General features: G+C 43.5%; 5 protein-coding genes across 11 annotated transcripts in view; 3 read left to right on the top strand and 2 right to left on the bottom strand.

The window, feature by feature from the left end:
- Window positions 1-2899: 2899 nt before the first annotated feature.
- Window positions 2900-26779, bottom strand: col9a1a (collagen, type IX, alpha 1a). Of its 2 annotated transcripts, XM_029247171.1 has the most exons (33): window positions 26518-26779; window positions 22953-23195; window positions 21571-21636; window positions 21120-21155; window positions 20709-20771; window positions 20186-20239; window positions 19767-19802; window positions 16889-16912; window positions 16519-16572; window positions 16257-16310; window positions 15837-15872; window positions 15692-15748; window positions 15455-15508; window positions 15233-15286; window positions 15047-15100; window positions 14636-14689; window positions 14413-14466; window positions 13893-13946; window positions 12470-12523; window positions 12331-12384; window positions 11760-11804; window positions 10824-10877; window positions 10625-10678; window positions 9516-9569; window positions 8765-8836; window positions 7600-7635; window positions 7311-7355; window positions 7158-7190; window positions 6612-6758; window positions 5989-6043; window positions 4513-4701; window positions 4159-4236; window positions 2900-3796 (listed from the first exon to the last, which is right to left on the bottom strand). In XM_029247171.1, the coding sequence occupies exons 2-33, from the start codon at window positions 23025-23027 to the stop codon at window positions 3591-3593; spliced, it is 2055 nt and encodes a 684-aa protein (XP_029103004.1). In that variant the 5' UTR covers window positions 23028-23195; window positions 26518-26779; the 3' UTR covers window positions 2900-3590. The 2 variants fall into 2 exon arrangements, with proteins under 2 accessions (XP_029103004.1, XP_018581802.1); XM_018726286.1 differs by lacking the exon at window positions 26518-26779 and having other exon boundaries at window positions 22953-23382.
- On the top strand, window positions 25233-51284 carry myom2a (myomesin 2a). 2 transcript variants are annotated; one of them, XM_029247169.1, is made up of 37 exons: window positions 25233-25834; window positions 28259-28388; window positions 29126-29218; window positions 29751-29886; window positions 31859-32013; window positions 32510-32602; window positions 34276-34364; window positions 34528-34578; window positions 35283-35447; window positions 35844-36005; window positions 37047-37188; window positions 37460-37659; window positions 38159-38212; window positions 38623-38750; window positions 39315-39498; window positions 39816-39990; window positions 40154-40275; window positions 40605-40792; window positions 40994-41120; window positions 41226-41404; window positions 41513-41627; window positions 42191-42350; window positions 42788-42894; window positions 43078-43122; window positions 43299-43435; window positions 43587-43731; window positions 43856-43915; window positions 44652-44719; window positions 44827-44940; window positions 46464-46551; window positions 46681-46719; window positions 47059-47164; window positions 47481-47644; window positions 48751-48787; window positions 48942-48964; window positions 49056-49111; window positions 50314-51284. In XM_029247169.1, exons 2-37 carry the CDS (start codon window positions 28273-28275, stop codon window positions 50788-50790), a joined length of 4500 nt encoding a protein of 1499 aa, XP_029103002.1. In that variant the 5' UTR covers window positions 25233-25834; window positions 28259-28272; the 3' UTR covers window positions 50791-51284. The 2 variants fall into 2 exon arrangements, with proteins under 2 accessions (XP_029103002.1, XP_029103003.1); XM_029247170.1 differs by having other exon boundaries at window positions 25234-25834; window positions 29129-29218.
- A 2453-nt stretch (window positions 51285-53737) lies between these two features.
- Window positions 53738-58019, top strand: lgsn (lengsin, lens protein with glutamine synthetase domain). Its single transcript, XM_018726160.2, has 4 exons — window positions 53738-53767; window positions 55681-55804; window positions 55904-56082; window positions 56706-58019. The coding sequence occupies exons 1-4, from the start codon at window positions 53738-53740 to the stop codon at window positions 57888-57890; spliced, it is 1518 nt and encodes a 505-aa protein (XP_018581676.2). The 3' UTR covers window positions 57891-58019.
- A 2809-nt stretch (window positions 58020-60828) lies between these two features.
- znf668 (zinc finger protein 668) lies at window positions 60829-64361 on the top strand. The gene is made up of 2 exons (XM_018726141.2): window positions 60829-60950; window positions 61711-64361. Exon 2 carries the CDS (start codon window positions 61731-61733, stop codon window positions 63675-63677), a length of 1947 nt encoding a protein of 648 aa, XP_018581657.1. The 5' UTR covers window positions 60829-60950; window positions 61711-61730; the 3' UTR covers window positions 63678-64361.
- Window positions 64362-66596: 2235 nt separating this feature from the next.
- The window catches only part of stx4 (syntaxin 4), a 13793-nt gene continuing 9745 nt past the window's right edge, over window positions 66597-70644 (bottom strand). For all 5 annotated transcript variants that reach the window (XM_018726361.2, XM_018726360.2, XM_018726363.2 and 2 more), the window contains 8 exons: window positions 68815-68889; window positions 68550-68623; window positions 68313-68421; window positions 67963-68036; window positions 67719-67856; window positions 67492-67602; window positions 67333-67413; window positions 66597-66917 (listed from right to left, as the gene is read on the bottom strand). In XM_018726361.2, coding sequence (XP_018581877.1) covers window positions 67336-67413; window positions 67492-67602; window positions 67719-67856; window positions 67963-68036; window positions 68313-68421; window positions 68550-68623; window positions 68815-68889 — 659 coding nt within the window. In that variant the 3' untranslated portion in view covers window positions 66597-66917; window positions 67333-67335. The remainder of the gene's footprint in view (window positions 66918-67332; window positions 67414-67491; window positions 67603-67718; window positions 67857-67962; window positions 68037-68312; window positions 68422-68549; window positions 68624-68814; window positions 68890-70644) is intronic.

The raw sequence follows: 70644 nt of genomic DNA on the forward strand, positions 1-70644 counted from the left end.
GTGGCTTGCGCTGCAGCCGGAGTTCAGCTGGGAGCTACGGTTCGGGCTGGAGGTAGGGTTAAGGCTGGAGCCTGGCCTATGGCTGGAGCTAGGGTTAAGGCTGGAGCTAGGGTTAGGGTTCGGGCTAGGGTAAGCGCTGGAGCCCGGCTAAGGGTTTCAGCTTTTTGCGGGGCCGGCGCTGTGGCTTGCGCTGCAGCCGGAGTTCAGCTGGGAGCTACGGTTCGGGCTGGAGGTAGGGTTAAGGCTGGAGCCTGGCCTATGGCTGTTGCTAGGGTTAGGGCTGGAGCTCGGGTTAGGGTTCGAGCTAGGGTTAGTTTTGGAGCTAGGGTGAGGGTTATAGCTAGGGTTTGGGTTGGCGCTTACGTTAGTTTTGGAACTAATGTTACGGTTGGGGCTAGGGTTAGGTTTTATGCAAGGGTTCTTGTTATAGGTAAGATTATGGTTGGAGAGAGGGTTAGTCTGAGGAGAGTTTTGGACTTTGTAAACACCGCTCTATTTCGGTTGCTCTGGCAACACCGTGTTCTCTTCCAGGTTGTAACATGTCCCTCTTGTTTTACATGTGTTTTTGCGTGGTGGAGAGATGCTGGTGAAGGAAACATTGCTGGGAGGTGTGTAGAAGCATAATTTAAGTGTGTGTTTTTGCCTATGGGGTGTCCAGTTGTGGGAGAGAGGTGGATCAAGAGTCCCACGTGTTATCAGAGAATTTTTTAATTTCTTTGTTGCCAAGTAATGTCTCCCTCTTATGGGTCTAGTGTGTAATTGCAGGTGGGGTTAAAATTTCTGTGTTGAATGTGTTGTGGTGTGTTTGGGGTTTTGGTGTGCAGGGCAGCCCTCAGTGCTTGGATCGGGGTAGGCTGTGGATGGGAGATTTTTAAGGGCAAAAAAATTTTGGAGCGTGTATGGGTCATGTGTGGTCTGGGGATAGGTTTAGGGCGATGGCTGGGTTCCAGGTGATGACTAGGGTAAGAGTTAGGGTTAGGGTTCAGGTTGGGGTTTGGGTTTGGGTTGGAGCTAAGGTTAAGGTTGGAGCCTGGGTTAGGGTTTCAGCTTTGGTTATGTTTGGGCCTAGGGTTAGAGTTGGAGGTATGGTTCGGGTTGGACATAGGGTTAGGGTTGGAGCTAGAGTCAGGGATAGAGCTACGGTTATGGCTGGAGCTAATGTTAGGTTTAGGGCTAGGGTTGGAGCTAGGGTTAAGGTTAAAGCTAGGGTCAGGGATGGAGCTAGGGGTTAGGGATTAAGGTTAGGGTTCTGAGTTAGGGGTTAGGGATTTGGATTAGGGTTTTGAGTTAGGAGTTAGTGGTTATGGGTTAGGGTAATGAGTTAGGAATTAAGGGTTAGGGTTAGGGTTATCAGTTACCAGTTACACTTAGGGTTATGAGTTAGGTGTGCGGGATTATGGTTATGCCAATTGAGTTAGGGGTTATTTTTTTCTCTCAGATTCTGTCCCTTCACTTCTCACCTCACATCATCATTTCCTTTCAGTCTCCGTCTCAGATTTTCAGTTGTACTTTGCTTTTGAGACAAGTGTCTGCTTCATGAATGTAAAGTGAATTAATTCAGTTTGTAAATGTTGTAAATGTTGGCAAAATGATCCTGTAGGGGTCCTGCTCTTGAATCAGAGGTTTAGGGAGAACTTAGTGCCTTACAGCTGCCCTCTGCCTGTCCCCTGCATGCCTAACTATCAAAGTGATTGCTGTGGACGGAATAACAGAGCTTCTCACATAAATTAAAAAGTTATTAAGATATAAATCATGCATGTTATGTTGTTTAGCTCCGTACAAACCTTTGTCTTATGATAAGGTTGTTCTTAATGAGGCGTCTTATGTCTCCAAACCTTTGTTAAAAGCTCTACTGTCTGAGTAGAGCTCTGTAAAAATGCATTAAATGGCATTCAGGGGGCACAGTGGCGCAGCAGGTTTGACCGGGTCCTGCTCATCAGTCTGGGGTTCGAGTCCTGCTTGGGGTGCCTTGCGATGGACTGGTATCCTGTCCTGGGTGTGTCCCCTTCAGCCTTGCACCCTATGTTGCTGGGTTAGGCTCTGGCTCCCTGCATGGCACAAGTGGTTTCAGATGATTTTTTTTTTTTTTTTGTGTGTGTGTGTGTGTGTGTGTGTGTGTGTGTGTGTGTGTGTGTGGTGGCACAGTGAGTTTGGCCAAGGCCTGCTCTCTGGTGAGTCTGGAGTTCAAGTCCTGCGTGGGGTGCCTTGTGACAGACTGGTGTCCCTTGCACCCTGTGTTGCCAGGTTACGCTCCAGCTCACTGCAACCATGCTTGGGACAAGCGGCTTCAGACAGTGACTGTGTGAATTGAATTGAAAGTGGAGCATTTTTGAAACCATAGCAAGATCTGCTCGGTTCTTAGTTCTAGTTCTTATGCGCTCACTTCATTTATGTTTGTGCAGCATCTGATTACAGTAAAAATGTTTCTGAACAGGTTCCTATCTTGTTGCTCCGCTCAGATTAGTTTACATTTATTAGTTCACTGGTGTTGTTAAAAGGAACTTTTACAAGTTTCTTTTGCAATTTCTTTCCACTTTTGTGGACTTGGAGCCAAAAGTCATCTTCAACAATTCAGAATAATTTTAACTGGACACAAGTAATAACTGGACTGGAGAAGAACTGGAACCTGGCCATTTTGAAGCAGTATTAGGGCACTTGAGAAGACCAGTTTCAAGTTTGATGGAACCTGTTCAAGGAAAACACTGTTTTACAGATGAAGTTAAAGATAGACAAGTGTCAGCAGTGAAGGTTTTTGTCAAGTGTGGACTTGGCACAACAAAGTACAGTCGCCCTGCAGCTATGGTAAGATTTGGTGTGAAAAATGTTGTGAAGCACAAACTAAGTACAAATTATTAAAAAAAACTGTATGCATCTCTTTATTTATATATTGTTTCTGCTGTTGAACAGTGGCAGATTCCAAGTCAGACTGTAGTCCAATAAATAATACTGTGAACACTGACACACCACCTTCCTTATGATTCATCGCCTTTAACACACCCAACATAATAGTCATTGTTTTTTGGGATTTCCGGAGGTTGTAACATAGAGAAAAAAATTCACAGATCCCGAAGAAGGAAATTTTGAAGAAACTTTCAGAATTATAAATTACGCTACACTACACCTGACTGCAGCTTTTCTACTCTGTTTTTAAGCTACTCTGTTTTTATTGCAGCCATTTATGTTGAACAATGCCAGGGTATTCTATTGCAATATTTGCTCTGTATATGTTACAGTAAAGAACAATCATGGAAAATAACAGGTACTTTTTGTTTTTTTTATTTTACTGTATACAGAGTGCAGATGCTACATCTGAGGTAAAAACAGACTCTTTCCTGCAGAATAAGGACCATGAGGTGTCCTGACCGCGGTACATTGGAACAGGGTGGCGCTGTTGAATTTGGCTTTTTTCCAGACAACTTGAGGCTCCTCACTGATGTTCTTTTTTCACACTCCATTCCTGAAACATTAAAATGCAAACTGAGCACCTGATTATTAGGGGACAATATTACAATTGAGCTGCTGAACTTCTTGAGTGGAAAGTTCTCCAACAGCAATCCTCTCTATCTCGGGTCACTGAAGACTGGAGACGCTCATGGTCCTCCAGGCCCTTTCATGTTTGAGTCCTTCAGAGACTGAGATGAAGCTGCTGCCTGCAAAGTACAAGCCGAAGGGTCGCAGTAGCCATTGAGGCCAGGGGGACCAGGAGGCCCTGGGATTCCAGGTATTCCAGGGATACCAGGAGGCCCCCTCTCACCGTCCCGCCCATCTGTGCCATAGCCAGGTCTCCCAGGCTCCCCTGAAACCAGAGATGTCCAATAAAAACCCAGCAACACACGCAAGATTAATTTATAATTCCTAGTGCAGGGTTATGGTTGTCCGGAGCCAACCTAGAAGCACAGGGTGTGAGGCTGAGTACATGTTGAACAGGACACCAGTCCATCATGGCAATCTCACACACATGCACACAGACACACACACAGACAGACAGACAGACAGACAGACAGACACACACACACACACACACACACACACACACACACACACACACACACACACACAGACAGTGGGGTCTGAACCCATATCCAAATGCACAGCCCAGGAGCACCAAAGTGCCAGCTCAAAATTGTCATGATTTTCATGTGCCATGCTTATACTGACCAGGTAAACCAGGGGCCCCCGGCATTCCTTTGGGTCCTCGTACCGTGGGACCTCGGTCTCCCCTGTCTCCCACTTCACCTACACAGTACACACATTGCCTGTTGTTAGAACTTAAGGTCGCGCACGACCCTGGGACCTGGACAGTGAAATGAACCATCCTGCAAGGGTTAAGGTGCAAGTGTGTGGTCTCCCTGGACAATATCATGGCTCAGTTTATTAGTGTCTTTAATTAATTCTACTGCAATGAATTTTACATAAAAATCATAAATGATGCTGTAATGAAACATCCAAAATTACAAAAAAAAGACATGTTTATAAGTGCACATTAAAGAACGTAAAGCCACCACTTCCCACCTTTTGGTCCTTTCAGCCCTATGGGACCTGGCGGACCTTTGAGGCCTGGCAGCCCTCTGGCACCTGCCTGCCCAGGGAAGCCGCTGTCTCCAGGGTTACCAGGGGGTCCAGGAGGTCCAGGTCTGCCAGGTAGCCCAGCAAGTCCAGACTCAGGTCTTCTAAGACTGGCAGCCAACTGGGCCAACTGCTCTGTGAAGGACAGGAAAAGAATGTAAAAATGAGGAAAAGTATTGCACTTTTGAAACCTTGTCCAGCACGGTGGTTTGTTTGCTCCACGTGCTGCCATTTCCAGGTTTGATAGTCTCTCAATGTACAGTGAACAAAAAGACCCTCAGAATTGTAAAACTGATCCATTCCCTCACTGATGGAAGATGCATCCTCATATTTCAAACCTTTCTCCAAATGTGTAGCCCTGGAGCTTGAGGCACCAGTGCTACCTGCTGTGCCACTTCATCCTGTGGTGTAGGGTCCAAGTGTTGACGACTTGTGTTGGAAGCCCTTCTGAAGGTGGCAACTCATCGATGGTCACTGGTGATGTTTGGACACCTGCTCTCAATCTGTGTCCTATTCATTTCCGCACTGGTGTAAGAACATGGTACACAGCAACAAAGAGCTGGTGGGATGAAAAAGTGCTCTAGATGTGTGGTGTCTACTTTCAAATTGAGCAGTAGAAACCCGTACAGGGGACTGAGTGAATGTCGGAGTACATGTTGAGGCTCCGCCCTCTGTCCTCTTCCACTGTCCTGTGTCCTGTGCAGCTGAAGTTTAATAGCTGGTAATCCATGTTCAGTGCTGTGTTTTGTGGTGCTGCATGTGCTGTAAGACCATAAGATTTACACATGTGCCATGTGCACTCGGCCAAAGGAGACTTAGCACTGTTCACCAGACAAATGTGGAACACGGGACTGGAACCCCAGTACATGAAACCCTGAACCTGAAACACAAGTGTGAGATGCCTCTGTGGGCCGCAGTGACCATATTCTTCTCATTGCCCAAATGAATGTTAGTTACCAACCGCAAAGTGATGTTGATGAAGCTACGAATGGGGAGATGGTGTCTCCGACCTGCATTTCCTGAATAAATGCAAGCACACACACACACACACACACACACACACACACACACACACACACACACACTGACTGAAACTGCTTGCCCCAAGGGGGGGTTGCAGGGAGCTGGAGTCTAACCCGGCAACTCAGGGCGGAAGGCTGGAGGGGGAGGGTACACAACCAGGACGAGATGCCAGTCTGTCACAAGGCACCCCAAGCGGGTCTCGAACCCCTGACCCATCAGAGAGCAGGCACAGGCCAAAGCCACTGTGCCATCGCACCCCCCAGCTGAACAAACATCAAGGTGGAATAAAAATATTTCTACTTCCCGTCTATGATGTTTTAATTCAGTTGGCACCCTTCACTTCACTTACTTCTGCGGAAGGGAAAGAGTTGGGTAAGAAGAGCCTTTTCAGACGCTTACCTTGCATGACCCTCATGCAAACTTGTCTGATCTGCTGATCACTTGGCTCTTTACCCTGAGAAGAAAAACACTTTTGTAAAAATCTGCACATGCAAAACTGTTTGTGTTCATGTATATGTGTTCAGCTAAACATTCAGAGCGTTCGTCCTCCTCCCGTTTTTCTCCATGGACGAAAGGTAGGCTGTCTGTCACGTCCTCTTACAAATGTAACACAAAAAGTAACTGGGTTTTTCACTCATAATCGCCACTGAAATTGAGTTTCGCCACTTTTTCCCCAAACTTAGAATTTCATATTTTTTAATTAATCTCATGTTTTTTTCAAAAGTGACTTGCAGTCTTATCGACTTACACTGATTTACCTCTTTATACAGCAAGATAATTTTTACAGTATCACTTCAGGGTGAGCACTGTCATAAAGGGTACCACAGCAGGACGTGGCATTCGAACCTGGGCCCTTTCAGTACAAGGTGACAGCTCACACCTGTACACCTGTAATGTGTCCACTTTACAGGCACTGTGGACTATCAGGGGTCATATCATATCTTCTCCCTTAACTTAGATACAGAAGATGAGAGAACCCTCTCCAGACCAATGGGACACCGTTAGTCCGCTGGGGTACCTACCGCAGGTCCCTGTGGACCTGGAAATCCGGGGACACCCCTGTCTCCCTGCATGCCACGTGGTCCTGGTGCGCCGGATGGTCCCTCGACCCCAGCAAGCCCACGTACCCCTTCTGGGCCTCTGCTTCCAGGCTCCCCAGGGGGTCCAGTCTAAAAATGAACAACACAGAGCACATACAGTGTACAGTAATACAGAAGCAATACACCGATAAAATCATTCTACTGCTCCAGCTTGGGACATTTGTTTAAAGTGACTTGACTTAAAGCTGTGATGGTTTCCTGGTAAATGACCGACAGCATCTCCACACACTGGGTGGGCTGAGGTCCGCACTGCTATTTTACCAGTACTTCTACTGCATCACAGCGGGTAGCGCCCAGGTCGTGCAACTGGGTGCTGCTTTGTTCCCTCTTGGAGTGTGTGTCCTCCCTGTGTTCGCCCCCTGCTCTCCTGGGATGGACTGCAGACCATCGCGACCCCCCACCGCATGACCTTATGGTTATGGACAATCAACGAAAATGTAGGCACGTCACTATCAAAGCAAAACTTACTGCTCCTTTTGGTCCGTGCTCTCCTCGCTCACCCTGTCGGAGAGAAGGTGGACTTCAGTGGCATCCATTTCAATGTCCAATGTTCTGCTTCAGTGGCTGTCACAGGCATCCTCCTTTACTGTATTTAAATAAAGCAATGTGACATTGACTCACTTGGTCCCCTTTGTCACCAGGCGTCCCTTCAGCTCCAGGAGGTCCCTGCACACAGAGAGCAAGACTGTCATTTTTACCATGTTGTACCCTCTCCAAATGACGAAAGGCAGAAACATTAGGAACATGGGAGCGGGAGAGCAAGAGCCTCACTTCACTGATTTCTTTTGGACATGCAGGTACACTTGGATCAATAATTTGAGGATGAGCATTTCCCTCGTATTGTACCGGGTCCAATGAGCCCTTTGAGAAATTCATGAGCATGAATTTCTGGGATGATTAAATGACTCACTTGTTCCCCTTTTGGACCAGTTTTTCCAACAGCCCCCTGCAAAGAGATACAAAGTCACAGAGCATCACTGCCAGAAACATACACCACGACATGGAAAAATACCGTTAGAAGTATATAATAATATATAGTTACATGTATACATAATTATAGTTACATTTATAAACACAATATATGAAAGCGTAGACATGGCATAAACATTTCATTTTGACTATGGCTCTTCCATTAAGAGTCTTTCAGTGACTTTAAAGACTAATATTTCACAGCACAGTTTGGAGTCCACTGAAAGGACAAAGCGAAAAACTCATAGAGATGTTGCAAGGGATCGCTCTGCTACACACTGTATAATCTGATACACTCTATACCTACTATATACTATAACAGAAATAAATGCAGTTATATACCATCCATACATACATATTACTTTCCCCTGCAAAGAATTAGGCACAACACAATTTCACTACCATTCACCATGATTTCACCATGAATTCACTATGACTTTATGAAAGCAAACAATGTTTGTCTCTGTGTCACAGCATGGAGCACTGAAGTTGCACAACAGTCGGAAAGGTGTACTATGTTTATGATTTATGATTTTGTGCAGCACTGAGACTGAGGAGCTGAGCTTGCGAGAGCCTCCTTTGGCACTCTGTCCTCTCTTTGTCACTTTGGGACTTTTCACTGTGGTTCCCTCATGAGGGCCCCATGTTTCTTATATCTGAATCTCATTTTGGACACAAGCATTGGGACAGCTCAGGAATACGGCCAAAGCCACATACTGTCATGTGCAACAAGTGTGGAGAAGAGCTTGGGAGCTGGACAGACTCTGCACTTTACTAATTATATTCACAGCAGAGAAGGAAAGAAGGAAGATCACCCATCCTTTCAGGATCACACCCTGAACACACACTCACACACTGACAGGACACACACACAGCACATGAAGTTCTGAATTTCCAGACTTGGTTTTAAATCACATTTTCTGTTTTTCAAAGGTAATACAGGGAATTTGCATGTCACACCATTCATTCTTCTGATTTAAATTCATGATCGATAACTGATGGTAATTCATAGTAGCTGTTCTGGGGGGTCTTCAGCCACTTCTCAGGGATGAATTGTGCTCCTTCTGTGACGGAACAATGTGTGCAGTAAAAGAGAGGCATCTTACTCTGTCTCCTTTTGCTCCTGGCAGACCTGGAGGCCCTGGGAGTCCCGGCAGACCGAGGTCCCCAATAGCTCCCTATGAGAAAAACACACACGCACACGCACACACACACACTCTGAAGGTGAGCAGTGTGCAGAACATGAATTAACTCCATTCACTGCATTCCCCCCTGGCCTGTGGAATAGGGTGGCTGTGGAGAAGGGAGGGATGCGTCTGCCACCCGGTGCCCCCATTGCTGCTCATGGCTGCTCAGAGAACACTCTAGAAACAGGGGGCTCTTTGAGCGGAGAGGGTATCCCCTTACCAGGCAAACAGAGGGTGGGACAAGAGTTCATTCATAGCCCCCCCACAGATCCTAACATTATTAAAACCACACAAAGACATGTTTATGAAGAGTAGTAAAGGGCTGTTGCAGTTTTCCACTGGTGGGCATACACTATATACAGTGTATATAAGTTCATATTACATACATGAAACACATACACGCTTATAATAAACAACATGACACAGAGAATCCAGAGAGACGCACAACTGTCAGTCACTCTGTAAAGAGCTGCTTGCTCCTACCTTTTGTTACTGCAGATGATCATGGTAAACATGATATTTCCATGTGGCCCAGCATGTATCCTCTCAGGTATGTTTTTAGTATCAGGTATGAAATTCTTATCTTGTGTCATGTTACAGGCGTCACTGTGCTGTAGACCTCGTGTTCCCATAAGACTAATGTTGTGTAGCCGGCAGGGGGGTCACTTACACGGGGACCTGGCTTTCCTGGGGGACCAGCTGGACCACGCTCTCCTCTTGCACCCTGACAAGGCGGCACATTTGTCACAATCAGACTGTCTTGAGGTAAAATATCGTTCCCTTAAAGCTGTCAGACACATTCCAGCGAAATATGGTAACAAAACTAGTGGCAGTTCATAAATGAGCTTTGGGGGGCAGAAGGGGCAGATAAGAGGCAAAACGCAGTTTCCTTGTGGGTGTCAGGAACAGCTTTGGGGGGAAAACTGGAGAATCTGTGTAAATTATCCCACAGAATATTCCACGTTCATGTCTCAAGAACTTCCGAACTAAAGTGCACAATGATGTCGGCAAGGAGTCACATGACACTGCATTAAAGGCTCTTCTGTTCTACCATTTCTCAAGGTGAATGAATAGTGACACAAAGCTATGCATGAGCTTTATTATACACTTGTGTCAATAAATCATATTTTATAGTAAAAAATGTGTTTTTACACCTCACATTTGAGATCTACACAATCTGTTCATATGTTTCTATAATACTTAAATAGTCATAATCAGAGGTCCGTAAAATTTTACCTTATTCATCAGTAGCACAAAAATTTATTTTTAAGGAGTTTAAAGCAGTAGTGCAGCACCTGGGTGGTTCTGGGTTCGAATTCAGCTCACTGTGTGTGGAGTTTGCATGTTTTTCCTGTGTTTCTGTGTGGGTTTCCTCCAAGTACTCTGTTTCCTCTCATAGGCCAAAGACATATTTTTCAGGTGGACTGGTTACTCTAAAGTGTTCTTTGTGTGTGTGTGTGTGTGTGTGTGTGTGTGTGTGTTTGTGTGTGCGTGAGAGAGCGAAAGAGAGACACAGTCCTGTGACAGACTGGTATTCTGTCTTTCCAGGATAGACTCTGGACCATGGGGACCCTGAGAGAATTCAGTTCCTCCCCAAAGGGACAAAGGTTCCTTAACTGAAATGCTGCTGTCACTCAGGTTTTTCATATCAAGTCCAGTTCCTGTCCAGCTATACCTGTTTGACCATCATTTCTTCACCTTAAAGCACCAAGATGATGAAAAGTATGAAAGGTATTAAACTGAGCTCTTAATTCCTGGAGCTCATGGACTTGTACTCACTGGTCCACCTCTTGGTCCAACGGGTCCCACATCTCCCTTTTCACCGCGCTCGCCCTGTTGGGAACAATGTAGTTAAGGCACCGTGAAACAGTCACGTGAGCATTCCTTATATGTGTCACACACAGTCACAAACACGTCTATTTATGTATGAACATGCCCTGTGTGTGTGAGAGAAAGTACAGGAATGTGATCAACCTACTGTTTTACCAGAAGAGCCCATGGACCCAGTAAGACCCGGCTCTCCTGTGTTGCCCTGTGCAATGAGAAAATACCAGAATCATACTGATATCCTCAAGAACAGGGTCAGTTTCACAGCACATCTTACCTCATCCACACATACTGTATTTACCACTAATCCCACACGGAATACACACATTTACCACTGAACGCGCATGGAACACACAGTGAACACACAACAGCACTGAGCCAAAGATGAAAAAGGCTCACAAAACGGCTGTTTTGAACAAGTTTTTACTATTCATTTATTAGAGAATTTTGTCTTTTTTGTCTTTTTCCATTTTGAAGGCTGTGTGACACTGCTGTTTTCACATCATTAAAATATGTGAAAATATTCATATGAGCACATTTGTAGCTCATATGAATTACTGAAAAGAAAAATACACAACTGCAACATCTGCCATCTTGTCTTCATCTGCTGACACTGGCAAACAATAGGCACAAATTGTAAACACAGTGGAAGGGAGTTGAAGCACAGCCGTCACATGCTGCCGTTCTGTTTAAGAGCGTCTTACAGCCCACTAATGGCTGAGCCCAGAAACCGACAGAAATTTTAGAAATTGGAGCTATGAACAAAACACAGTTAAAAACAAAGTTGAAAACGTTCAAGTGTTTGAAACTTGGCAACTGGAATGTTTGTGGGTCTGTGTGCTTCCTTTACTCAGTAATCATTAGATACAATTTGAGAAAAGTAAATACTGCAAATGTGAAAAAACCCATTAATAGAAATAAAATGTGAAAATAAAGATATAAATTGTTTTGGATATCAGCAAAGTATACCTTTTATTCTATTTATCAAGTTAAAATTCATAAATTGTGACAAATTGCAAAACAACTTAACAATATTTTGGGGACCTGAAGGGTTTGTTTATCAAGAAATGCAACTCTGCATACTCACCTTCCCACCACTGATGCCTTTAGGACCTGGAGCCCCTGGTAAACCCTAAAGAAGAGGACGGAATTTACATCAGATTGCTTCATGCTGAAATGGCAGTATACAGTATATATATGCTGTAAATATCTCCTGACATAAATATCTTCAATATCTTTGCTGTCTTCATAGAGAGAATATGTGTCACTGTGTATGTTGTTTGGAATTTGTTTGTAAATGGCTCATATCCCCATTTTGTTAGTTGGAATAAAGTAAAATCAAAGTACTCCTAGTGTAAACCCCTGCTGTCCTACACGTGTGAAGAATCTGTGCACATCTCATGGAATAAGGGGAGACAACTTGTCAAAAGTACAAAACAACATTTAGAGGAAAAAAAAAACAATTTTTTTGCTACAGTAAACATGGTGAAACAGCAGAGGAAACTGAAGGCTGGTGGACTGGAGCTTTGAGTCTCATCAAAAACTAGAGCTTTTATTCACTGAGCTACACCGATCACAGCACAGCATGAACACACATGTGGTGTGCAAAGTGTTGAGAAAGGCAGGCTCCACCACTATTCTGTCTCGGTGACACTCACAGGAAGTCCCTGAGGACCCGCGTCTCCTGGAGCTCCTGTTTTCCCTGGAAGTCCCTGCAACAGTGGAGAGGGAAGTCAGCGCTTGTACTGTCCAACTGGTGGAATGACGGGATCAGCCTGTTCTGAGCATGCTCTGTACCTTAGTGGCCGGCATCCCAGGAATCCCTTCACGCCCGTCCACTCCAGGGAGTCCCTAACCACAGAGATGCCAGTGAAAGCAAAAATGCATCCATTCTTCTTCATTAACTGCTTGTTTTGATCAGGGTCACGGTGGTCTGAAGCCTATCCCAGAGTTACTAGGTGTAAGGCCAAGGGGGGTGGAGGGCAATCCTAACTCTAACCCTATTCCTAACTCCTAATCCTAACCCCTGTCTCTAAAGATTTACATTTATTTTTTTTTTAGCAGACACAGGGGGGCTCAGTGGCACAGCAGGTTTGGCCAGGTCCTGCTCTCTGGCAAGTCCAAGTCCTGCTTGGGGTGCCTTGTGATGGACTGGCATACTGTCCTGGGTTTGTCCCCTCTCCCCCAGGCTTGTGCTCTGTGTTGCCAGAATAGGCTCCAGTTCACTGCAACCCCACTCAGGACAAGCAGTTTCAGACAGTGTGTATATATTTAGCAGACAGTTTTCTCCAAAGCAACTTACAATGGATACTATGTAGTGTTATCAGCCCACACACCATATTCACTATGGTGACTTACACTGCTAGATACACTACTTACACTGGGTCACTCATCCATACATCAATGGAACACACACACTATGGGTGGACCTGAACAGCATGTCTTTGGACTGTGGGAGGAAACCCACACAGACACAGGGAGAACATACAAACTCCACAGAGAGTGAGTGGGGATCAAACCCATGTCCTCCCACACCACCCAGGCACTGTAAGACAACAGCATTACTTGCTGTGCCACCCAATAAACCTTTAAACCTTCAAACCATAACCCTAACCCTAACTGTTATGACTGTGACCCAGACACTGCACACACCACTGATCCGAAGCAGACAGCTCTTTGCTCTGTTTCTCACCTCGTGTACACGTCATGCTACAGATTCCATGTCACCCTTGACCTCAGTTAACAGTAACGATAACCGCAGTAAAGTCACCAACTCTCTTATTTACTTCATTTCCTTTAGGGGACAGAAGACAGTGGTCTTAAACTAATTTTATGTGGCTCTGCCCATCGCTGTTATTGGTTTTCTATCATTACAGTATGTACTAGGTAGATTACTTGTGCTGTTTTCCAGAGCCATTCAAAGCTGTGTTGTGCAAATCTCTTGTGCACAATCTTATTCTGGTAGGATTTTACAGTCTACTGTATTCTTTAAAATGATAAGTTTGTGATAAATGTCTGCGTTCACTGCACACCATCTGTGAAACAGACACACACACACACACACACACACACACACACACACACACTGTACTGTCAACCTAAACAAGCCCCAACACAATGATTCTCTATGCTTTCAACCACTGCCAGCTCAGGGCATTTAAAGCCATAATGGAACCTGTGACGCAGGACTCCAGGGCCCATGATCTAGAGCTGCACTTACACTCTCGCCATTGGCCCCTGGGAGACCAGTGATTCCTCTTGGCCCTTGAAGCCCCTACAAAAAGTACAAAAATATCATTAATCTTCACAAGCAGTGAAAAGGTACATTCAGAGACAGATTACAAACCAAAGGTCATTTATTAAAAGTGACATCTATAAAACACAGAAAAGCAAAAGCCCAAGTGTTACACTGAGCTGAGCATGTAGGGGAGCGCTCATATGTCAGAGCTGTGGTTCAAATGCATGTTTCTACCTTCTGTACACATTTCAGTGCTCTACTAAATACTTTACCGAATACTGTACTAAATACTCTGCTGGATGATGTAGTGAATACTATACTGAATGTTTTACTAAATACTGAAGTAAACTGCACTGATTACTGTACTATATACAATAAAAATACGCTGAATACTGTAGTGGATATTATACATAATATATAATACATTTTGGCTGCTTTTTTGCCATTTTTGTATGAACTATGTGATCGAAACACCCGGCAGAGCCCCTGGCCTCGTACGCACCCGAGCACCTTTGAGACCCGTCTCTCCGGCCACACCCCTCTGGCCTGGGTCTCCCTGGAAAGAGCACAGTGTGCAAACACATGGGTCATAAACACTCTACCATGTGCTTCTAATGTCACTCGGGTTCCGCTTCCCACGAGAACAACTCGCCGTCTTTTTGTTCCCCCTGAGCAAGTAGTCCGTTGGAATGGTTTTAGTGGAGAAGAGAAGAACCAGAACTCACAGCTGCCCCTTGGACACCCCGAGGACCTGGCTCTCCATCCTGCTCACGAGGCCCCTAGCAAACACAGATCACAAAGGACTGAGTAGCTAAGATTCCTGAAAAGTATTTCACATTATTTTCCTGTCAGTGTCAGTGGGTCCAAAACAGCACCATATGAATCCATCAAACCAGCGCATTATAACATTTTTTCATCTTAACTCCAATAAAAATGCAGACCCAGAATGCACTGGATTTATTCCGTTACCTTATTGAAACCCTTACGGATTTAGAAGAAACACAACACTTAAGCTGGTCGACGTTTGTGCCATGCCATCAAAGTATGATAAAGCAGTCGGCACCCAAAAGGAACCGAACCGAACCAAACCGTGACCATGACCACATGCTTGCAGACGTACACAGCTGGCACAGTACCATTTCTCCTTTGGAACCCATGATCCCTTTGATCCCTCTGAGCCCTTGAGGTCCCTGACATCAGAGTGCAGAGAAACACAGAACATCAAGAGACACAAAACATTACGACTCTAATGGTGAAAATGAAATTGAAGTAACGATATGATATTCATATGAGCCGTGAAGGATGGAAGGAAAACTATGTACTGGTGGGCCTTGTGCTCCGACTTCTCCAGGGTCTCCTTGGTCTCCCTCTGCACCCTGGAAGGCCCAATTTCAACAGTGTTTATGGAGTCCTTCACATACTGTACATCACGATATTAATGACAAGGTGCAGAAAACACTGCCTTTTCCACTCAGCTTATAACTGTGAAGATGCAGATGAAAACATACTTTATCTCTTGGTGTTTGAAGGTGTCCATATATTACCTTGTGCCCTTGTTTGCCTGGCTCACCAGGTTCTCCTTTTACACCCTTGTGGCCCTGCAGATGAGAGGACATCATTTCAGCTACAATCAGCTCAAGCAGTATGGCTGCAGCAGATCAGAAATTGATACCAAAGTCTGCAAATAGCATCTTTTTTGTGGAACAATCACTCAGGCAGACTTACAAGTTTTCTGCTGGCTAACGTTTGCCACCATATTCTTAAAAAGCAGAAAAACTTACCTTCATACCTGGAAGACCTGGGTGGCCTGAGAGGCCAGGGGGGCAGGCGTTGAGACACTAGGGGTAAAACACAATAAGGGTGGTTTTACCCCACAGTTCTGGCATGGAACACACGTGGCTTTAGTGCAGTGTTAATCAGGCTTACCAGCACTCCACCCGCACCATGGACCCCAGCAGCTCCCTGTGACAAGGGTGAGAAAGGAGGAATGAGGAATGATCACTGTCTCCATAGTAACACTGTTGTCTGCTGTTTCCTTCATTCCAAGTGCTCATGTGACTGATGGTGATGCCTCTAGGGGACAGTAGTGTGAACGAAAAGAATGAAAGGCTCTCAAACTTGTGAATGGATGGATGGATGGATGGATGGAAATTAATTAATCCCTGAGGGAAATTTTGATCAGCTGTGGCAGCATCACTGTACAATTCAGATACACACACAGTACATATCAGAATTTTGATACAGCTCATTAGTCCGCTAGCTGATACTTTTATTAAAAAGAAATATGAATTGTACTGTCGACACACTGAGCTGAAAAAGTGCAGCAAATGGAAATATTTCACTTACTCTAGGCCCTGGGGGTCCAGGGGGTCCTGGAGGGCCTCTCAGTCCCATGGCTCCCTGTGGATGTTATTAATATCACTTTATTAGACACCGAAATTGTTATAACTATTTTTATTAAAGTATTTGTTTAACTTACAACCTCACTTCAAAATTAAACCCCTCTAGTGTCAACTGTGTAATTATGTCGTTCCAAATGCCTTTTGAATACTGAAATGTGGAAGGTAAAGCACAGTTTTACAGGTAACTAAAACAATGTAGCACTTACTGTGAGTCCAACTTTACCAACTTCGCCTGGTAGTCCTGCTGGTCCCACAGGTCCCTTATTAAGGGAAAAGGTAAGATTTGGCACAATTTAAATAGTTATTTAATTAACAGTTAAAAAGTCATGACAAGTGAGAGATTGTTTGTTCTGTTTTGCCTTTTGTAAATACAAGGACAGCACTCGTGAACTCATGACTTTTTTGTAATATATTCACCATGAACATTGAGCTCTGGAGCTGTGTCATCCATCACCATGTGGAATACACTCTACTTATTACTTATTTCAATCATACTTAAGTGTATTTGGATAGGGAAATTATTATCATACTAAATTACAGGTTACTTCAATACCTCTGAATGTCAAAAGTACTTACAGGAGGTCCATCAGGTCCAACACCCTACAAAAATACAAGAGTGGTTCCAGAAATCAATGACACCCCAAAGAACTTCAGTCACTTGTTGCTTTATAAATGTTTCCAAAAATCCTCCATAACTTTCATTGCACTTCTGTCATAATGAGCGTCTAAAGTCCTCACTGTTCTATAGTTGTCTAAGGCGCAATTCATTAAACTATGGAATATTACATCAATTTCATTAGTATTCACGCTCCCGGTTTCCCAATACATACAGAAACATGTTGAAATTTGGATGTTTTCTGAGATTTATTTTGTTCATTGTGAGCTGAAGTACGGTGTATTTGTGTATGCCTTTCCCATGATCCTTCCAAGCCAGTCTTTGGGGGTCGAATTGTTATTTCTAACAGGAAAGATGGGGAAAGAAATGGGAAAGAAAAAAGGTTTCTGGACAAAAAATGCAGTACAGAAACATAACTGATGTTCCCAAACAAAAGGCATTTTAATGTGTAGTACACAAAGGAAAAGACCAGCATATCTTATAATATTCACACAAGGAGAAACACTTTTTATGTGAGTGTCAAAGAGGAATGCTCGGGACTGAGTGCTGTGTCAAAGCTTCTTTCCTTTTGTGCTGCTCTATTCCCTGGGCTTTTCTTTAATAGACTACATTTACATTTATTCATCTGAAGCTTTTCTCCAAAATAACTTAAAGTGTTATGTTTCTACACTAATCTTCAGGGTAAGTACATTGATCAAGAGCAACTGGGCAGGAAGTGGGATTTGGACCTGGGTACTGAATGGAAGGCACCATAATATAGTCCTATCTTTCTGTATTTTTCTCATGCTGAGAATGAGACACCTGTGACAACTGGTCACCACCAACTAAAGTATCCACTTTATTTTGTTTATTTTGAAACATTGCAGAAATACTGTCACCTGCCTCTTGGACATCTCTGCCTGGATGTTGTCAGGCACACCTCAGCACAGGATTAAAGCACTGGGATTCCACGCCTGCTTGCAGAACCTCACTTGAGCGACTGCAACTCCTGCGTGTACATCGATTCCTGTCCTTTCGCAGTCCCTGATCTCCTGGCTACCAACCTTTGCTTCGTCTCGTCATTTACGTCCCTTATCTGTCCCAAGAAACCCTGAATGCTCATCGCCTGACCCACACCTGTCCCCAACTACTGCTCTTTGTCTTGTTCCTTGGCTTTTGTCTGCTAATAAAGGGAACCCACGACTGGGTCCTACTCACCATCGCCCCAGCTTCCATTATTCCAGCATGACAGATGTGTGATCACCACCTACAATTCAACCCCTCTTAAACAGATATCCTTCACCTCCCAGCTGGCCTGTTTTCCTTTCATGATCTCTCTATCACACTGAATACCTGACTCATTTCGCCTGCCTCCTCGGCTAATCGTCAAGGAGTAATGATGAACTCAGGTCTGTCCCTCACTCAACATGTCAAATCCACAGTCCGGTCCCGCAGATACATCCTGTACAACATCCACAGGATCCACCTCTGATCTCACAAAAAACTCTATGCAACTCCTGCTCCAGGCCATGGTGATTTACCTCATGGAGTACTGCAAATGTCTACTGTCTTGTCAAACTGTGTCAGTGTGATAGGAAGAAGGAAGCTGGTTTCGCGATGGAGGAAGCACATTGTCGGCGTGCTGCGCAGACTGAAGGACACCGTATTTGTTGACACTTTTGGTTACTTGTATATATTTGTATGAATGCATTTTGGCAGTTTTTTAAACGCAACAGTACTTCTACTTGAATATTATCTTTGACCACTCTAGCAACCTGTGGTCCTCTGTAATATTTACACTGTATGTCAGTGCTCCAAATTGTAAATCAAATTCAAATTTAATAACCATTAACAGAGAATTAAAAATAACTATCAGTACAGAATTCAAAATCATTAAATATTAGTTGAACATTCAATATCGTTAACAATGAATACTGCACTGAAAATCATCAACAATAAGTAGAACATTGAAAATCATTAGAAATTAGTAAAGCATTCAAAATAATTAACCATTAATAGAGCATTCAAAAGCAGACGCATATATTTATCTGCAGTTTCAAACTTCAAGATGGGGTAGCTGGTAGCATGATGAATAGAGCTGCTTCCTTTGAACCCAAAGGTTATAGATTCAAGTCCCACCTCCAGCTATAGTATTGTTGAGCAGGGCACTTCAATTGCTCTAGTAAAATTACCCAGCTATATAAATGGGTAAATAACTGTAAGTGTCTTAACATAGTAAGTCACTTTACAGAAAAGCATGCGCTAAATTAATAAATGTGAGTTTGAAGGTGTGAGATTTGATTCAGACATAAAAAGGTGCTGAAATATGACACTGATATGTCATACGCTACACAAACACAGTTTCAAAGTACTGCGTCACATGTCTCTGGGCTGTGGGAAGACACACACAGACAGAGCCGGATTTGAACCTGCAGTCCAGTATTTGTGCACAACAAGCACAACCCACTACATCTCACACACACAGAGTGTGAAACTGCTTGTCCCAAGCAGGGTCATGGCCAACTGGAGCCTAACCAGGCAACACAGGGTGTGGGGCTGGAGGAGGTGGGGATGCCAGTCCGTCGCAGGGCATGCCAAGCAAGACTTGAACCCCAGACCTGCTGGAGAGCAAGACCCAGCCAAGCTTGCTGTGCTACCGTGGGCCCCACCCACTGAATCTCCCATGTTATTATTATTGCAGTGAAAAATAACAATATTACAGTAAGTCACTAGTCTGTAGCCCATTAGACTCAAGAGTAGATGTTCTTCTGATCGATTCTACCGGCAGAAGTGTTCTGTTTGTTTCTGCATTAACACACAAATACAATATAATTGTAAGAACACACTTTGGTTACTTACTGGTGGTCCACGAAGCCCAGCCTTCCCCGGTTCTCCCTGAAATGTATGAAAAGAATCTGCTGATCTTAACATCAAACGCCTTCAGATATTGTTCAGGGCAGCAACATATTTAATCATTTAGACCTTTAATTATTCAGGAGAACATGCAATCTAATGCAACTGCCTACAAATTTGTGGACATAAATTGAATTCTCTATGACTAAATAATACACTACGTTAAGACGCGCTGTTCTAGCCATCGCACTCTGTGATTCAGCACCTGTCTTCTTCCATCTCTCCTGTCCTGCTGGACGCTTATGGACCCTCCTGGCCAGTGCAGTATTACTCTTGATAAGCCACGTCACGACTAGACAGTGATTTATTCCTGTATTTTTGCCCTTCAACTTGTTTTTACGAAAAAAAACATGGGCAGTGCTTACTTTTTGTCCCCGTGGACCCCTTGGACCAGGCTCTCCAATGGGCCCAGTCAAACCCTGTACAGACATAGGTTTTCCCATGAAAACAACTAAATGTAACTCAAACAGTTCAAGTACCCAGTTGTTACACTTAAGTGCACATTTCACTTACAGTTCATTACCACAGCATCACCATAAATACTTTTGCTTACTGTGGTAACTGGAAAATATGCTCTTCTGGGGAAAAAAATCATGGAGTTACACAGAAATTGTTACAGGAGAATTGGTCAGTTACACTGTTTGTGATGTTTACACTGTACTGTGCTCTGCTGGAGCCTTGCTGAGTGTTTCCGTGGCACACAGGTACATACACAGACACACACAACTGACCTCAGCGATAACCATCCGTGTCCAAGTCAAAGTGAAAACAAAAGAACAGAGCTCTTACACACTACAGTTTCTCACTTGGTGCTTTTGATCTCTGAAAACATGGGGCACTTTGGTGAGGAAACATACAGTGTAACATGAACAGCAGAGCTCTGCTTACGTCGGCTCCGGGTTCGCCGGGCAGTCCTGCAGAGCCCGGTTTTCCATCATCTCCATCAAGGCCCTGAAACCAAAACAGCATAAAAGACACACATCAGGACCATGTCCATATGTATCAAAGAGGTCCTTAACTGTTTATCGGTCACAGACCATCTCTGACAAAAGGCGAGGACCCATCCAAGGAAAATATTGAACTCAACTTGTGGCCCTTAAAAGTGATGGTCTGACACACAGAATAATGTGAGAAATAGTGATAATATCACCGCGTTATTTGTCGTAATCACCGTAATATTTTAGGTGAAATATTATCTAATTATTTGCAAAGCAGGCATGCACTTCAGAGACCGCCCCGCCGGGTCCATAAGAACCCCTGACTTATATGAAGCATGTGAAGAATGTGTAGGCAACTTACAGGAGCACCGTCCGGGCCGCTGGGACCTCTTTCCCCCTAACGGAAAGTCAAGGTGATGATTGAGAACAAAGTGTCCAGTTGAGGAAGCTGCACTCGCTGCCACCAGCTGTTTCCACTCAGTTCAGTGCTAAATAAACTTAATAATTACCAAATAGTTTACATGTACATTTATTCATGTAATAACACTACAGAGAGCTCACTGGAAGTCGCTTTGGAGAAAAGCATCTGCTAAATAAATAAATGTAAATGTTTTCATTTAGCAGTCGCTTTTCTCCAAAGCAACGTACATCTCAGAGAAAAATACAATGAGTGTTTTACATTAATAGAAGCATAGCAAGAATAAGGAAATAAACAAGTCGGGCGAATGAATTCTGGAAAGGAGCACAAGCTGTGTTTATAAAACTGTTTTACTCTTTCCTCCTGCTAACGTCCAGAGTGTGGAGGGACTCACGTCGATGCCATCGATTCCAGGGACACCAGGGGGGCCGGGGGGTCCGCGGGGTCCTGGTGGGAGTCGCTGTGTAGAGGCCACACAGGAGCTCTGTCAGGGTTACTGAGCCCAGACCATGTCAGTGAGCATGTGCAGCACATACACTCGTGTGTGACACAGGTCATTGACTGCTTATTGGACAGTAATTAACCGGTTATTCACTGGTCATTAACTGGATATTGACTGATTATTCATTGGCTATTGACCAATCATTGACCGGTCATTGATTATTCACTGGTTATTGACCAGCTATTGACCAGTCATTGACTTGTTACTGGATGGTTATTCACTGACTATTAACTGGTTATTGACTGGTCATTAATTGGTTATTCACTTATTACACACACACACACACACATTTTCAGAACCGCTTGTCCCATACGGGGTCACGGGGAACCGGAGCCTACCCGGCAACACAGGGCGTAAGGCTGGAGAGAGGGAGGGGACACACCCAGGACGGGACGCCAGTCCGTCGCAAGGCACCCCCAGCGGGACTTGAACCCCAGACCCACCGGAGAGCAGGACTGCGGTCCAACCCACTGCGCCACCGCGCCCCTCCATATTCACTTATTATTCACTGGTAATTCATTGGTTATTGACTGGTCATTGACTGGTTATTGATATGCAGCACAGCTCCACGGCAGGAGCTCCTAGTGGAATACTGTATGTCTAATGAAGGAGCCTAAAAATATAAAAGTGACAAAAGAAACTAAAAGTCTTCGTGCTGTCGTTTCATACATTATTTCTATGAATAAAATGATTTTGTTTGATAATTTTCAGCTGCACTTTCCCACTATATCTTGTATGTATTTTCATAGCCTCACAAATTCCGCACAAATGTTCTCTCCTCGGTTAAAATTCATTGTAAACATAACATGTTGTCACTCGCATGAATAAAGTAATAAGGTAACAGTCACCTGAACAAGCCCAGTACAAGTCTACATGGTTCACCTGAGCAGAACCACTTCAGGTCCACATGGTCTACCTGAGCAGGACCACTGGTCCACATGATCCACCTGAGCAGGACCACTGCAGGTCCACATGGTCCACCTGAACAAGCCCACTACAAGTCTACATGGTCCACCTGAGCAGGACCACTGCAGGTCCACATGGTCCACCTGAACAAGCCCACTACAAGTCTACATGGTCCACCTGAGCAGGACCACTGCAGGTCCACATGGTCACTTGACCAGTACCACTGCAGGTCCACATGATCGAAATAAGCAGGACCACTGCATGTCCACACGGTCCACCTGAACAATATTACTGGAGACTACTACACGGTCCACATGAAAAGGACCACCTCAGGTCCACATGGTCCACATTGTCTGAGCAGGACTCACCTGAGCAGCACAGCCGAGTACGAGGTGAAGCAGGAGCACAAGCAGGGGCCCGAGGGCAGCAGCGGGTCCAGTCATGGTGTCCCTTTGACACCCCGGCGATACCAAGGCAGCGGGACTCGTTCAGCGGACAGAAAAAGAGCCTCTGTGTTCATTCGATGGTAACTTTTTTATTTATACGCAGCACGTGAGGGCTGGGCGGGGGGTCGGAGACTCTGGGGGACGGCACTACGTACCCACCGGGTCCTTTTCATAGCCGGGAAATTTGACTTTCTTAATCTTAGCCCAGAAAAAAATGTTTCCAATATATGGACAGCCTCTGATCGCCATAAAGCGATTAAAATGTATATATCGTATCCATAGAGTGATTGAATATTGTGGCGCGCCGCGCCGTGGGTTTGGATGGAGCGAAGAAGGACGCGGAGGCAGCGTTCATAATAAACGGTTTATTTGAACACCAGCAAAAAGGGAATAATGCTCGCGGTCCGAGGACCCCTATTTCTCCAGGACCTGCGCTTACAGCCAACCTGCTTTAGCCCCCCTAAGTTCTCTCAACACAGTGCCAGACACAGGCAAGCCACCATTTCCCCCCGAAGTGGCCCCAGCGGTTACACACCATTTAACATTATTTCCCATAATGCAACTATCTACATTTAAACAGTAACGCGGGTCGTTACAATATGTATATCATAACCATAACTGTTTGATCGCAGAGTGCTTTCATAAAACTGACTTCGCTGAAATGGTGTTTCATTCACGTGCGCTGTTTTGCTCTGTGTCTCGTATGTAACCGGTGCGCTAACTGTCGATGCTCGGAGAGCCTATGCATGATACCAACGACATCCTTGGGGGTTATTTTGGTTTTTTAAGACTCACACCACCGAGTTCCGCCTAGAACCTAAAAACCATGAAGATCTCAGCTGATGAAAACTGCTAGTCTAATATGAATAAAATATTCGTTATGAATCGATGATGTGCAGTTTTAGGCATCTCGCCATCATCATCATCATCATCGTCATCATAATCCTCAGTGACCGAGCGACACCGAGTAGCTCTGTACCCACCCCCACACATCCCGCACCACCCACTTCCCTGCGCCCCTCGCTCTTGTTGGCGCTGCACCATCTGACCGACCGTGGAACTGTTGCGCCACCTAGTGGTTAAATGAGAGAAAAACTCATTACGATTCTCGTCATCGTGGAGGGTCGTTAAAGTGTAAGACAGTGCGGTTCGGGTAAAGGACTGGTTCGGGCTGGAGTTAATGTACATTAGGGGTTATGGGTAGGATTATGGTTAGTTAAGGTCCAGAGCCTATCCTGGAAGCATAGGATGTGTGACACGAGTGTAGGACAAACCCCCCCTTGTCTGGACCCCGTGTGACACACACGCAACTAACATGTTTGATGTTAGACTCATCCATTCACCGGGAAAATGTCTTCAGATTTAAGTAATTAAATGCATGTATACAATTTCAACAACCGCTAGCCCTAAGCAGAGTCGTGGTGAAAAGGAGCCTATCCAAGAATCACTGGGCGCAAGAAGTCTGCGGGGGCTACAGGCTCGTCTGGGTGCCAGTCCGTCAGAGGGTAGCCACATAGCTACACACAACAATAAATTTAGAGTCACCAGCCTACCTGTGCATGTCTTCAGACTCTGAGGGAACCCACCCACACATGGGCAAACATACAAACTTCACAGACTGAGCAGGGTTCGAACCCCCGTTCTCTTGCGAGATTCAGGTGCTATGAGGCAGCCGCTCTGCTCGCTGTCCTAATTAATTATATTTTCGACATCATTACATCAGCTATTAAAAGACATTTCCATCTTATTAAGAAAGGCTTTTATATTGTATTACATGATATTTTCTGTAATTTGCAAAATTATAAGAGTCTGTACAGGAGAATAGTGTAGTAGTGTGCAGAATGTCCTAACCATCCAGTAATTTAATTTAATTTAATTTAATTTAATTTAATAATTTCCTGCTCATGTAATGGAAAAGTTCTGGGAGAGCTCGGACGCTTCGAACCCACGTCCGAATGCACCGCTCAAAGGGGTGGCACTAGCGGTACCCGCCGACAGGACTACAGTGTTTATTGCCATACATGTCCTCCCTAGTGGACACCGGCCGTGAGCGCGACCACTTATCGCCCTTCAGCATCCGCTTCTCCAGCTTAATCTGCGGTTATAAATAGAGGCTCCTCTGCGCTCCTTCTCCAGAGCCATAAAAAGCGCGCGAAGACGCACGGGGCCAATTGCCTTAAATGTCACTCATGGAAATGATGTCCCTTACACTGTTTTGACACCGTTGATCCTGTATTGGGCCCTAGCAGGAGGGCTAGGCTATTGTGCGGGCGATCGAAGAGCCAGTAAGTCAGTAATAATGTTGTTTGCTACGTATGATGGGTCATGTTTGCTATGACGCGTCTTGAAAGTAAATGGTGACAGCGCGCGCTGGGGCCACCTGCCTCGTTGGGACTCGGTCGAAGCCAAGCGCTTGATGCGAAAGCCGCCGGAAGCCGAAATAAAGCGCTTTACTCCTCATTGCTCTTTGGGAGCTCCGAGCACCTCACTGCACGGTGGGACGACGCTCGTTACTCTCTTTCCCCCCGCACATCAACGAGATAATGATGCTCATATTGCCTATTATAACTTAACATACGTGATTTGTACCTGATCTTCATTGCCTTTATATATCTGCGGGACCTGCTGTGAAGTGTAAAGGTGGAACTGATGTAAATGCTATATATAGTCTCGCGCCTGTCCATAAATGGGGTGAACCATGGTAAGCTTTCCTTAAGTGACCGCAATATTTTTGCTTCCATCATCGAGCGACTCGAGCCGGTTCGGGCTCGTCTGCGCGCGCTCTGCCTGCCTTATTCCCTCGGGTAAGTCCGATTTCTTCTCTCCTTATCCTACACTCACCGTAAATAATGGTTTGCCGGCTGTGGGGAAATTAAACTTCTCCATCTCTGGCTAATTTTCAAGAATGACAGTAATGTTAAGACTTGTAGAACGCAGAAAAATGACTCAGCCTCAGGTAAGTCGCATAAAGTTTTTAAAGATAACTACGGAATGGAAAGAGCAAAGTCATTTTCAATACAGAGAAAGGTGAAGCTGTGAACTATACACTAAGATACCATGGCATGGCATAGTATATAAATAAAGTATCCTTCTCACCCTAAATATTATGCGTCCATATAAGGTATCTGTACAATTTTAAGACATCTTACTCTAACTGTGGAGCTCAGCTCTGAATGTCTGTGTCATCTATTCTTTCAGTTACAGATATCAGTAAAAACATTTTAAGAAAAATATTAAGATAATGACAAATATGTTATTTTTATTTTTAAAAGAAATATATTTTTAAAATATTTTCCCATAAAGGACAGGTGAAGATTAAATTTTCTTCCAAACTACAGTTGAGGGTCAGGAAATAATAACATGCCATACACTGATGTCTAAGTAATGAACATGGTAAAATAATACCATTGTTTCAGTCAGTCTTTTCTTAAAGTAAAAAAAGGACGCCAGTGGACTGTACAACAAAGCTGATGCAGATTTTACTCACACGTCATTCATCATTTGTCACTGCACGGTTCTTGTATTTTGGAGCAAATCCCAGAGGCACAGGGTGTTAGGCTGAGTAGTCGTAGACAGACACAGACAGACAGACACACACACACACGGCAGAATTTAGCCACCAACCCGTCAGAAACTTATGTCTTTAGACTGTGGGAGGAAACCCATATGAACATGAGGAGAACATGCAGGCTCCACACTGACTGGATCTGAACCCAGAGCCCAGTGGGTGGGAGGCACCATCACTGCTTGCGGCACCACCTTAAATGCCTTGCTTCCATGAGAGAAACATGCAGTGCAGTAACAACCAGATGAATTAATGATTCATTTAATTGTTGAGCTCCCTGAAGTCACCTGTGGCAAAGAGCAACATACATGTGCCATACTGAGTTTTTTTCCATTGTTTAGTGGATCAGCCAAAAGTAAAACAGTGTACATTTGACCATCCTTTACCAAACTGACTTTAAGCATGGACACCCAGTGAGTTCTTCGAGCATTTGTGAGTTCAAGCCTCCTTGTATGGCAGAAAGCTGCTTTACCATACCGTGTTTAGTTCTGATCTGAGACACCGATGTGTGGAAGGAAGAATGGGCTTGAAAGTACGGAGCTCATAATCAGCAGAGTCACAGAGCTGCCAAGGCCCTCGAAATGCAGCCCACTGCATGCTCTCCATGCCCCCGGGGTTGCTGTCCCAAACTGCTCTGCTCTGCCCTGTGGAGCCATTAACAAGCTGGTTTTGTTTGTAAAAGAGAAACGATCAAGATGTACACTCTATTTTTTCTGCTGTATCAGATAATCCACCTATTTCCTTATGATTAACGATTGTTTCAATTAAACATCTTATTGCAGCAATTATGTATTCAATTCATAATTACTTTAAGAAAGATTAACTAAGGAACAGGTTAATAAGGACCCATCTCACCTTTAGAAGAATTTATCTCTTTAAAGTAGGGTTCTAAAGGCCACATGTGTAAAAATCACAGTAAGCAACTTAATCAATTTTAAATGTCGAAATGGAAATTTTTCTTTTTTTGTATTTTATTCAGATGAAGTGTGTGTCTAACTGTATTCTTGTGTGATTCAATAAAATTTATTAGTATTCATGGGAGGTATAGCATGCATAAATAATTTAAAAATGTTCTACAAGAATGCAGTAAGTGAAATGTTGGACCCCACACAGCCCTCAGGCCACACATTGGACACCCCTGGTGCAGCCAACCTTACTGAGCACAGAAAGCCCATGTTTAAATTCCACCTCCTGGATGCTGACCTACCCCATCCCCTCCCCACCCATCATCTGAAACCGCTTGTCCCATATGGGGTTGCGGGGAGCTGGAGCCTAACCCAGCAACACAGGGTGTAAGGCTGGATGGGGAGGGGACACACCCAGGACAGGACGCCAGTCCATCACAAGGCACCCCAAGCAGGACTTGGACCGCAGACCCACTGGAGAGCAGGACCCAGTCCAACCCCCAGCACCACCACACCCCCACATGACCTACCCTTGAGAGCATTTACCCTAAACTGAAAGGAAAAGGGTTAGGGCCCCTCATGCATCATTTGGGCACATTGTTGCCCTCAAAACACTGCACCGTTCTTTCATGAATGTGTGTCGGTATATTTTACTCCACACTGATTTAAACTTGTCTTCAAGCATTTTCAGTTTTGGTTAAATTTCAAACATGGATTTTCAATTATAGATCATTTTCACACCTTTCTTTGGTCGATAGGGATTTTCGTGATCATGGCCACAGCCAAGGTTCTGCCGTTTTACCAGCGAAAGCACAAACATTTTGGCCAGGATTACCGGAGCACTGAGACTAAGTATGTTGCCCGGGAGTACCTGGCATCTTCCTCAAGGTAAGAGCTGTGTGCCATTCTTCAATTGGACATCGATAACAGTACAGCAATAGGGCTTCCTAATTTTCCATTTGTCTTCAGTACTTTAAACACAGTGAAAAGGCAGAATGTGACATTTAAGATCACTATATTTGGTGCTGAACAATAAATTAGTTTCAGCCATGAAGAGCTACTCTGGTTTACTGCACACTCTCCGCCACTTCAGAAGGTACAGGTGCCCTTGCACACACACTGCTCATCCTGACATGAGTCACCATCAAGGTTCGGCCAATTTGTGGGCCCTTTTGCATCATTCCCATGCTCACCTCAGCAGTACTGGGGGTTGGAGATTTCTCAGGCAATAAAAGAGTTTGATCCAAAAAGAACAAAAATACAAAAGGAGCTGGCAAGCACATGAAGAACACAGGTAGAACAGAAAGAACCTCATTGTATTTTCCCACCATGCTGTGAAGCAAAAGATGTTTTCTGTGGGAAACCTGCATCTCATAAATCATGTCTAATAAACTGGCCTGTGTGTGTATTATACACTTTCATCTGCACTCTTTTCAGCCAAAGATGAACTAGTTTACATATTTATACAGGAGACCATGTATTTCTCAAACCAAAATATCCATCATAAGAAGAAAATACATAAATGCTAATAAAACCTCAGATTTCAGTCCTAAATTATAGTTGTTATAACACAATTGGTAAAGCCATATTGCAATGTAAGTCAAATGATTCACTGTTTTTCCCAGTAGAAAAACAAGCTCTAAGTCGGTGTCTCAGACCACAACGGCTAAGGCAGCTGAAGAGGAGCAAACCTACACCGTTCCTCCATTTAGACAGAGGTGAGTCCACGGAGGCTCCTCCTCCTTCCTACTGGGAAATGATGTACAGAACCCTGCCATGCTGTTTATGCTTAGGCTAAATGAACATTTACGTTACACTTAAGTGTGTAGTACCACTCCTTTGTCTAGGAAAAGAGCAACGAGTGAATAATAACTAGCTCATAGAAAAGGCCAGGTTAGTCATATTTTTAATGCAGGAACAAAAGGCATTAAATTGTTTCCAGTCTCTTGCAGTGCACTGGAGACAAAGGAGTTTGTACAATCTGTACAGTGAAGTTAGTGGCACTAAGCCAGCCCTTGGACATTGCATTTGACCCTTGTGTGTCACAGTGATTTACAGAGAAATGATTCAATGTGCATAATCAGACCTGTGCAATATGAGCAAACTGCCACTTTCAGAAACTGAAGAGTTTAATTGCAGTATTGCCAGCTCACTTTGCTCTTACTTATATGTATATATAATACACACATCTATATGTGAAACAGATGTTTCTGTTTTTTAATGTATAGTTATTAATGTATTTACTACTAGAGAACCCGGAGAAGTTGAAGAATATGAGCGCAGAACTGTTAATTTTTCAAGAGGAGTTGCTGAACTGCAACAGGAAGTCCATAAGATTCGAGAGTCGACTAAGTACCAGATTGAAAAGCTTGAGATTCAGAGAGAGGTAAAGAATTTTAGTATTTTGAGTATTTTTTAGCATGTATTCAGTTCTTTTGTTGTTAAATGCTTATATTAAGCAGTTATATTGTCTGGAAGAAAGGAATAGCTTCTTCTGTTTACTTTTCATGCATTTTAAAAAGAGAAAAAGACAAATAGATTTCAAATCCAGATTATCTGATAACCAGTAAAATCCAGTGTTGTCCATATTCAGATAAAGTAAAAAAAATAAAAATTGTCTTATAAGTGCCCTGTTAGTTTTGCAAACCTGTAAAGCTGGGGAAATGTTAAGGCAATTATTAATACACAATTAATAATGTTAGCAGTTTAAAATGTTACTATCTTCATTTTAAACTGGCAACATTCATTATTTAGTGAGCACGTGCTCCTGTTACATTTCCATTTATGCATTTAACAGATGCTTTTCTCCAAATTAACAAACATTTCAGAATAAACCATAGATGAAGACTTTAAGGTAGAGTCACATGACTTATTCCTCTTATTACGGTTGTTTCAAGTTTCAAGTTTTTATTTGTCACAAACACAAGCATACTTAGCACGACATGCAGTGAAATGCTTTTTGTTTTGTCTGATATCACCAATCATTACACATGCAGGTGCATATTGAACTGAGTCTTATTGCAAATGCAAAGATGACCATGGGACAGAAGGAGATCATTTTACACATTAGGATTAAAATGAGGAACTCATGAACTTCTGATTTTGAACCCCTTGTGAGTGGGAGTACTGAGCAGGAACATGTGGGGGAGGATGAATGCAGAGTGCAGTCGGGGCAGTAATGGAGACATCATGTAATTCAGAAGAGGACAGACCAGGATGGTGGAAAAGGAGAACCAGATATTTCTGTTGGGGAGAGAAAAGCAGGTCTGTGCTTCCAGCTCTGCCAGAACAAGGGATGTGAGAGAAGGAGTAGCTGGTGGAGAGGGCTGTATTTTAAGAGGTGATCCCTGTTTCAGAGAGAGCCAGGAGTTCCAGTGAGAGGTGGGAGGGATAGGCTAGAATGAAGTCAGCCTGGCTGTTCCAGAGGGCCACAGAGAAATGAAAATAAGATGGAGGGGCACAAAGAGGAGGATGTAGTACCTATCTATCATTAGAGTGGCAACATTTGAGGCTTTGATGGCGCTTACTTCACTTACCCAGACAACTTTCTGGGACACGTTACAAAATGGAAAATGATACAGACAGTGGCATTTGTAGCAGTGGTGGCCTCCCTTGGTGGAATCCCAAAGGGAAACTCCCCTGTCTTTGCACAATGACTCTTGTACCACAAGGTTGCCATTGACACTCCAGCTATGCATCAGCTCTTGCAATAAGAAGGTGACTAATTTGCAGCAGCTAAGAACCAAAACTATTTGGCTTTCTCCAAATGTAAACCCATCCAGATATAGGAAACAAGGTGGAAAATGAGTCATGGGACTACGTGTCTAGGTTGGGCTTGGATACAGTTTCTGAATATCAACCTTGCCATAAATTCCAGCTTTGTGAAGCGCACACTGTACAGTTTGTTTTGGCACAAAGGTGCTCATTCAGTTCTGTGGTAATTTTTGAGGCTGTACTTTTGGGGCATTTAGTCAGTGACATGTCTATCTGTCCCTATCAATGACTTTCCACTTGTGACTCCGGTTCTTCTTTGCTGATGCAGTTTGCCCATGTTTGGCATGTGGTCTCATAATTTTTGATACTGTTACCCTGGACACATTAAATACTTTAGGGGTTTTTCTGACATGCATCTGCAGTTCAGACACCAGCTATTTTTCCTCTTATTAGTTTCCTCATATTGCTGTGAAAACTTACACACCAAAGTTTCAGAGCTCTCTTACAGCCACACACACTAAAGCCCTCTTACTAAACTGTGACTCACATCTCTAGGGTTATACAGTAAATATGCTACATATACAGGTAGTTCAGTGCATAGACTATATTTTGCTCATGTTAATATGCATTTTCGTGATGAACAGGTTGAGGAAAGAGTGTCCATTCAGAAGAAAGTTTATGAGGAGCTAGTTAAGGGACCTGAATTTGTAGTGAATCTGAGATCCCACACCGTATGGGAGAAGACCCCAGTAAAGCTGCTCTGTACTGTACTGGGACATCCCACCCCCAGTGTGAAGTGGTAAGATGTTTTTTTTTGTGTGTGTGTGCAAAAAACCTGAAAACAAGACTGTTTTGTCCTTCGTTATGAAAAGGGGCATTATTCTATACGCGTTTATTTTTGTATATAAGTCTTTATTATTCTATACAAATCATTATTATTGTATACATATGTGTATTTTCTATGCATGTACATTATTTAGAAGTCATTGTGCATTAATCTTTTTGGGGAGATGTCCTACCACTGTGGCAGATGGCAGTGAGCATTAGAATACAGCATCCTGGTGTGAATCAGGTGCTAACTTGAGAACAATCTGCCCGTATAGCTCCAACGTGCTGCTGAACACTATGTGTGTGTTGCTACAAGACTGATAGATGAGAATATCTGGACTGTCAGACAGTCGTTTGAACTGTACTGTGTACACCAGATTACTTCACTGAAATGCGTTGCTCTGGTTCTCTTTGCCCTTTCACAAGCCATAAAACAGAGTGCATTTCAGTGCTTTGTATTTTTCCAGGTTTAAAGACGGTATTGTCATTGATCGGCTGAATAAACCAGGAAAGTACCAAGTGGAGAGTAAATATGGAGTGCACAGTTTGACCATTAGCAGGTATTGTCACTTTTTCCACTACGCATGTTGGTTTGCATAGTGAATCCTCTGTACTCTGCACATATAAACTTGGTAAATATTTTACATGGTACAATTTATTTTTACCTCCAATTCTAAGATAAAATTCTCCACCCCAATCCTCTCACATGAAACCCTACAGATGTAAGCCATGTTTCTTACGGCATTTTTGCTATGCTTTTTGCTATGTTTTTTGTTTTAAAAGTACCTAAAATGTTCAATCAATATGAAAATCATGATAGATTGATGACTGTTTGGTGTGAACTAGATTTACTGTAATTTCACGTCTGAGACTGCCATCTTGCAGTTCCTTCAGAAGCTGCTGGGGTCCACGCACCTGTTCTGCAGGCATCTCATCTGAGGCATTAGGACCCAAGTGCTGAGCCCAGCGCCATTTGATACACCACCTCCTTAAAGAGCACACACTTCGTCCGTGTGGCACACTGGGCTCCAGGCCTTGGCTCACACACACATTCAGATCTTTGCGTTCAATTAGACTAGATTGTCTTTATGAAGAGGAGCTGACTGAGTGCAGACAACGTGCTCATGGACTGTCAGACCACGAAAATCTAACCGAAAGCACAGGGGTCAAAGACAATGGATTTCTGAGCAGCACTGAAACGGGACTTGGAAGATTGATCTCAAATTTCTGTCTTCTGGGCTTACGCTCGTCTCTTCTTGCAGCCTGACGTTCTTGTCAAACATGTGCAGTAGTTTTCCATGCTCACATTTCATGGGATATGTTACACTAATACTGTAGATAGCCATGTCCAAATGACCTTAATTATCTTTCACAACTGGCATGTTGAGGATATTTTGCTATTTCTGACTTCAGTTCCCTGCTTAATTCTGTTATGGAAGCATACAGCCCTGTCTGCTGTGATTCCAGCTGGTTTTTATGCCTGTTGTTATCATGAAATTCACATACATGGTGCAGCCGCTTGACCCACAGTCATCCAGACTTTTTTTGTCTTGCTACTTTCTGCATTTATCTCATCTGCAGCCCCATCTCTATCAGTTGCTAACCCTAACCCTAAGCCACAAAAAACTCAAGAGTGAACAAATATGAAACGTATGAAAAAACCTCAGGTATTTTTTACTCGGGTACATTAGTACACAGCGGAAACAGCAGTGAGAAAAAAGTGAGCTCGTTCCACATTTAATGCAATTTAACACTTGTATCAAGGATTTCAGTTTAACTACATAGCCGAGCACATATTCTCAAGAATAGTGTTATGAGTAGGTGGAGCAATGTAACAGAATAGAAATAAGGGTTAAAGTCCAGTATGGGTCCCTGCTGTTTAAACCTACACAAGTATTCTAGTACCTGTTCCCCTAGATATCTGTATGCTTATGCTTATGTGTGATATGAAATATATTTGTCTTTTATAGTTGATCATTCTCTTGAAATTTGGTCATTTAGTTGCAGAACTAAAAATCAAAAACTTGAATAGATTATCAACATTATTCCAAATGTATATTGTTTTAGTGCAGAAAAGTGGCTCTGGCAGAAACGTGTTTTCATAGCACATGCTGGAACATTTTTGTTTCGCTGCACAATGTGTTCCACTGTAAACCCATCTCGTTTTTGCCTAATTAACGAGGAATGCACAAATAATACAAAATTTTGGCTTAATTTTATTTGTTATTCGTAGGAGTGATGTTGGTGACAGCGCTGAGTACACAGCTGTGGCTGCCAACGTACATGGTGCAGCTTCCAGCAAGGCCTCTGTCTTGGTCAAGAGTGAGTTTCTCCTACAGATGATCAATGTTTTCTTTGCTTGCTTAAGAAACCAAAGAGCTTTGATTAGAGTTGTTCCAAGTCCAAAAATATTCCATCATCTGAGGAATAATCGGGCTATTTGAAATTCCTGTTTTTGTCATGTGACTGATTCTATTCCTCAAAGGGCCTGGAGAGGGGGAGGAGCCACCTGAGACATTGCTGCTTCCTTTCCAGAGTAAGTGGCCCCCCTGAACATCACGACAAACAATTAAGTGTCTTATTGTGTTCATGTGTAGATAAATAAACAAGAAACACCATTAGACTCAAGGCAAGAAAGTGATTTTGAACATGTGGGTCTTAAGCCTGGACTTAAAGGTGCCCAGAGCAGTTCTGTTATTCTGGAACCTGTTCTTAGTTACAGTTCCTCAGTGTTTACAAGATAAAGCAGGAGTTTTTTCATGTTTGATGGAAAAAAATTAATATATTAGTTTTGCCATTGAAATAATTATTTAAAGTGAAAATCTCTGTAAATAAGGGGCGCAGCGGGCTTGGCCGAGTCCCGCTCTCTGGTGGGTCTGGGGTTTGAGTCCTGCTTGGGGTGTCTTGCCAAGGACTGGCGTCCCATCCTGGGTGTGTCCCCAGCCCTGCACCCTGTGCTACTGGGTTAGCCTCTGGTTTGCCACGACCCTGCTTGGGACAAGCGGTTTCAGCCAGTGTGTGTGTGTGTGTGTGTGTGTCTCTTAGTGTATATTAAAAATTCCTGTAACTCTTGACATCTTGCATAACAGTACGATTGGCTGGACATATTTCATGTTTAAGCACGTTTAAATTAAATGTTAATGCTGTATTTAATATAATAATACTGCATTTAAGAATATCTTAAAATGCTGACCAAAGAAGTTCCTTAAATTCTGCAAATGTTTTTTTTCTCTTCCACAGTCCCATTGCTTTCAGATATACGCCGTAGTAAACTTGACATAACCTTCATCGAAACATTTGGTGTAACATTTGGAGTAGAGGGAGGCACAGTCAGTCTGACCTGTAAGATGATCATTAATCCGGATCTTGCCAACCTGCAGCCAGAGGCAATGTGGTACCGAGACGGTAAGATGTCATTACAGTGTGTGACACTTCCTGATGTGCAATGGGTACCAATGTTGGTAGGAGGGTGTCGAAGGCCCATATCTTGGAGTCCTTATATACCCCCTGCAGGGAAAAGTTAAAACGTGAAACAGCCTTTTGTTCTTCCACAGTGAAATCCACTGTTGGTGCTATAGATACACAATACAAGTTTGCCTGTTTATACTCATGTAAACGTTTACTGGAGCAGTTCATCTGAAGTACCTCACTATACAGTACAGCCGGACCCCTCTGTGGTACCTGTGCTCTTAGTCAGTATAGTACCTACTGTTGTGTTTTCACAAATTCGCTGAAATTGTTCACAATGTGCTTGTTGTAACGCTAGATAAGGAAAAACAAAAACGGTGCTGTGTTTGTCAGATCACCTGCTGAGGGAATCTCACTGGGCCGAGATGAAGTGTGGAGGCGGAGAAGCTAAACTTACTCTGCCTCACCTGAATAAGGATGATGAGGGCCTGTACACACTGCGCATGTGGACAAAAGCTGGGACGGCCGAGCACAGTGCATATCTCTTTGTGAAAGGTACCGTTGCTTCGCTTCTTCCAAAATACTGCCCCCATAGCACACGACTGGAACCTGCTTGTCTTATGGAAAGCATATATGTACTAGCAGAGGTGTAGCTTGGAATTCTGGGCCCCTAGAAAGAATATTGCTCACCCCCCACCAAATAAAATAAAAGCTGCTTTAGTGAGGAGCCAGTCGCATACAAGGCTGTCCCTATAAAAGTTTTTCTAAGTGAATTACCCTTTACAGCATCCCTGAGAAGCATGTCATAGAAAACACATTAAATATAATAAAATTATTATAATAATTAATAATTAAATATATAATTTAAAAAAACTGACATATATTGTAAATTGCTTATGTTGGAACCCATTTATCTTCTTTATTGTAAAGTGCTTTGAGAATCTGCTTTGAGATGCAATACTACTAAAAAAAAGAAATAATTTTTAATGTAACACTACTAAAGTAATTACTCTAGTAACTTGTAAAGGTTAACAGTGAAACAGTGAATTGCAAAACCATTTGTAATGATATTACCTTTCAAGAGAGTTCTGTGCATTTTATTACTTCAACTTTTAAACTGTAAGGTTTTCCTTTGCCTTCTCAACTTTGACCACTTCCTTTACAACTTTTTGCTTTAGAAGTTGTTATAGGTGGTAAGAACTCACAAGATTGCTGGGAGATGTTTGCCTTTTCTAGGTTTTATAATGAAAGTGGAGGAATTCGTGTCTTTCAGGCAGTTTTACATCTGCTGCTGGAGCTGGTGTGGTTTCTCCAGTCCTTGCAGAGCAACCATGTTCATCATGGTTTCCCTTTGAGTCAAACAGTTTCTTCAGTCAAATCCAACAGCTCTTTCTGTCATATCAGCAGTCCTGTTTAGTTCTTATTCAATTTATTTAAAAAACTAAAGCACAGTGTTTCTAAGATCATTTTGTTAATGGTAAAAGTGTCTATTTTATTTAAAATGAACTGTTGGTGGTTGTCTGCTGAGGTAATGCAGGGCCTCCCACTGCTAGCTAACTCACTAGCTAATTTCTACCTTGTGTGTCTCACCCAAAGATGCTTCTCCTCCTGTGGCTGGTGCATCAGGAGCACCCATGGACATCAAGGTCCTTCAGGCTGATCGAGATTATGTCCTTCTGTCATGGAAGCCTCCCAACATCACCACTGAGAGTCCAATCACAGGATACTTTGTTGACAGGTGACTAATGACTTCTAATGTAAATCTATTCAATGCACGACTTTATCATCACTGTAAAAGTAACAATGAGAGAAAGTCTTTAAGGTCATACCACGACATGTGAATCAATATTTTTAAATTCAAACCCTTTAAGAGTTAATAATTACTGATTTTTGTCTTTCCAAGGTTTCTGAAGTGTGTAAACAAGCAATTCAATGATGAGACCCTCTTCATCTCCTTTCCAGCTCTAGTACTAAGGAGCAGTTATTGTTCCTGTCTTCTCTTTTGCCAGATGTGAGGTTGGTAGTGACAGCTGGGTGCAATGCAATAACTCTCCCGTGACGCTCTGTAAGTACCCGGTGCATGGCCTCAGCGAGGGCCACTCATACCACTTCCGAGTGCGAGCTATGAACAGTGCTGGGTCCAGCAGGCCATCCAGAGTCTCTGAGCAAGTTACTGCCATGGACCCAACAGAGCTGGAACGACAGCAAGGTACTTCAGTTGCGTCTCTGTAAAAAGAACCATAGTATTTCTGTACACTGAAGTATATTTACACACACACACACACACACACACACACACACACACATTTTCAGAACCGCTTGTCCCAGACGGGGTCGCGGAGCCTACCCAGCAACACAGGGCGTAAGGCCGGAGGGGGAGGGGACACACCCAGGACAGGACGCCAGACGCCACAAGGCACCCCAAGCGGGACTCAAACCCCAGACCCACCAGAGAGCAGGACCCGGTCCAACCCACTGTGCCATCGTGCCCCTTAGTTTCAATACACTATTTTTAAATTTACTTAAACTATATTGATATGCCCGTCCTGGGTGTGTCCCCTCCCCCTCCGGCCTTACGCCCTGTGTTACCGGGTAGGCTCCGGTTCCCCGTGACCCCGTATGGGACAAGCGGTTCTGAAAATGTGTGTGTGTGTGTGTATATTGATATGCATGGCCGATTAATAATTACAGGTTCCTTCTCCTTTTAGTAATTAAAGTGGATGGAAGAAAAGACGTTGTGATTCGCCAAGAAGACCTGGAAGGTAAACTGTTTTAGAGATATAGTAATTGTAATCCATTTGTGTGTCCGTCCATCCATCAACGCGCCCATCCTTCCTCCAGTCCATCTGTCCATCTTTTGTCTGTAACTACTTATCCAGTGCAGGGCTATGGAGCTCTGGAGTCTATCTCAGAAGCACAGAGTGTGAGTCAGGGTACACCCTGGACAGGATGCCAGTCCATCACATGACCATCTCACACACACACTCATTAATTCATACAAACCCAAACACACATATCATTTTTCATTTCTGTCAAACTCCGTTTCATAAAACTCAAAAATGACCATTTTTACACTTTATCCTTAGCATTTGCACAAACTGATTGTGTGTAGCAGCAGGGACACAAGAGCACCTTTACATCTTCTAGGGTACTTTCAATATCTCACATGCAGGCCACGTGAAGGTGCCAGGAGTTCCTGGCAAGGTGCATGCCTCCGAGGTCAACAAGACGTTCGTTGTGCTCAGCTGGACCCCACCACATGCTCGTGGAAGGGAGCCCCTGTGGTATCAAATCGAGAAGGTGTGTGAGCCTGTCTCTCTAGGTTCCCACCTTCACACACTTGAGCACTGTGGACACACACAGCTGCCGAAGGCTCTTTACCGCATTGTCTCCATTTAACACACCAGGTACTGAGCTGTGTCCTTATGTCCACATCCTGCATGCTGTGTGAGCAGCTCCAGCTGAGGAATCCTTCACCTCCTTGCTTCTTGCAGCCTCTTAAGTTCTGTTTCTTCTCTGGCTTCTTCCTCACACTCATCACAAAATGTGTGTGTTTACTGATATGACTCCTTGTTTTCAATAACGTTCAGCTTTGGGTCACTCTTGGTCACAAAACAGTTGGAGGAACATAGGACTGTGGAGAAAAAAGAATTCCAAAATGTTTTGCAAAGACTGCAGTGACCAGGAGTTTGAACACTGTCGTTTCACTGTGTTCTCGTGGTAGAACTAAAAACACAATGAGTGACCAATACCAATATTATCTACAAAATGATATCTTTCAGGTGAGTGCGTTTGTGGTTCTCATGAATCTACAAGGTTCACATGGAGTGTGTTATTATTGTGTGTGTGCGTGTGTGTCTGCAGTGTGTGGAGGGCAGCACTACTTGGCAGAGGCTGAACACCCCCGCGCCGGTTAAGTCCCCTCACTATCCCCTGTTTGACCTGGAAGAGAGTAAAAAGTACCTGTTCCGTGTGCTGTCTGTGAACAAACACGGCTCGAGTGATTCCTCAGCACCGTCAGCGCTTGTCCACAAGCAGGATCCTTTTGGTAAGTGACACTTACCACACTAACAGAGTAAAAGGTCACATTGTGGATGTGCTGACCTTGAAACGTGGTATTTCTGTCTGCTCCTTCCAGGCAACATAGCTGTAATAGTGTGAAATAAACTTAAAGACCCATTGATTGTTCACACAGTAACACAAATAGTAATATGAACACGAACACACACACACACACACACACACACACACACACACACAGTGGACTGTCAGTCAGGTGGACTGTTGGTGTTGGTACCTGGCTGTCTCTGCAGTAACCCAGTAACTTGTGGTGCTGCTGTGTTTCTGTGTCTCTGTGCTGCGCAGGTGTCCCCTCAGCACCCGGTCAGGTTACCGCTACCAGGAATACGAGAACTTCAGTTTTCCTGCAGTGGGAGCCACCTAAAAGTCCCAACAAGCTGCTCGGCTACTACATCGATGCCTCAGTGCTGGGCTCCAAAACGTGGACGACTTGCAACAACAGACCATACAAACACACCAGGTACTGTACCTGAGAGCACCTGTTAGACCTGCAGTACAGGGACACATGTCTAAAGCTCCAGCCTCTCAGTCCTCTACAGTGTATGTGGTGAAGAATTACCAGAGCACACGTCCATTTCTCTTTCCAGCTCATGGTAACTGTGTCCCTGCTGTAATCTGGACAGGTTTGTGGTCCATGGATTAACTCCTGGGGAGACGTATGTCTTCCGTGTGCAAGCAGTCAATGTTTTTGGCCTCAGCGACGAATCCCAGGAGTCTCTGCCAATCTTTGTAGAAGCCGGTGTATGTGAGTATGGAGTGGGAGCAGTCACCTATGGTCCTGCCCCCCATCCTCAGTGACCTTTAGAGTCCAAGGACATTTAGAGAATTGGGTTTGTGCAAAACTGATGCTCCAGGGTTACAGGACAACAAGTTCTGACAGTGAAGTAAAAAGATGAGATGGCTGCAAACTGAGAAAAATTACTGAAGAACAGACCGACTAGATATGGGCAATGAACACCATTACAGAGATGTACCGTGGTACACTCAGTGATACATAATAGAAAAAATTGTGGAGCGAGGCTTAAAGCTGCAGGTGGAAGTTGAGCTCATGGCAATGTAATGTGTCCAACGCAGCGACGCCCTCGGCCCCGTATGGCGTCTCCTTGCTCTACTGCGACGGCACCTCAATGATTCTGGGGTGGAAGCGGCCAAAGTTCTGCGGTGGATCCAAGGTGACAGCGTACTACGTGGACCAACATGAGGCCTCAGAGGCACAGTGGTGTGAGGTTAACGTGGCCCCTGTACAGGACAGGACCGTCAAGGTACACCGGTGCTGTGTCCACAAATTGGCACGTTGCAGCAGGTGGTGAATTCTTCACACGTGATGTTCATATGCAAAGAGCAAATGACACATAAATATTTGGTGCGTTGTACACGTGTATAATGCACCTTTTTCACCAGCATGGTAACATGTATAACATCCATCGAGGAGAACTTTAACAAGTCCTCATTTACACCTGCAGGTGGAGAATTTGAAAGAAGGAGCATTTTACCAGTTTAGGGTTAAAGCTGGAAATGTTGCAGGAGTCGGACTGTCGTCGGAGCCCAGCGAGGCCTTTCACTGCGAGGCGTGGAACATGCCGGAACCAGGTACAGTAGAAGACGGACACAAGTCACGGCATGGAGCATTGTAGTAGTTGTGTTCTCAGTGTGTTGTGGTCCCTGCCCACCAGATACCCTGCTTTGCACTTTCAGGCCCCTGTCATGACCTGTCCTTCTGTGAAGTCAGGAATGACTCCCTGTTGATCCAGTGGAAGGCGCCCGTGTACACCGGTAAAAGTGCCGTCACTGGCTATTTCGTGGAGGTGTCCAAGAAGGGTTCAGGCCAGTGGAGTGCTGTGAACGAAGCGAGCGTTGCACACCGTTACCTGAAGGTGAAGACCTGAGCAAGCTCGACCCCAATAAGAACACAAAGTTATTTTTGTTCAATAAGTTGGACTCTGTTCATCTCAGAATCAGAGCTCATTTCTGGCGCATTCCAGGTATCTCCGCTGGAAAAGGGAGCGACGTATGAGTTCCGGGTTCGAGCGGCCAATGCCCACGGCGTTGGAAAAGCGTCGGCTGTTTCCGAGCCCGTGTGCGTGAAGGCGCTGCCAGGTAACAAAGAGTGACCGCTAGAGTGACGGTTGTGTCTCTGTGAAGCAACCAGTGCATCTTGACAGTGTGATGAAGGTGTCAACCACCGGACACATTCCACTTCCTCCGTCAGCCTGAGATAGACATGCTGATTAGTGCGCCACACACGTTCATTCCTCCTCGGCTTTCGAAGCACCAGTAACAACCTGCTCAAATGTGCAGCAATGTAAAGCACTGGTACACGGGACTGTAATTTCATGGTACTGCTCAGTTAGAGCAAGATGCAGCACTGACTGCACTGATGCTGTGACAATTTGGACACCTTGACTGGACAAGCTGATACAGAAGATGAGTTGAAAAAAGCAAAAATGTGCAAAGGAGGGGCAGCAGGTTATGTAGTGGTACAAACTGCTGCCTTTGGGCCTTGGAGGCTACAGGTTGAAACCCCACCTCCTGTTGTAGTGCCCTTGACTGAGTTAATTACCTGGAACCGAAAAATGAGCCTGCTGTAAAAAATGGGTAAATCAGTGTAAGGAGCACTGGGGAATGCTGTGATGCCAATGTAATTGCTGTCTACCCCTCAGGTACCAAAGAAATTCACTGTGGAGTTGATGAAGACACAGGAGATGTTTACTTGTCCTTTGAGGCATGTGACATATTAGAGATTTCAAAGTTTGTTTGGTCGAGATCCTACAAAGAAATCACGGACTCCACCAGAGTGAACGTGGTACAACAAGGCAAACGGTGAGCACTTTACTGTGAGAGCCTTGCTGGACCGTCCAGTTTATACTGTGAGCTCTAGGCACTGTATTTTTCACATCATGTAGCTCTTGGTTCTCTTCATAATCCATGATTTCACTCCGTAAATCCTGTGCAGATAAGCAGCTTGAACCCTGACCCCCCATGCCTTAGAGGAGAAGTGTTCCTTGTGCCTGCAGTTGCGGTTCCGGGGGCACCTGCGCTACCCTTCACTGCTGACAGCTATATTCAGTGCACCCCCACCCCACCAGAACAGCATTAATAATGTTCTGTCGCAGCAAACTCTCAGTCAAGCCCTGACAAACTGGGGATACCATGCAGTTGTAGTATGTTCAAGGACTCAAACTCATGTCCACAGACGAGATTGTAGGATTGGAGCTGCACTTCCCTTTGTTCACTCACTGCACCTTGTTCTTTTGTAGATCAAGGCTCATTTTCAAGAGTCCCGACAAAGAGGACTTGGGGACCTACTCTGTGTACGTGACGGAGACCGACGGCATTTCTGCCAGCCATGTCCTCAAGGAGGAAGGTGCTGTACGATGGGCTTTGGACCCTTTCCCTACCGGGAATGATTCCTTCACGCTGAACATGTTGATGGCACTTTTACTTCGCAAATGTTTAAAATGTTTAAAGACTAAATGTACAGTACTGTGGTACTTTGTTCTATATGACACATACAGTATTGTAGTAACGTAACGCTTTGTCTCATTAGAGCTGCAGAAGATGCTGGAGCTGAGCTATGCTATAAGGCATCCAGGTGAGTCTTTGCTGCTTCGCCAGCATTCTTTACTCTTAAGGAGATGAATGAGTGAATCAACGGTTTGCTCCTTGACTCCGGGTGTGGAGTTTCCATATATACCGTACATGTACTTCCAGTATGTCCAAAAGGCCCAACTTGACACATTATGCACATTATTTCTTTCTCTTCAACAGTTGTGCCATTGAAGACGGAGTTGGCCTATGAGGTGCTCGAGAAAGGTCGCGTGCGCTTCTGGCTCCAAACTGTGAAGATGTCCTCTGGCGTCTCCTATCGGTTCATCGTCAATGACAAGGAAGTGTCCAGCAGCGAGGCGAGTCCGTCAGGCCCTGCACTGGACAAGTGTTTATTGGTGTTACTGATGAATGGATGGATGTTTCCTTCAGTATTTTCTGATGTCCTCACATTGCTCATGTTGCTCAGTCACTAGTCAAGCTGTTCTTTCTGTTTCTCTGTTCCTTCAGGGCTTCAAGATGAGCCACAGCATGGACACTGGGGTTATTGAGATGATCATGGAGCATTTCACAAAAGAAAGTGAGGGCACCTACACGGTGCAGATCCAAGATGGGAAAGCCAAGACTCAGTCATCCTTGGTGCTCATTGGCGACTGTAAGGGCACCCGCAGCTTCTGCGCTGCGCGTTACTCTATGTGTCACATGTCACTGTACATGTGCTAGAACTCCAGTGCCACGTCTCACGTGCTACTCGAACCCTCTCTGCTCCTTCCCCGCAGTGTTCAAGACAGCACTAAAGGAAGCCGACTTCCAGAGGAAGGAGTACACCAGGAAACTAGGTCTGCGGGAGAATGTGGCGAAACTGAAAGGACTCAGTGCGCAATCAGCCTGGGTCCCATCACGAAAGAGTAGTTGAACAGAAGAAAGTGACAGGAATTTTCTAGAACATGTTTTTGTGGCCATTGGACTTGTGCCTTCTTTTATCAAATGCTTATGAAGGGTCGTGATTTAAAACTTCTGCCCAGTAGTTTTCCAAGTTTTAGTTTGTTCATGTTTGGTCGCTGTATTTGCCTTTGGTTTGCTTTTTGGTAATTTTAGGGAAGTTAAACATCCCCAATATTCCCTCTCATGTCCGAACCTAAGTCCTCCGTAAAAATCTGTCAGGTAAACAGTGAAGAAGCTCTTCCTGCTATTTCCTGTGGGGAAGATCAGTAATTAGACTGACACATGCGCTCTCAAATGTCCGCCACACAGCCAATAATGTCACTATTTAAACCTCTATAACAATGTCTTCCCTGTCAGATCAGTTTTTATAACTTACAACTGTCAGTGTTATTGCGATATGACCCATGCAGCAGTTATGGATATTCTGCTAGCAGACTGCGAGAGTCACAGGAACTCCCACTGTTTCAGGCAAATTTTACTGTGGTACATTCATGGTAAACATTGCTTTAATTAAAGTATACAAAGGCATCATTTCAACTGGATGTCAAAGTGGAATTAGAGTGACTGTGAAAAGCAATATCTGTACTTATCATCTGCAGCTGATAAAATAATAAATACATTTCTTTACAGGTCCTCACTTCCAAGAATATTTGTATTTCCAAGTACAGGAGGACTGTACTGTTCTGCTTGTCTGCAAGGTGATGAACAAAGATACTTACTGCAGTAGTAGAGCCAATGAATAATCTACATTAAATATATGTGTAATATGCATAATAACAATCTTTCAATTCACTCTTTGTGACAGCTGGCCAATGTGAAGAAAGAGACAACTTTTCACTGGTTTAAGGACGACGAGGAAATTATTCCAGATGTGCCACCTAACGTGATGTCAGGAAGTTGCGCCCTGCCTATCCCTATGGTAATCATTTTAAAATGTCTTAAGAACTAAACATCTTATATTTCATTATTTTGGACTACAGCACACACTATATTATTTGAGAAAAGTATGTTTCCCACATGATTACACTAAGTGAGTAGCTGGAAGAGGTCAGTTACAAGTGCAGTATCTGCAGGATTTATGCCTATATGTGGAAACAGTGGTATCCCCCCCAAGTGCTAACTTTCTATCAAAAATAAAGCAGGCAATTTTAAATCCCAGAAAAGCACCTAATTCCACCCATCACACCCTGTCCTGGTTGGTGGGGGCTGCTCAGACTCAAGGCAAAAAGCATAGTAAACCGAGGTTCCAGCACAGCTATCACAATCAAGACTTTGACCTAGTGATTTTTTTATTGGCTAATGTTTTTCCCATTCTGAAACCCTACACTTCCTGAGCACCAAGTTTACTTTATAGGAAATAAGAACGCAGCCAAAATGCCCATAAATATATTTTACAGGAGTCCTTGATAACAGGGTTCCATTCTGATTAAAACAATACTAATATAGATTAATAATAAATTAAATACTGTACAGTATTATAATTATATTTTTATGCTAGTATACAGCAGTATATTTTTATACCATTTATCCTTTTATGCATAGAGACAGCTGGTAGCATAGTGATTACACACACACATCATCTGAACCGCTTGTCCCATATGGGGTCGTGAAGAGCCAGAGCCTAACCCAGAAGCACAGGGCGAGGGGCTGGAGGGGGAGGGGACACACCCAGAACGGGACGCCAGTCTGTCACAAGGCACCCCAAGCGGGACTCGAATCCCAGACCCACCAGAGAGCAGGACGAGGTCCAACCCACCGCGCCACTGCGCCCCTTTCATAGTGATTACATTACATTTATTTAGTTACTTTTCTCCAGAGTGACTTGCAATGAACTCCATGTAGTGTTATCACCCCTCACACCTTATTCATTAAGGTGACTTACACTACTAGATACACTACTTACAATGGGTCACTCATCCATACATCAGTGGAACACACTCTCTGTCACTCACACTATGGGTGAACCTGAACAGCATGTCTTTGGACTGTGGGGGGAAACCCACACAGATGCGGGGAGAACAAAGGGATCAAACCAACATCCTCTCGCACCACCCAGGCACTATGAGGCAGTAGTGCTACTGGCTTTGGACCCACAGGTTCAAATCTCACATTTAGCAAGGTACTTACCTTAAATTGCTCTGGTAAAAATGAACCAGCTGTAAAAATGGGTAAATAATTATAGGTAGATTAACATTGTAAGTTGCTTTGGAGAAAAGTGTCAGATAAATGTAAATGCTGCACTATTTTTACATTCATTTCTAAATCTGTTTTCTTTAGCTTTTCCTTTTTCTTCACCGCCAGAACACTCATGTTTTTGCTTGTTAATAATAATAATAATAATAAATATTGTTGTTGCTATTATTATTGTTCATTTTACAGATATCTATTGTAGCTCTGTGTATAGTATGTGAATGTAACACTCTTTGCTTCTTCCACATTTAGTTTTCCAGGAAAGACCAAGGTGTTTACAAAGCTACTCTTAGTGATGACAAAGGAAAGGACATCTCACTGCTTGATATCTCTGGCAAAGGTACTGGAAATCCTATTAATTATACACTTGTTAATTGTTGATTATTGTATTGGTGTTTTCATTTTTGTTTTTTTTTTATAGCAGATTCAGTGATATGAAACAAAACTAACTTGTTTCTCTTTGTTGTAGTGTTTGAAGATATTATTAATGCCCTTGCTGAAATTGCTGGTATGTTACTGTTTCAAGTACTGAAGTTTATTTATTTAATAGATGTCCAAATTTTACATAGCAGAAAGTTCACTTGTGAGTGTCTGAGTGTATGCGTGGGTGTGTTCAAACACATTGTGGCTGCAGGACAAATTTTCTCAGATGTGCAGCTTTATTGCGTTTTCTCTGAGGGTCGAATATGAGACGTGCAGCTGTCAGTGTTCCTTCCCAAACCTGTCTCAGGGTACTGTACCTTTCACAGTGCAGGATGGTACTACAGTAGAGTAGGATGGTACTACAGTATAACAGCACCAGTATATGTTTTCACATGTCCTAGCAGTTGTTGATTTCTGTCTCTAGGCTCCTCTGCATCGGACCTAGTGTTGCAGTGCACCCCGGAGGGCATCCGACTCCAGTGCTACATGAAGTATTACACAGAGGAGATGAAAACTCACTGGTTCCACAAGTAGGCCTTTCCGATGCTTTACACTACATGTTCGGCTAACCGCTTAGACAGAAGACTTGTTCCTTTCTTTGCTGGATCATGACATGGGTGCGAGGATTTCATTGTAGCCAAATCTAGACAGACATTAAAAAAAGGATCACAATTCAATGAACATTTCACTGCACCTCGCTATTAACTTCACGTGTGGCTCCTGCTTTGATATTGCCTGCCCTTGTTCACAATGGGCTACATTTTGCACTTCTGAAAGGGACATTTCAAATGTGAAACCGTGTGGGGACCACAGCGACATCAACAGCCTTTCTTTACGAACATTCAGGGACAGCAAAATTTCATCTTCCGAAAAGATGAGGATTGGAGGGACTTCAGAGATGGCCTGGATGCAGATCTGTGAGCCCACTGACAGAGAGAAAGGACATTACACCATTGAGATTATAGATGCCAAAAAATCCCACACTCGCAGCTTTGACCTCTCCGGACAAGGTAAATGTGTCCAAACCATGGCATTTAACACATATTATTATTATTATTATTATTATTATTATTAATCAAACTGAATCCCTTAATGAAATAAACTTTCTCCTTACTAATATTAGGAAGCAAAGCCAGTACACTTGTACCTCATGCTATGCTCATCCCAGTCGTGAATTTTTGAAGATATGAACATTTCACAATCTATTTATTAGAACTGTATTTTCTTTCTCAAATTGTTGTGTTGTGGAGTGAAAATGGCCTGCATTTCCACCACTGGAGGGTAGCTTTATGGAGCTCTGCAGGACCAATTTCATCCACACACACACACACACACACACACACACACACACACACACACACACACACACACACACACACACTGTCTGAACCGCTTGTCCCATACGGGGTCACGGGGAGCCAGACCCTAACCTGGCAACACAGGGCACAAGGCTGGAGGGGGAGGGGACACACCCAGGATGGGACACCAGTCCGTCGCAAGGCACTCCAAGCGGGACTCGAACCCCAGACCCCCACTGCATCACCCCCCCAATTTCATCCAGCATATTTTTTTATTTATTTATTTAGCAGATGCTTTTCTCCAGAGCAACTTCCAATGAACTCTATGTAGTGTTATCAGTCCACACACCTTATTCACCAAGTTGACTTACACTGCTAGATACACTACTTACAATGAGTCTCACACACACACACACACACACACACACACACACACACACACACACACACACACACACACACACACACACACACACACACACACACACACACACTATGGGGGAACCTGAACAGCATGTCTTTGGACTGTGGGAGGAAACCCACACAGACACAGGTGAACATGCAAACTCCACACAGACTGAGTGGGGATCAAGCCCACATCCTCTTGCACCACCAAGACGCTGTGAGACAGCAGTGCTACTTGCTGTGCCACCGTGTCACCCAATCTCCTCCAGCATCTTTTTACATTTATTATAGCTATATCCAAGAAACTATCCAGGAAATACATAGTGATTTACATCTATTCAAGTGGAGTGCCACTTATGTGCTATTAAACCTTTGCTCAAGCATGACATTCAAAGTTTCCTCTGTGATTGCAGCGTACAATGATGCCTACGCGGAGTTCCAGAGACTGAAGTAAGGCAATGATCTTTGACCATTGCAAAGTTTCTGATTTGTGTTTCAGTCACTACTCTTAGTGATACAGTGATATATAGAGGAATTCACTTTTATCAGGAAGTTAGTTTTTGTGACAGCAATATCCATTAATTGTTCCTTCCTTATCTTACAGAGCAGCAGCATTCGCTGAAAAGAGTAAGTTCATGTTTGTTCTTCACAAACAGATGTGCTTTGATTCAAATAATGACTTTTAAATGTTTAATTCCACACTATTTAAACTTTCCAGATCGTGGCAGAGTGGTTGGTGGCCTCCCTGATGTTGTCACTATTATGGAAAAGAAGGTATAACTACTAATTTTTCTTTCTCATTATTCTTTCTGCTATACATGTTAGTATATTTTACATATAAGATGTATTATATTATGTACAACATTTCTTATATGGTCTTTCTTTCTTGTGAGCTGATCTATAGGGCTACACATCCGGCCTCTCTAAGGTGCTTCATCAAACATTTGCTGTCTCAAGTCCTTTACAGAGTTTACAGAGATGGCGCTTAAATAAGAGTAATGACTTCAGAGAAAACATTTATTTTGGCTATGTTATGCTAAATTGACACTAAATATTACATAATGTATGAAACAATATCTGCAAAGTCCATCAACGAGACTGGAATCTGATTACAGGTAGATAGGCAGTCGGTAGAGAAGTCAGGAGGATGAACCACTGACACAAGGCTGCAGTTCTGAAGTTTTTGTGCTCAAGACTTTATTCTGCACTGTGCTGTGAACCTCTGTCAGGCACAACATTACAGTTCGCACACAACCAGGTTTTCCCCTCAACCTCCTGCACTCACACTGTATTCACACCTGGGCTGAGGTGGAGAGGTCCAGGTATGGTGCTGCCATCGGGATAAGTTCCTTTCAGAGAGACCCCTTAACCCCTTGTCCTGGTCACAGCTGTCTGGAGCATCTCCCTGAATCACTGGGTGCAAAGCTGAGTGGGGGTACTCCTTAAATGGAACACCATTCCATAGCAGCATAACTGCACGCACAAGTGCACACACTACGAGGCATTTAACGTCACCAATCCACCTAAATTGTGCGTCTCTGGACTGTGGGAAGAAACCAGAGAAGCTGGAGGAAACCACAGAGATGTGGGGAGAAGATGCAAACTCCACACAGACTAAGCTGGATTCAAACCCACACACAAACAGCTCAGACGTTGTTACCCTTGAAATCGTAGAGATAAAGAAGAATATTGCAGAAAAGTGAATGTGCAGGTGACAGGACAGCACCTGTTGTTACTGTGCCGTAAAAACCGTGTAAGCATGACAGGCTGCACTAGTAGTTACAGTAGGTCTCCACAATCCAGGATAAGGTTGCACACCCTGGTCTGCAGCAAAACTTTTCAAGCTACTTCTACCACTTGTTTCACACTACAACACCGCAGTATTTGGGCCATTCACAGAATTCACCTGAAGCTACCAGGTTGCTGCTCTTACAAGGCAGGAGGAAATGCACCTTCTCTTCTGCTTTTCTCTTTAGACCCTGAGTCTGACCTGCACCGTGTGGGGCGACCCCACCCCCGAGGTGACCTGGTTTAAGAACGAGCAGGAGGTGATCTCTGATGACCACAACGTGATTTCATTTGAGGGAGGAAAGTTTGCGAGCCTCACGATCAAGGCTGTGAGCTCGGAGGACTCTGGGAAGTACAGCATTAATGTGAGGAACAAGTATGGCGGCGAGTTTGTCGAAGTTACCGTGAGCGTCTACAGGCCAGGCGAAGAGATCCCAGAACCCAAACTGGGACAGATGCCCAGGGCAGTTGCACCCCCCAAGGCCTCGGCCCCCCCGGCGCAAGCTGCCAAATCACCCGCCCCCCAACCCCAACCTGCCCCTCCTCAAAACGTGAAATCGCCAACACCCTCGCATGGCACCAAGTCCCCTACCCCTCCGCATGGAGCCAAGTCCCCCACACCACCAAGGAGCGTGAAGTCGCCCACACCCCCTAGAAGGAAGTAAAGAAAGAAGTACATATTAAAGAAAGAACAACTCCAAAAATATGCAACAGTACACACATGTAGAATGATTCTAAAGACATATAAAGTATGATTTAAACATAGATGTCATTTTTCACAAGAGAGGTAGTGCACACTGAACTGAACTGAACCAAGAGCAGAGAAACACCAAAGGTGGCCAGAGGCTCCACACACCATTCTGAGAGCACAGCGGCAAACCCGCACCATCGGGGTCACCTGTGCGAGTCACCCTTCAGAGAACGCTTCCTACACTTAGCACCCACTCAACACCCTGCAGAGTTCCAACAGGCTGAAGGAGCTGTGCTTCCAGCTGCTCACTGGAGTCTTAAAGCCTTTATTGTGTGTGTGTGTGTGTGTGTGTGTGTGTGTGTGTGTGTATATGTATTGCAGTGTGCTGCTTCTGTGTCACTGTCCAGCGTCAGTTATATCGTCTAGCACTTCTCTCCTACTTTGTGTCAATAAAGCATTAGAAATCACCTACTCAGTGTTTTTCTTTAAGACTGAAACACACCCATCTGTCACCTACCAGGGTTAATTTTTTTCACCCCATTATGTGAATTCTTGTTATTATGCACTTTTACCATAGCTTGACGATCATTTCATACAGAAGAAATATATAACCTGTTCCTAGACAAAAAAAAATGAAAATTAACCAAAATAAATTGAATTTTTTTATGCATGTCAATGATAACACCAACAAATTTTACACTTGTATCAAAAATTACTGAATTTTGTCACTTACCATGAAATGTGCAAGACACACACACACACACACATTTTCAGAACCGCCTGGCCCATACGGGGTCACGGGGAACCGGAGCCTACCCGGTAACACAGGGCGTAAGGCCGGAGGGGGAGTGGACACACCCAGGACGGGAGGCCAGTCCGCCGCAAGGCACCCCAAGCGGGACTCGAACCCCAGACCCACTGAAGAGCAGGACCAGGTCCAACCCACTGCGCCACCGCGCCCCCACGTGCAGGACACTGAATCATTTTTACACCGTCAGAGTCACCTTCGGATTTATAAACCACAAAAGAAATGACAGTGCAAAGGTATTTGCGTTATGAAGCTGTTAATATGATTTAAGTAATTGAGTTAAATTCTGAAATCTTGTATTGAATGTGCTACTTTAATTAGGAATTATATTTATCTTAATCAGTGCTGTGATTGGTAGAGCTCATCAGCGTGACAGGAAGCAAGAAGTGTGTGCAATAGTTAGTTTTGTCATGGAAGAAGCTCAGTGCCATATGGGCAGTGAATAAAACATCTGTTGAGCCAGTAAACATACCACAGTAGCAGGAAAAAAATGCCACTGTAGAGAATAATAAGCCTCAGTTTATGAAAAATGTGTATAAATTTTCATAAGTGATTGTAGTAGTTTTTCATAGTACACACAGATAACAAATTTATTATTTTAATTCCTACTTTCAAATACATGTGACTTTTTTGTAAGTCCTTACCAGAAGGTAAACCGGAGATACTTTGACCCACTGCATAGCCAACTAAGTAAAACTCAATCAGTTTAATAATATTTTTGGCAGTGATGTGCTGGAATGGAACTTCATTTTCATCTCAGACGTACTTCACTGCAAATGAAAGCTATCATTAAGAGAAGAGTATTCACTGATTTACTATTTTCATACGGGTTTTTCTGTGATTGCATGGTGCATCTGAATGAACTGGAGAGGTGGGTGTTGATGCTGAGACGTCAGGCGGAGAAGAAGGAAAGTGGCATCAGTTTAACATGCATTGCAGCTCTGGGGTCAGGACTCATGGCCTGGGAGGCAGCTGAGCATCTTATCACACTGGAGCAGTAAACAGAGTGGCATAATAAAAAAGCACCTGACCCATGATTTTCAACTGCTTCAGTAATATTGTTCCAAAATGAACTCCAAAATACAGTGAAAAGGTAAAAGTTACCTTATATTTTATGCTAATTCCTGTTTAATTGATTTTTGTATCATGGGCCAAAGATGATTAAAAATCATAACTGCTGCCTCAAAGTAATGAAACAGTATAAAATACATATTGTCTGAACTGCTTGTCCCATATAGGGTCACAGGGAGCCAGAGCCTAACCTGGCAATGCAGGGCGGAAGGCGAGGAGACACACCCAGGACGGGACGCCAGTCCGTCACAAGGCACCCCAAAAGGGACTTGAACCCCAGACCCACCAGACAACAGGACCTGGTCCAACCCACTGCGCCACCATGCCCCCCCAGTATAAAATGGAATAAAATAAAATATTTGTCATAACTGGACCAAGCTCCCTCACTTGCTGTAGACTGTTCTTGATAAGGCCGCAGAGGATGAAGAACTGTCATTCGGATCTCTTTCCTTAAAAGTCCTCAGAGCAAGTTTACTAAGCAACGGTGTCACGTATGAAAGTAAGATGAAAATCAAAAAAACAAATCACTCAGAGGAAAGCAAAATGCAGTAATTCACACAAATTACTAGGTGGAATAAAATTAGATTTAAAAAAATACTGACAGGATTTTATTTAACAAATGCTTCCTCCAAAGCCTTTTTTGGCTTAATTATATTTAGCCCCTTTAAAATATTTTAGAACTTATGTGTAACTGCATGCACTTTCTGGAAGAGCACTGGACTGTCCAACGCAAACAGCTGAGGTGTGTTTTTCTCCACGCCTCCTTTTAAAAGAACGGCTCATTCCATGGCTCTGGGGCCCATTGTGTCATTCAGGCAGTTCGACCAAGTGACCAGAGCGCTGGGGCCGCACGGTCTCTGTGGGACGTTTCTATTTGTGGGTGCCAACACATCACTGATGGGATTGTGGACAACATCGACGGAAGGGAACCGAGAATTTTCTATTGCATCGCCATTATTATAGTTTCCTATAAATACGGCACTGGTCCTTCAAAAGAGGCTGCAGAACTTCCCGCCTGGACTTGCAAACGCCTGTAAAAGGAATGAGTGGCTCAGAGAGTTCAGATCTGCAGGTAATTATTCATGGTCAGCAATACTTTATATGTGTGCAAAATGCATCAACAATGAAAGCTCATCAGTGCCTGTTATACATACAAAAGGCACTTTGCTTTACTAATCAATAAAGGACCACTAATGCTTTCCAAAGGAGAGTGCATCCAGAAAATTGTTTTTTACAACATGGAATTAGGAAAATATATTTTCAATGTGTTTTCTTTCTATTGATTATTCCTCATATTTACCTTAAATTACCTTATGTATTTAAAAATTTTATACTTCAAAAGTACGTTAACTTGCCAACACATTACTTTGCCATTAAATATTGAAGCTGAAATAGTACGCAGTTTGATTGATTTGCTATGGCTTGTTGTTCCAGACAACAGTGAGGAAACTGTAACTGAACAGAAAGTTTATGGAAGTCCTGAAAATATTTTCTTATACTGTTGAATGTGATTTTTAATTTAATTTCTTTCAGCAGACTATAAATTAATTGTTAATGTCAGTTGCATAAGATAAGCAATTGCAATTTCTTTTCAGATTACTGAATAAAATGGGATGAAATGTTTTCTTACAGCACCCTGGAAATTTTTTTCAGCCACTGTGACATTTTTCACGTTTTGTCACCCTACATTTTGAATATGAAATAAATTAAGTAGGATTTTTTGGTGCTGACCCACAAAGCATTGAGTACCACATCAAATGAGAAGAAATGTTACAAAAGCTTTCCTTCAACTGCGGAAAGTTAAAAAATTATGGGATTTGAAAGTATGCAACTGACAGCCCCGATTTGCACTGGTGCAATACAGGAAAAAATTGTGATCCTGAACCCCAAAATTTACATCTTTAATGCTAAAATCCCATTAAATGGGATAAATATTTATTTACATTTTTTGTATTCATACTACTATTGATACTCTTGTGTTTGTATGCTCTTAAATGTTTATTTATTCTGTAATTCTGTGTTTTGTGCTGTTTGTTGTCTGTAAATACTGGAAGCATCAAGAACTACAGTAAATTCCTTGTGTGCGGCAGTACACTTGGCCAATAAAACTCATTCTCATTCTTATCCTCATCCTCATAGTTAATGGTAGTTATGAAACAACATAACAGTCAGTCTCCATTCATCAATGACCATTCATCAGTATGAACAGTACAAGCAAAGAAGAACACATGGTGTATCTGGCCTCTCACACCATTTAGCTGTAGGAAGACATGCAAAATCTAAATTTGGTCTTTGTAACTGCAAAAAAATTCTTTGTAAATTAAAGTAGGGGTATTACTGTAAATGAAACCATACGTAACCTCTGACTGTACTAACGGTCAGAATTTGTTCAAGCAAGTTTTGACCGAAAAGGATGAGTGGTGACAGCGACTCAGTTTTTTTTTAAGGCATCATATATATATATATATATATATATATATATACACACACACACACACACACACACACACACAGCATGCATACTATATAATATTGTTTATGCTTCACGTTGTGCATGAGAATGCCGATCGAAGAAAGGATAAGGTCAAACTGACTCCAGCAACGGACACATAGGGATGAGCCAGAAGCAGCATCTCTGCTGACACCTTATGGCACCTCATGAATGTCAGTCAGTTCCTCGTTAGACGTTATTTGTGGTGATTTCACAATGTGTGATATACGCCCACTTAGTCAGTATGTTGACTTTCTGGCCAGTAACTTTAAGATGGGTAAGCAAGCTCCTTAATTTGTTTCCCTTGTTACAACTCATATCCAGAATCTTCTTAAAAAGCTTGTCCAGCTCTTCTGCCCTCTGCTTGGACACCGATGCACTACTGCAATGTCCCATGTCTTCAGTTCTGTCCCATTTTTGATACTACTCTTGTTTGTTAAACTGGTAAAAGTAACTGCTATAACCCTGTAACACCACCTGGTTATGACTTCCAGGTGCCCCCCCAGCGAGAGGATGACCTCAGAAGCCCATCAGAGCTCTTACTGACGGTGCCACCCAGCGTGAGGCATTCAGAGGATGAGTGCGCCACTCGGAGAAACACCAGGGCTTTTCAAGAAAGTCTGTCATTTTCTCTCACCAGCCTTGAACACCATGTACATTTCTGTCAAATTTTCACAAATGTGAAATTAACCTTTGGATTGGATAACTGTTTTGTAGATAGCGGGAACATCCCAAACGCGGACACACACGGACCTTACAGTTTCTCTAACTACACATCGGCGATCGAGCATATCAAGCAGAAGATCACCAGAGAGGAAATCGGCTTTGTCCGTTTCGAAGCGACAGATCTGCATGGTGTGTCACGATCCAAGATGGTCCCTGCTCGCTATTTCCAGGTAAAAAGCTAAAATAAATTTAAATAATTTCCAAATGTGTGAAATGAAAAGTACAGTACTGGGGACAACACCCATATTCTTTTTCAAGAGCTCACTGGAAAAACATAGTTATCTTTATTAAACCGTCTCAAAACTAAGTAAGATATTCTGTGTTCAGATATTCAAGTGGTGTGTGCCTTATATGGTAAATTAATGAGACTGATGGTATTTAAGACACATGAAAAATGCAGACTCTGCATTGCAGATTAGTTACCCTCTCATTTTAAGAAAGGTTTCTTGTGGGAGGGGAGCGCGGTGGCGCAGTGGGTTGGACCGGGTCCTGCTCTCCGGTGGGCCTGGGGTTCGAGTCCCACTTGGGGTGCCTTGCAGCGGACTGGCGTCCCGTCCTGGGTGTGTCCCCTCCCCCTCTGGCCATACGCCCTGTGTTACCGGGTAGGCTCCGGTTCCCCGTGACCCCGTATGGGACAGGCGGTTCCGAAAATGTGTGTGTGTGTGTGTGTGTTTCTTGTGGGAATGCTTGAGTGTCAAAAATCCTAACCCGCCAGGTAAAACATAGGGAGAGGCATATGAGACCAGCTGATGCAAATAACCTTCATAATGTAAGCATTTCAATTTTTTTATAGGAAAAAGCTATGCATGGCATAGCAATTCCAAGAAATTATCTGGAACTGACCCTGAGCCCCAAGGACAATGAGGTGGACCACATAAATGCAGCCAACTTCAACAGCGATGTTTTGCTTATGCCTGACCTGTCCACCTTCCGGGCCCTTCCCTGGGCCTCTCAGACTGCACGGGTCATCTGTGACTCCTGCTCAGTTACAGGCAACCCCCTTCGCACGTCTCCTCGCCTTGTTGCCAAACAGCTGCTAAGAAGTCTGCATAACCTGGGCTTTTCTCTGCAGTCCTCCTTCACCTATGAGTGCTGTGTCTTTGGGGCACCAGAGAAAATCAACCCCAAGATGTTCTTCTTTCCTGGAGCGACTCTCATGAGCAATGACCTGTCCTTCTTCCAGCAGCTCATCAACAGCATGTACTTCATGGGAACGGACGTAGAGAGCTTTGCCTCAGCTAATGGGCCAGGTCAGATGGAAATTTCCTTCCAGCCTGAGTTTGGTATCTGTGCTGCGGACAGTGCCTTCACCTTCCGCACCGGTATCAAGGAACTTGCACGCAAGCAAGGTTATATTGCCAGTTTCTTTACTGACGACGGATTCTATAACTCTGGAATATTCTCTCATAGTGTATGGGATGCAAGTGGAAGGAGGAACCTTTTCTTTTCAGCTGGAGGTGAGCTGTCAGAGATTGGGAAAAAGTGGCTTGCCGGACTAGTCCACCACTCTGCTGCCCTCAGCTGCTTCATGGCCCCGGGTGTGAGCTGCCGACGCCGCCTCGCTAAAGCTGCAAAAGAGCCGAAACATACCATTTATGCCACATGGGGATGCAATGACAACAGCTGCAACTTCAACATCAAGTCTCATGGCAGCAGGGGAATGCACATAGAAAACAGACTGGGGTCAGCAATGGCCAACCCTTACCTTGTTCTCGCAGTAACGCTGGCAGCAGGTATAGATGGTATCAAACAAAACCTCTCGGTCGACGCTGATCACACTGGAAACCTGATCCAACAAAAAAAAGTAGTCATTCCAGTGAAACTGGAAGATGCCTTGACTGCTTTAGATGAAGACGACATCATCAAAGGAGCCCTGGGAGATACATTTGTGCAATACTTCATAGCCATGAAAAAATATGAGATCGAAACAGAGGAACTTGATACAGAGAGGAACAAGTGCCTGGAATATTTTATATAAGACTGTTATTACAAGCTTCACTTGTAATACGAGCGTCCGTTACATAAGAATTCAGACTGACTACCACCTATAATTAGGCAGAAATTTGCTTAACAGGCGCAGACTCACAATTACAACAAGAGAAAGTGCAGTTCCACATAGGAGCCTTAATGACGTCAGGCTCAGCTGTCTCATCGTGTGGCTTTTTCTTGTAGCTTTTTATCATAGTGTAACACCATCACCTATAGTAACGAGTTAAAACACAACATTTTTTTTTTTTAAAAGTGCCATAAGAAGTTTAAAGGTAAAGAAAAACCTTACCTATAAGAACAGCTTGAGCGGGTACGAGCATCACCCGTGACTAAAGTACTTATCAGGATTACCTCATTACACAGTGTTCCAATAATAACAATATATATTTAAAAGCAGTTTCTCCACTCCACTACACTTTATGATAGAAAGATATATAGATTAGAGCTAAAATAGAAACTTTACAGTAAGAAATTTACAAAAAATATCAGCCCTTAAAATACTATAACAAAAAAGAATCCATCCACAATTTATAACCTCTTGTCCAATGCAGGGTTGTGGTAGTCCAGAGTCAGGAAAAAAGGAGAGTAATAGGATAAATGAGGAGAGGGAAGGAGAAAACTGAACAGAAAAAATATAGCACTCAGATGTGTTAAGCACAGTCTGAGTCTGCATTTAAAGTTATCCAGAATAGCTTTGATACTCTGGACTTGGTTTTCATTTACATTTTCTCCACCTTTAAAATACAGGTCAGGAATTTTGCATGTTTGGTGAAAAAAATGGGTGAAGTTTTAGTGGCTCAGGAACATGTTGCACAGTTTTCCTATTTAAGTTAGTGGCAATTAAACGTTAATTTCATGATAAATAATTAAGCAGCAGATTCTCAGAAGCAAGTCATGCTCGTTATGTGAAGGAATCCTGTCCTTCCATCATAAACATAACTTTTTTTAACTCATTACATTTGCAATCATAATCATTATTGTTTCCCTCTTCATTAAAAATTGATGCAAAAGGTGAAATGTTGGTTATCTGGTTTGTACCTGTGCATAAAATGAATGTAAAAACATGAGCAAAAAACACGAAAACAGCATTATGAACACACATTGTCTGAAACTGCTTGTCCCAAGCCGGGGTCATACAGAACCGGAGCCTAATCAGGCAACATAGGGCGCAAGGCTGGAGAGGGAGAGGACACACCCAGGACGAGACACCAGTCCATCACAGAGCACCCCAAGATGGACTCGAACCCCAGACCCACTGGAGATCAGGACCCAGTCAAACCTGCTGTGCCGCTGTGTGTTCATTAATTGTTTAATGAACAATTAAAACAAAAATGCAGTTTTATTAAAAATTAATTGAAACTTTTGATAATAGCAACAGTATTAATGTCTAAATGTTACAATTTCTCTTTTAAATAATAATACTTTTGTTCTTTTTTCAACCTGGCTAAAAGTACAACAATTTATTAGTTAATTATAATTAAATTAGAATTCTCAAAATGTGTCTAATTCCTTGACGAGGCACGATACACTGATTATACATCGACTGAACTTACAGACACGGACCAAAGATCTGTAACTCAAATTATTTGAAAGTCCAACCACTACATCACACTTAAAAAAAGTTTAATAATACAGTTTAATCCTTCAGTTTTCTGAAGGGTTATGGTTCTGCTAAGAACATCAGATAAAGTTACAATGATTTTTTTTTTTTAAATTGCTATATGACTTTATTTATATATTATATTTTAAACAACAGTTCACATACTGCAGAGTCTCAGTGTTCCTCTATAGTGGAAATGTGGGGAATAAGGCATGGAACATCACATGGACAGGATGCCAGTCTGTCACAGGACATTTGTTGTATTACTTTTTATTAACTTGAAGCAACATTAAAGAGTTAAAATGACAATGAAAATGAAAATGAGACATACAGCGACATCTTCCTACTGAGTATATTGTGATGTCTGCTTTATACATAAACTCGATGATGTGCTCCTCCTAAACATCGATGGAGCGCAGTAGAAGACACTGTGTGGAGAATGTATTAAAAAGTGTCTGATGTTAAATTCTGACTGCCTGTCTCACTTGGAACTACAGGCACAACTAAACTGCCCATCTTCTCCTTTTTCGAAAAAGAGCAAAGTCACATGGCACCAAGTCTGGACTGTATGGCAGATGGGGTAAGACGGGGTAAGACGGTGACACCCAACTTCACGAATGCCTCTGTGGTCCCTCGTGCTGAGTGAGACCTAGTGTTGTGACGCTGCAGCAAAATTTCCTTCTTGTGTTTTCGAACTTTTCTTATTCAGTCTTTTGAAGTTTTAAGAGTCGACTGCTTCTAGGTTCTTTCAAAGACCAAATAAGAAGGCCTGAAAACTTAAATATTCATTCCCCTTAACAAAGGAAAACTGAGTTAACCATAACTACTGTTGAAATCATCAATGGCTAGTGCACTTATACAGGTGAGTGTTTAACTGGAGTAATTCATGGAAAGTTCTGCACTTCTGGGGACTCCTATATGTCTTTCTTATTGTAAGCCAATGGAAATGTGTCATAATAATTATTTCGCTAAGAGTGACGAGTTCTATTTTCTGTAACATGATTTTTCCAGTACTTAATGTAACAATAATAACAAAAAAACAACAATATCAATAATAATAATAATAATTTCTCTCCAGAGAAACGAGTTCCACCTTCTGTGTATATAGTATTTTCCCAGTACTTTCAGACGGGGCACTGAGCGCTTCCTCGTATGACAGTTTATTTAAGAAAAAGAATCGATTCAATGGTTCGAGGAAGAGAGACAATCCTACTTCGGATCTGTTCCGTTTAGAAGCGCGCGCATCACATCCCCGTCTCTGTTACTCCGGCTACTCTGCATAAAACAGTAGGAGCGCGCGCCTGTCTCCGCCCCCTTCCCTCTCCGTTATGGTCCTAAAGCCGGCCTCCCCGCGACGCCGCCGAAAGCCGCTCCGTCCGAGAGCGCAGGCGGCCGAACACGCGCTTTCTTACGAATGAAATTCACAGATGCATTCATTGCACTTTGAAGGTAAGAAAGCGACAACGTTTTACCGTCCAGCTGTGACTTCGACACGCGTGTCTCCCGATCCTTTGGGGCGCGCGCGCGCCGGGGCGGGAGGCCGTGCTGCCGGTCCTAAAGCCCGCCATTTTGAGTTCCGCGAGCCGTAAGAGGGCCCTTGTTTTGCACTGAAAACGCAATTAGGTCCTTAATGGCGGAATGTTTTATTTCGAAAATATAACCGAAAATGCAGTGTACTCAACAGAGGAAAATAACTGTACTGCGAAATGTGGGGGGTTTTTTGTCCGAACTCTGGACTCGCCGGTGTGCTAATTGTCCCTGTGGTCCTAACGCCAGACATTTTGTGTGTTCGCGAACACGGAGCGTTCCGCTCGAGCGCGGCCACTCGGACCGTCCTCGCGCTCTTACTCTGGCAGCGTTCGAGCAGTTTTCCAACAAAGAGCAGTTTAAAACGCAACTTTCCAAACACACAAACGTTCTTATTCTCCAAGTCATCTCTGGCAAGCAATGATGAGTGGGACTGTGTTTTAACCGTAGCTTTTGTTGCATAATAATCCCGTGTACTTGGTGAAGACTACTCAAAAAAGGAGTGCTTCGTTTTCATCAGACTTGACAGTGACATTTACAATTGACCATCAGCTATGAAATGAACACTGGTCTCAGTGTGTGAATACAAACTGTAATAAATTAGACAACATCCCACCACAGTGATAATGACTAAACAAAGTAAGTTTTACCTTCCCTTTCTCATTATTTGGCATTTCTACAGCAGGATCTCCCTGAAGCAAAATGGCTTCTCCTCCAACAGACAGTCCGTCTGAAGAGCAACTGGCCGCGACCACAGCCTCAGAAACGGATGCATTGAAAGAGAAAGAGAGGAAGGTGGTTAAGGAACAACCTAAAAAACCGAGGGGCAAAGGTCGGCCCTTAAAGTATAAATGTCCTGTGTGTAAGGAGGCTTTCCCCAGCCCTTCGGCCCTACGCGCTCATAAGACATCGGCGCATGCGAAGGAGTGGAGCGTGCACGGCTGCGCTAAGTGCGACAAGACGTTTAAAAGCTCGGCGCAGCTTGCCAAACACCAGCGCAGCCATTCAGCCCAGCGACCCTTCCAGTGTCCCCAGTGCCACAAGGCTTACAAGACGCCAACGGAGCTGCGCAACCACTCTCGCTCCCACACAGGCGAGAAGCCCTTTGTGTGCACCGAGTGCGGCAAGGCCTTCATGCAAGCCATCTGTCTGCGCATCCACATGACGCAACATAGCGGCGAGCGGCCCCACTCCTGCCTGCACTGCTCGAAGAGTTATCCGACACTGTCCAAACTCAAGGTGCACCAGAGGTCCCACACAGGGGAGAAGCCCTACTTTTGTGGGGAGTGTGGCAAAAGTTTTGCTGACCCCTCCGTGTACCGCAAGCATCGGCGGAATCACCAGGGCCACCGTCCCTACTCGTGCAGCCAATGTGGCAAGACATACACAGAGTTGAAGGACCTGAAGAACCACGAGCGCTCACACACAGGCGAGAAGCCCTACTTGTGTTCTGACTGCGGAAAGGCCTTCTCCCGCTCATCCTCACTGGCCTGCCACCTGCGCATCCACTCGCAAAGCAAGCCGTACCAGTGCGAGCAGTGTGGCAAGGGCTTCACGCAACTCTCCTCCTATCAGTCACACTTGCGCACGCATTCCGGCGAGAAGCCCTTCCTGTGCCCGCAGTGCGGCAAGATGTTTTCCGATCCGTCCAGCTTCCGGCGCCACCAGAGGGCCCACTCGGGCTTCAAGCCGTATCCATGCGATAAGTGCACCAAGCGCTTCCGGCAGCCTGCGGACCTGGCTGTGCACCAGCGAGTTCACTCGGGCCAGCGGCCATACAAGTGCCAAAGCTGCGATAAGGCTTTTGTGGCGTCTTGGGACCTACGACGACACATGCTCGTCCACACTGGACAGCGGCCGTTCGCTTGTTCTGAGTGCGGCAAGTCTTTTGCTGAGCGCTCCAGCCTAAACAAGCACCGACGGGTGCACTCTGGTGAGCGTCCCTTCAAGTGTGGCCAGTGCTTTAAAGCGTTCGTTGTCTCCTCAAGCCTGCGCAAACACGAGCGGACTCACCTGGCAGAGCGGCCCGTGCAGCAGCATAGTGCTCCGCAAACGGCGCCGCAGCCCTTCTCCGTTTCCCTCTCGACCCCCACCACCCTGCCCCAGTTCTCATGTGCCCACTGTGATGTCACTTTCGGCACTTGGGAGGAAGTGCAGGCCCACGAGACCTTTCACTCCGTTGCACCTTCACCGTCGACCGGGGTTGCCCTCTCTGTGACTCAGCACACGCGTTCATCATGTCAGGCGGAATTTGCGCAGTTGTCCGAGCTACATGCACACGAGAGTATGCACCCCAAACCCCGCCCTCACGTCTGTGAAAGCTGCAGCAAAAGCTTCTTGAACAAAGCCGGTCTGCGCAAACACCAGCGCATCCACTCGGCATCTCGCCCCCACACGTGCCCGCACTGCGGCAAGGGCTTTCTTTTCGCAGCCTATCTCCGCAAACACTTGCACATCCATCGAGACTCCTTACATTCGCCGGCTCCGCCCCTCCCCCCCGTCGAACACATGCAGCCCTCTCCGGATGCAGGTTCCGCCCCCACGGCAGATGCTGGCGCCATCTCCCTGGCTGTTCCTGTGACCGTGTCGCTGTCCGCTTTCCAGAACGTGCCAGCTACCGTATTCATAGAGAAGTCTGATGCGCTCTGAGGCAACCTTAGAGCACGTAGTTGCACCTTGCTCAAACCTAAGTGTTTTAGTGCAGATTTTCCATGATTATTCTTTACTTAGACAATGCACAACTAGGATGTACATACAGATAGTGTATAAACATGTCTTCTACCAACAGACTTGTTCTGCCAGTGAAGCTTTTGCAGGATATCTTGGGATTTGAGAAAATGTAAATTCAACATTATTCCAAGGACTATAAAATAAATGATAAACTTTCCCATGTTCCTGTGAAGCTGACAGTTCAGAGGGCTCTCTGACAACTGGTGTCGGTTACGTACAATATCTGCCCTCCTTTGCTGACAATGTGTAGGACAGTTTGTACTGATGAGCTTCCATATGATGTCTTATTGAAAGTGTTTTTTTTCATTTAGTCTTGTAAAACCCACAGCATACCCTGGGGAATATTACTTCTGGGTATCTTATTCTTATTAAAGCTATGTTTTTCCAAATGTTTTATAAGTTGTACTAATTTAAAAACCTTTTTGACAGGCCAGATCTTGTAACTTGGCATGTTTAAAATTGTCAGGTTTATTGGTACCAGGCTTTATATAAGAAAACAAAAGCTGTCCAAACTACTGGGGCATGCTTTTGGTATTTTTAAAATATGGTGTGTTTTTAAATATAGGCTGAAATTAAATCAAGACTTATGTAATAAAAAGGTTGGGGATGTTTTCATGTCTCAGGTTCTTAGCTGTACTGCGGTAAAAATATGTGTAATGAGTAGTACTAACCTTTCATCTTCATCTACCATCAGCTAGCCTTTTCAGTTTTGTTTGAAAGAGAATAATGATGATCCAAGGCAGATCACTGTTCCTCATACCTTCCTGGGTTAAATATACTTGTTTATTAGAACTGGAACCTTTAACTGAGCTGATCCTGCAGTGAAATTTCATTATAAGGATTCTGGTAATTTTTAAACAAAGTGCTGGTTGACAATTTTCAATTTGCATTAGAATTGTAAAACAGTTAATGAGTAAGAACTTAGATTTTCTTAAACTGCAAAAAATACAGTTGGACAAGGCCCCTTTGTTAATCCTCAATTAAGGGTCTAGTCCACTGCATGTAGACTACATCCTGTGTACAGTAAGCTAACCTGGGTAAACTCCAGAGCAAAAGGAACTGGGCTCAGGGAAGCTGCTGTTGGCCTGCTGTTTCCTTTGCTGGAAGCAGCAGGCATTCCTGTGGGTGGTCTGTACCCCCTGCAGTCATCCTCCCCCTGGAAGCCATTGTTGTCCTCAATGTCTTTGGCGCAGCTGAACCATCTAGAAATAATACCTCTGTTTAACCCTGCAAGGATAGCACTAACACCACCTGAAAGTTTGCCCTTTAAGCTCAGTAGGCTACCCAAAATTCTATTTTGCTGCAGCTCCCCTCAAGGTCATTCCACCGACTGTCTTTGGCCTGCTTCACTCTCCACGGAAACACATACCTCCCACCACCCTTTTTGCAACAGCCACTCTTCCCCATCTTTACCGGCTCACCTTAGCAGTGTTCCACCAGGGAAAAGGTACAGGGCTCAGCCCTTAGTCTAGATCACCTGACTGATGAGAACACAGTTTGTGTGGCCATGATAGACATGGCTGTAAGGAGCTCAGGTGCCCTTCATGTTAGTTTTGGTACCACAGCTCTATCTTAGATCTGTATAAATTGTCTGTAGTGTTTTCGCTTGTGCATTCAAAACTTTGAGTCAGTACAAGATGTACATATTGATAATGCATCTGCTACACCCTCAATTAAAAATTTCATACTTGCAAAAGATCATCTAAGTTTTACAACATGTAAAGCAGATGCACCTACTTCCAAATCAGCTTATGTAAATTAAATCATTGCAAGTATAAACATACATGTAAAATAAAGACTGAATGAAGAAAAACGGCAAGCCTGATGTAATACAAGGAAAATGTAGTTTAGGGGCAAAGACTGCATATAAAGTGACGTATCTAATAGTTATTTCTCACAGTATCATTTAAGTCTGTCCCAATACAAACCCAGTCCACGCCACAGGAAAAACTGTTTTGCACACAAAAGTTCATACAAGCATTTAAAATGACAAATAATTAATACTATTAATTTATCAATCATCTCAGAGCAATAGGTTGTACATTAGTCAAGAATAATCAGGATTTCAAATTTAAGTAGTCATGTGATTTATTAGAGATATTAGTGCAGTAAGAAAATTCTTGGATACAATAAAAATCATTTATTTTAAAAACTCCATTCAAATATAAATTTATGGGTGTTTCTTGTACTGGTTTTACATAATACCTAAAGGAGTGAAAGTAAGTGTCAGTGCACTCCATTCTCACCCAGAAGTCCCCCCCTACAATTAGTCCATCTGGTCTTAGTCAAAGACCATAATATTTCTTACATAACGAGTGTAAGTCAAAAAGAATCTACAGTAATATTTTAATTTTCTATAAACATTTTTGAGAATACTTTTTGACTTTATCTCATAGTTTACTCCAGAAAAAATGTTTACGTCAGTTGAAATGTTTAAAAAAAAAAAAAAAATTTTAAAAGAGAACCGAGTCCAAACGAAGGCCTCGCAACTTCAGCAGAATACCAAAAAAGATCCACAAGAAAGAACTCAGTTTTTAACCATTAAAAATGGGGTTTTATGTAATCTATCAGCACAGAGGAAAACTGCAGGAACTATACAATTGGTTGTAAGACAGCAGGGGCTACGTGCAATTAAACAGGACCGTGGTTTTGCACATACTTTGTCCTAAACTGTAACTTACTTAGGGCAATATAAATTAGATGAGTAGTTATACAATTTTCAGAACAACAACCACTGGCAAAAATTTACAGGTGCTTTTACGACTCCAAAACCACACTGTAAATATAACTACCAGAGTTTAAAAAAAAAAAGAATCCAATTATGGTTAATTTGCTTTTAAAAAAAAAAAAAAAAAAAAAAACCCACACACACTGGCAAAGGTCACTAGCTGAACCATAACTCTAAATGATCAAATTATCATTGAAGTAGGTTCACTTCCTTCTGTGATTACCAAGGACCATGTATGAAAGGATAGTCAACAATTGTCATGATAATTTCTGACATTTACAAGTATACAATGAGGCACAGGTGGAAGTGGGTGTTATGTGCACATATACTGTGGCTGTACATAGCGAAGGAGGCCTGGGGTCAACGGCGTGTTACCAAGGCTGCAGCTCTCTCCCTCGGCAAGGCCTAGTAATGGACGAAGGCACGAATGTCTGGAAAAGGAAGGTGGACAGTGGAATACAAGACAAGGACTAAGAAATGTGCTGTGAAGTCATTAGTTTTGGCCTTTCTCTCATGTTTTCTAAACCCAACTGCTGGGTTGTGATGTTTCAGTTGAAGATTCTACAGAGTGGTCCAAATACTTTGGTTATGACTGTCCTGCATTTGTGTCTATAATCTGTAGCACCCAAGTGTTGATGAAACATTTGAAAATGTCTTTATACAGAAATAACCTGTGCACCTGGTAAATGCAGCTAAAGAGGATATTGGGGGGGGGGTGGTTCGTTCAAATGTTCACATTACTATCAGAAATATAATAAAAGCTACGAGTGTATATCTGTTTGTGATGTCAGAACATGGATACACTGTTGTACATGTGTCACTTCTGGAAGCAAAGGGTGAACTCACATCTCAACCGAGGGAGAACGCTAGAGCAATCGCCAAAATGATCACAAGAATGACACAGCACAGTGCTATCCACAGCTTCTTCTGGAAGGAGGAGAGAGACATAGGTCAGTTCTCAGAGCCTCTCTAAGCAATCACTCACACTCCACGATCAGTCCAGACCTTGTAAGCTTTCCGCTGGTTCACGACTGCTTCCCCCGTTTCTGCTACAGCTTTTTCCACGTAGTCAGATGAATGCAAAATATTCGCTTCGATGCGGTCTACCATTTCCCCCTAGAGACAGCATAATTCATGTTTAAAGGACACTCATATGACGACAAAATAACATTCAACTGTTTAAAAATCTACCAGGTCCTAAGCTCACGTATTGGCCACACACACGTCCTCACCTGTGCTTCCACCTCCATTGCAAGGTACTGGAACATATCGTGAAGGTCTCTGATGCTCCTCTCCAGCTTAAGAATTTCATCATGCCTTGACTCTATTTCATTCAAGGCCTGCTTGGTCGCTTTGGCATCAATCAGAATCTGAATGTGTGGGAGAGAACAACGTTTCAGGGCAATTTTGAACACAGATTCCAAAGCACTGCGAGTGCACATTTTACCATTACTACTTACTTTTAGTTGCACTTACATTCTGCGTAAAGACATCTGTCTGTCCGCTCTCCAGCATTCTGTCCAGCTCCTCGTCAGTGACGTTGCTTCCCGCTGACAGGAAGAGAGGCACCTAAATTAAAGTTGCTTTGAGAGCCCATACAGCAGCTACAACAAGCACAGTAAAGAGAAAATCCCAGACACCATCATCAGTGCTGGAAAGGAGATGGAGAGCTCAGCTGGAGGAAGGAGGTTGTCCTGAAGCAGACACTTGTGTACCACACAATGAACCGCAAGCTCTCAAACTGTTTCTTTGTGACAGAACAACCAGATACACGGTCTCATGGGAACAGTGTCACTGTTCATCTTTCGCTTCGAAAACAGACTCACTTATTTTCAGCTGCCTCTGTATCCTTTCCACATTTCGATCTCGGTATTGAGCCTGTATAGTGTTACACCGCCCCATGAGCTCCACAAACTTCCGAGACAAGACTCCATGCTGGAGGACAGGGACAGGAGCAAGAGGATCAGTATTAAACTCTCTGAAACCATAAAGCACAAAAGTACTTATTTAAAAACCTCAGTTAAGCAGCAATACAGGAGTTGCCTAAAAATCAAATCATCTACCTGGGTTCTCTGCATCCTTAACTTTATAGGAACATACTTCCCATCCTCAGCTTCCTCTTTTTTTGGTTCAATACCTGTGAAAAAAGATTTGTTGTATTCAGCAAGGAAATGGTGAGGGTACTGGTACAATGTACCACGGAGTTACCAACATACTGTATGTACTGTACAACATGACAGGCTGAAGGGCAGTGAGAGGACAAAACAGTGATGAGGAAGAGCAAAGAAACTCAAGTCACTGTGGACATACATCACAGCAAACACTCACTCTTCAGTTTTTTCTGGATTTGACTCGCTGTCATTTTGATCTCATCCCTGAGGACCTGAAGTTCCTTCTTCATACCTTCACCGAAGAGATCCAGAAGACAGTCAAAAATATGAGTGCGCATGACTATTACCACATACATTACATCTCACCTATATCACCTGTTCAAAACCTGAGGACTCATTTGCAACTCTTTACAAGAGCATTAGACTAGCATGACTGGCATCCAATTTCATAGAAATGAACAAATACAATTACTTTACTCTGAAAAATTGCACTCTTCCTTTGCACAATGCAGACTCATGGACTTACAATCCCATGTAATACCCTATAAGTCACAAAACTTATAAGAGTCAACTATGAGCTCACACTTATGAGACAGGCCTTAAGAGAACAGATATTTCAGCTAAAAAGTATGAACTGACTGCACAAGGTGAGCAGACCCCATTAAAGAAATTGAAAAAGCAAAAGGAAAGCCTTACCTATCAATTTGGAATTTGAAGTGACAAAATGCATAGAATTCTCTTGAAAAGCAATACCATTACAAATTACTCTGTACAATTTGATTTCTTGTTTTTTGCAAATACCACTTCACAAATAACTGAGCAGACAAGGGTCCAAGTATGGTCTCCTAAGGAAGTATAATTAGTTGTCATCAATATCATTATTATTCAAAGCAATTGTGTGATCATATTCAGCTGCAGAGCTTTTCCATCAAGATGGTCATGGACTCTAAGTATATGAGAGCACTATGTCCATTCCTAATGCTTTGAAAAGTACAATACAAATCATGTACAACCCCAATTCCAAAAAAGCCGGGACAGTATGGAAGATGCTAATAAAAACAAAAAGGAGTGATTTTCCAATTTACTTTGACTTGCATTCAGACAAAAACCAATGTAAAGACAAGGTATTTGTTTTCTTTACTTAATCAACTGCATTGTTTTTTGAACATATGTTTATTCTGAAACTGATGCCTGCAACACATTCCAAGAAAGTTGTAGTAGAAAGTAGTTGTAGTAGTGGGGTAGTTTAGGACTAATAATGTGACAAGTTGAAATAAGGTGATGTTTAACAGGTGAGGCAATCGTGTTACTGTATACCTGTACAAGGAGCCTCCAAAAAAGGCCTAGTCCTTCAAGAGCAAGGATGGGTTGAGCTTCACCAATTTGCCAACAGATGCATCAGTGAATAATCCAGCACTTTAAGAACAACTTTCACCAAAGACAAAGTGGTAGGATTTTAGGCACTTCACCCTCTACAGTATACAATATAACAAAAAGATTCAAGGAATTCGGTCAAATCTGGGTGCAAAGGCAAGGCCGTAAACCACTTATGAACAGCCATCGTGTTCTCTAGGCCAAAGAGGAAAAGAACCATCCAAGTTGTTAGCATCTGGTCCAAAAGCCAGTGTCTGTCATGGTATGGGTAACTTGCACATCTGTGAAGGCACCATTAATGCAGAAAGACATGTACAAATTTTGGAGCAATATATGCTGCCATCCAGATGCTGTCTTTTCCAGGGATGTCCCTGCATTTTTCAGCAGGACGACGCCAAACCGCATGGCTGTGTAAGCAAAGAGCGTGGGTACTACATTGGTCTGCCTGCAGTGCTGACCCGTCTACCATTGAGAATGTGTGGTGCATTATGAAGTGCAAAATATGGCAATGAACGCCCTATGCAATTGCTCAGTTGAAGACCTGCATAATGGACGAATTGGGGAAAATTCCACTTACTAAACTTACTTCAACTGGTGTCTTCAGTGGCCAAATGCTTAAGTGTTACTAAAACACAAGGTGATGTTACACAGTGGTAAACACTGGACTGTCCCA

The sequence above is a fragment of the Scleropages formosus genome, chromosome 21, assembly GCF_900964775.1.
Source record: "Scleropages formosus chromosome 21, fSclFor1.1, whole genome shotgun sequence".
Taxonomy (NCBI): domain Eukaryota; kingdom Metazoa; phylum Chordata; class Actinopteri; order Osteoglossiformes; family Osteoglossidae; genus Scleropages; species Scleropages formosus.

Excerpts from the sequence above, each read along its gene's own strand:
- col9a1a (XM_029247171.1), bottom strand. The coding sequence starts at position 23,027 with ATGACTGGACCCGCTGCTGCCCTCGGGCCCCTGCTTGTGCTCCTGCTT. Across the intron at positions 16,311-16,518 it reads TTGGTAAAGTTGGACTCACA|GGAGCCATGGGACTGAGAGG; the intron begins GTAAGTGCTACA and ends TAACATCCACAG. Across the intron at positions 14,467-14,635 it reads GGGGTGTCCAAGGGGCAGCT|GGAGACCCAGGCCAGAGGGG; the intron begins GTGAGTTCTGGT and ends TGCTCTTTCCAG.
- znf668 (XM_018726141.2), top strand. The coding sequence starts at position 61,731 with ATGGCTTCTCCTCCAACAGACAGTCCGTCTGAAGAGCAACTGGCCGCG.
- myom2a (XM_029247169.1), top strand. The coding sequence starts at position 28,273 with ATGGCCACAGCCAAGGTTCTGCCGTTTTACCAGCGAAAGCACAAACAT. Across the intron at positions 37,189-37,459 it reads ACAGGATACTTTGTTGACAG|ATGTGAGGTTGGTAGTGACA; the intron begins GTGACTAATGAC and ends CTCTTTTGCCAG. Across the intron at positions 42,895-43,077 it reads CCATGTCCTCAAGGAGGAAG|AGCTGCAGAAGATGCTGGAG; the intron begins GTGCTGTACGAT and ends TTGTCTCATTAG.
- lgsn (XM_018726160.2), top strand. The coding sequence starts at position 53,738 with ATGAGTGGCTCAGAGAGTTCAGATCTGCAG. Across the intron at positions 53,768-55,680 it reads CAGAGAGTTCAGATCTGCAG|GTGCCCCCCCAGCGAGAGGA; the intron begins GTAATTATTCAT and ends TATGACTTCCAG. Across the intron at positions 56,083-56,705 it reads TCCCTGCTCGCTATTTCCAG|GAAAAAGCTATGCATGGCAT; the intron begins GTAAAAAGCTAA and ends ATTTTTTTATAG.